The sequence below is a fragment of the Prionailurus viverrinus genome, chromosome E2 (assembly GCF_022837055.1).
Source record: "Prionailurus viverrinus isolate Anna chromosome E2, UM_Priviv_1.0, whole genome shotgun sequence".
NCBI lineage: Eukaryota > Metazoa > Chordata > Mammalia > Carnivora > Felidae > Prionailurus > Prionailurus viverrinus.
In genome coordinates, this window is record NC_062575.1 from 10,978,226 (window position 1) to 11,049,649 (window position 71,424).

At 47.9% G+C, this 71,424-nt stretch overlaps 1 protein-coding gene across 1 annotated transcript; it reads right to left on the minus strand.

The window, feature by feature from the left end:
• Positions 1-15,891: 15,891 nt before the first annotated feature.
• NUDT7 (nudix hydrolase 7) lies at positions 15,892-30,691 on the minus strand. The gene is made up of 4 exons (XM_047834552.1): positions 30,613-30,691; positions 28,307-28,460; positions 22,659-22,817; positions 15,892-16,460 (listed from the first exon to the last, which is right to left on the minus strand). The coding sequence occupies exons 1-4, from the start codon at positions 30,645-30,647 to the stop codon at positions 16,092-16,094; spliced, it is 717 nt and encodes a 238-aa protein (XP_047690508.1). The 5' UTR covers positions 30,648-30,691; the 3' UTR covers positions 15,892-16,091.
• Positions 30,692-71,424: the final 40,733 nt, after the last annotated feature.

Here is a 71,424-nt window from a genome sequence, read left to right on the forward strand (position 1 = left end):
GCATGGCAACCGTCATACCGATGCTGTAGGTGGTGGTGACGGTCAGAACTAACGTACGTAAAGCGCCCGTCGTTCTCGAGATGTCACGAAAATGGCAGATTCCTTCAAGCGGCCATGCTGTCTGTCGGTCTTTATGTGTCATTGGTTTTATCGTCCGAGTTGGAACACGGTGATCTCAGATGGGAGTTGGCCACAGAGTTCTCGCAAGCTCCGTATTGGTGTTGTTTTGTGTCCTGTGGTGTGGGGAAATCCTTGAGTTTTTCCTAAATTATTAAAGATCAGCGGTGGGGTGGGAGAAGAGAGGGGAGAGGATGTTTGGGCAGGGAGAGTTTGATTTTGTGGCGACATCTTTGGTTACTGGCTAATATTTATCTCATGCATGATGCAGAACGGGCTTCCCAGCAAGGTCTCCCGCACCCACCCCCACAATCCGCCCTTTAGAAGCTTCTACCTTCGCTCCCAAAGCTATTTTTTCTGGCCCGGGGAAGCAGATTTTATAGGTTTTAGAGGGTACTGGTGTAATGAAGGACAATAGCAGGTAGGCAGGAGGGAGGCAGCCCCCGGGGGTTCAGTAAAAAGGTGACATGTTACAATGAGAAGTGGATTGAGCCCCGGCTTTACTTGAACAAGTTACTTGATACTCTATGGGCCTCGGTTTCTTCATCTGGAAAGTGGGACTGGAAATAGCATCAGCTTTCCTCATAGTCTTTGTGAGGGTTAAACAGGAAAATGCGGGGTGAGCACCGGGTGTCGCATGGAAACCAATTGGACAATAAATTTCGCGTTTAGAAAAATCAATCAATCAATCAATAATAAAATAAAATGGTGGTAGTAATTATGACTCTGTGCTATTGTTATTGGAAGTATCTCATAGTGACCTAACCCTTATTCTTTCAGCTGCCGGGTTCTCAGAATTGGGGGCTGGTGCCATTCATTTTCATCCTCTTTGGCGTAGTGTTTTTGCATTTGGAAGTGCTGGTGGGGTGGGGGTGGATTCTTTCCTTTGGGCTTTAAATCGGACAACAAAATTCTCTAATCCCAGTGTTCTGGCGTGTCCCTTTTTAAACATGTTTGCCTCTTGAGTATCACTTTTTTGCTATGCTGGCCCCTTAACGATTCCATTTTTATTGACCGAAACTTGTAGTAAGTGAGGATAATTTGGGAAGTAAATAATAGATAGCCCGGTTCATTTCTCGTTAACACAGTCGAGATTCAACTTCAGGGCTGGAGAAGGGAAGTTTTATACAGAACAACTCACTGCAAAAATGCGAGTAGACCAAGATAATCCAGCGGTTTACTTTCAGCTTCTCCCTGCGGTCTGAGTGCTTAGGAGCCAAGAGAATTTATCTGATGAGTTCAGTTCAAGATCCACAACTTTATTTCCCCCCTACTAACAGAGCATGAGCATTAATTTCACAGTGTTGCATGATCTCCAAACACCGATGGCCTTATGTTCCAAATGAAAACGTTCATCAGCGAGCTTATCTCCCGATGTGTTATTAGCTGGAGGTCAAAATTAATAAATTTTGTCAGATTGCCTGGAGGAGAGAGAGAGAAAAAAATAGAACTCATTGGCAGACAATTTCCACTCTGTCAGCTGCTTAGCGTTGTTGCTGTCGGTGGTGTCGTTTTAATGTTATTCCTGGGGGTCCTCCGAACTTAGTGTTGCCCAGAACTCTTAGGGCACAAGACTGAATAGTATTCTGTTTCTCCTCGTACCTCCATAAGGTCCTTAGAAAGGGCTGTGGGTTCTCTGCCCAGAGAGGAAACACCACACGGGGATCCTATGACGGGAAGCTCAGAAGGAGTGATTGAGGAAAGTCACCGATGACCGTCAGCTAACGGAGACCTGAAAACATGCTAGGGCCGTCAAAACCACAGCTACCACTTCTGTCTTTCCTGGGAAAGGTGACTCAGGTGGACCCGCGTAGGTCCTGCAGTAGTGATCCTCACTTGAAGAGCCCTGTGTCCTTAGGCAATCATTCGACCTCACAAATCTCTTTACTCACGCTGTGTACAACAGGGCTAACTGTTCCAGTCTTGCACATAGGAGCATAGGACGACTAAGCAAGGAGCGGAGCGTGAAAGCCCCCCGGAAACACTCGTTATTGTTCATTCCGTTTGTTGCTTGGGTCCTTTTAGACTCAGCCATTTCCAGTAGCAGTGGGTAGAAGAGGAGGCCATTTGCAAAAGTTGTCTGATGATGAAGGTTTTCAAAATCTGTGAGCCCCACGGAAGGACCCGCTTGCGTTTTTTTAATTTTAAATCTGTGGAGGGGCGCCTGGGTGGCTCAGTCGGTTAAGCGTCTGACTCCTGATCTCAGCTCAGGTCTTGATCTCAGGGTCATGAGTTCAAGCCCCACGTTGGGCTCCATGCTAGGTGTGGAGCCTGCTTAAAAAAAAAAAAAAAATCTGCTCTCTGTCCCAAAAATAAATAAACGTTGAAAAAAAAAAAATTAAGGGGCGCCTGGGTGGCGCAGTCAGTTAAGCATCCGACTTCAGCCAGGTCACGATCTCGCGGTCCATGAGTTCGAGCCCCGCGTCAGGCTCTGGGCTGATGGCTCAGAGCCCGGAGCCTGTTTCCGATTCTGTGTCTCCCTCTCTCTCTGTCCCTCCCCCGTTCATGCTCTGTCTCTCTCTGTCCCAAAAATAAATAAACGTTGAAAAAAAAAAATCTGTGGCATGAGAAGCATGTGTCTTCTGTATGCAAAGGCTCAGACTCTTTTTTAAGTACAATATTTTTTGTTTTCTCAAATAATTACCTATATCTGGCCGTAACTGAAACCCATGTCTTCAGTTCAGAGCATTTGTGATTATTGAGTGGCCTGGAAATTTTGTGAGACTATAAAATGTGTTTTCTTCCTCATCTTGGAGAACCATTCTTAGGGGATGGTCTTGGGTTAGATATATATCAACACTATTTGCTGTCGTGGGATGAGTGGTGGGGCACCTGGGTGGCTCGGTCATTTGAATGTCTGACTTCAGCTCAGGTCATAATCTCATGGTGGGTGAGTTCGAGCCCCGCAGCGGGCTCCGTGCCGACGGTGTAGAGCCCACTTGGGATTCTCTCTCTCTCTCTCTCTCTCTCTCTCTCTCTCTCTCTCCTTCTCTCTCTGCCCCTTCCCGACTTGTGCTTTCTCTCTCTCCAAATCAGTAAAAAAACTGGAAAAAAAAAAAAAGAAAGAAAGCAAAAACAAACCTTCTCAAAGCTTCTCTGAGTGTTTTGCAGGTGACCAATTTGTAACACAGGTACATGAATCTGATACACTGGGGTGGATGGGGGTGACATGGGGCGTGCAAGGAATGGAGTCAGAGAGGGGACGTCAGAGAAGATGGTCTCAAAGCCACCCACAGCGTGCCATGTGTTGCCCGGTTGGCTGAGCCAGTGCTTACCAGAAACACAGCCGGAATTACTGTTCTCCGACCACCCCAGCTGAATGCCGTAGTTGCAAATCTTGATTTCGGTATCTGGACTTTTACTCCCTTTTTCTCTACTAGGCGTTCGGTGGTTGTTTTGTTTTTTTTTTTTCAACGTTTATTTATTTTGGGGACAGAGAGAGACAGAGCATGAATGGGGGAGGGGCAGAGAGAGAGGGAGACACAGAATCGGAAACAGGCTCCAGGCTCCGAGCCATCAGCCCAGAGCCTGACGCGGGGCTCGAACTCACGGACCGCGAGATCGTGACCTGGCTGAAGTCGGACGCTTAACCGACTGCGCCACCCAGGCGCCCCTGTTGTTTTGTTTTTTAAGTTCTCTCCTCCTACTCACACATCCCAAATCCTTACATTTTATAGCCTTTCAAAGTTTTTTTGGGTTAAAGGGTAGCATGATCCCAACCCCCTTCCTGAGAAGACAATTTCAAACACCTTGGTGACTTTCTAACGAGACGCACGGGTAAGATTATTAGACAAAAATGGAATCATATAGACTTTTCCATAATTTACGCTAATTTATTTAAACCGTTCGCAAGTTGTCGGGTGTCTAGGCTGTCCTAATTTTTTCCTAACGTATACAAATATAGAAATGGGCTAATCAGCTGGAATAAATTAGACATTTTTTAAGAAGGAAAAAAAAACATTAACAATTCTAAAACATAATTAAAGATGCATAAATCGTGACAGAATTGCCCCCTGGTGACCCAAATTACCAATATTAAAATATAATAAACACCAAAATCGGAATACCTGGGAATTTTTTGACCTAATCATTGATAGGATCTCATTACGGTGCTGACCTACTTCTTTGTGGCAAAAGGACTCGGCCACCTAGTTTTCAACAAAATTAATCCATCATCCATTGCAGATAGATTTACTGAGTCCTGGCGGAAAATAAAATTCAATAAAATGTTCCCACACACACAGAGCTTAGGTTCCAGTGGGAGACAGAGGAAGAAACATAAAATAAATATACAAAAATATCAGATATGGAAGCCGGGTGTAGAAAACTGACGCGTGGGTTTGTAAGGATAACACTCTCCCCGGAAAGGACAAGTGTTGACAATTGGTGATAACTCTGGCACCAGACATTCAAAGACCAGGGCAAGACCATCCCAAGGCGAGGGGACAGCTTGGTGTAAAACCTGTCATAGGGACGATGCTGGCATGCTTCTGGGAGAGAAGGAAGAATGTATTGAAGGAAGCAAAGTGGCCGAGGGTGAGGGGGGTCGGAGGCAGGCAGGATCCAGAATGCGCCTGTTCGTCAGCCAGGAAACAAGCTTGAACCTTATTATAGGCACGGTCGGGAGGTACAAGAAGGGGTTAAGCCAAGAAGCGACATGACTTTGCTCCTGTTTTCAAAAGATCACCCTGGATGTCGGGTGAAGGACGGAGTGAGGGCGGGGGCAAGAAAAGGCGTAAGGAGGGCGCCAGTTAGGAGGCTGTTGTGGGTCCAGGTAGGAGGTGATGGCGGCTAAGTCCAGGTGTCACGGGGGAAATGGGGAGAACTGGATGGATTTGGGATATGACTTGGAACAAGACTGGCCGGTGGAAAGCAAGTGAGGGATGTAGGGGGAGCAAAATCACCCAGAATCAAAGACAGTGCCAGTAGAACTACTGAAAAGAGTCTTGTCTGCTAAGCATTTTGGGGAAAAAAATAGCTTGTTTGGGCATCTATTATAGTATGAAGGATAGTGTGGATTTTTTTTCTGATAGTAATGACAGTAGGCCTCCATCATTGAGCCCTTACCACGTGCTGGCCATTCTTTTCCTTACTGTGTGAGTGGGGGCAGGGATACACGTTCACCTCACTTGCTAAGTTACAAAATGGCCCATGTGTTCCGCGTGGCCTCTGCCCCTCTGGGGATTGAATTGTCAAGGGAACAGACTATTAAGCACAGTCGCCGAAGCCAAATCCTATTAAATGTGCAATAATTCAAACAAAACGTACAAACCAGCATTTGGGTTTCGAATATTGGCTTCTAAATGTCCGCCTCCTAATGCCTAATAGACACCTAATAAGGTTCACCGTTTTGATGCCGAGTTCTACCTAGAGTTCTGGACTTGTACATTCCTGCCCCAAATCCCTGCTCTGAATGTCAGAGTTTTTAATTAATCTCCCCCACATGGTATTTTCGCATAATGAGCTCTCTGCACGCCGCTGGCTTCAAACAGTACACAAAAAGCGATTCTTCTCTTTTCCTCAATCAGATGTTTTCCTTTGTAAAACGGTAAGCAAAACCGCTTAGTTACCTGTATGTGCTCAAATATGGCTGGAGAAGATCCAGAAGCAGAGATTTCAGAAGTAGAAGTTGTTCAGAGAGCAACCAGTTCAAATCTGCTTTATCCATAAGAAACTTGAGGTTCAGAAAGGTTGGTTAATGTCTCCAAGGTCACACAGCATGGTAAGGGACAGTGCCAGGGACAGTGCCCACGTCCCTGGCTGGTGACCCAGTATTGTCTCTATGTGTGTCCAGATTGTTCCTCTCGACCCCCTCCCCCAAAAGTCAAACTGCCCCCTCGATAAAAATTCTTCCTTTCCCGCTCTCTTCCGCCTCCGTGTTTTGTACTCCACTGTGACCCCATTGCTTCGTCCTTCCACCCCCCACCCCAGCCCCTCAAATGCAGCTTCTTACTCCAACGTCTGATCTCATCACTCTCACCACCATCTCTCAGGCCCGCCTATCTCTCTACACAATCAATGCATGTAGACACCACATACGTTTTGCACAAATGTGGGCTTTGCTCCATCCAGCATCCATGGGCTTTGCTCGAAGACTGTGCTCACTTGACCCTGTCATTTCATTAAAAAAAAAAAAAAAAATCCAGGGGGATGAGGGGGAAAAAATGTGATTGGAATCCATGTACCATATGTAGATGAATTCTTCTTATTTAGGAAAATTCACTGCGAGGCTTTTTGGATGTGGAAGGTGAGTCCTGGTGCTCACGAGATGCAAGGAGGCAAGTAAGTCAGATATGACCTTCCAGAAAAGAAACGAGTGCCACTTAGGGAGTGTGAGTGAATAGAAGGCAAGGGCCAGAGGGCTGAGGAGGGCGGTGTCCACCTGGAGCCTGATGTGGCAGAAGTGGACGGGACCTTTTTCACAAGAAAACGCAACACTCAGATTTAAGTTCTGCTCTCTCGTGTTACAGTCTGCTTTCCTGGCTGATACCCCATCTGTCTCCTAGCAAACGAAGGCACTCAGAGGTTTACATAAAAGGCATCTTGCGAAAAACAAGGAGAGATGATGGTCTGTGACCAGATTTGGGCTGACACCGGGGTAGAGGAAGAAGGAAGGAAAAACCTCAAGATATAGAATGCAGAACTGAGATTCGCCAAAGCTGGAGATTGAGCCAGAAGTGATTCGAGGAACTGTAAGCCCTTGAGGGTTGGAATAAATCTCGGGAGGACACTGGGTTTGGCCTGGAATCACAGTGGGGATTCAAGTCAAGTTCATCTAGATCTGAAGGGGCAGAGGCCCGAACGTGTGCCTGGCGTTGGAGGCAGGATGAAGGGGGTCTCACTCTTGCTCTCTAGTGCTCATGGGAAAGTGCATCCAGACAGCTAGGTAGGGAAACAACCATGTGACCGATTGAAGCTAAGAGCTGCTCCCTGATTGACTCTTGGTAGGGCACTTTCCACCAGTTATGCAGTAAATGGGGTTGACGAACCACATCGGGCCGTCTCGGGTTGCTCTTTGTCAAGTCCGCTATTTGGAAGAGACTGGATTTTTCCTTAGCCCGCCAAACTGGCTATTTGATTAGAAAGACATGCCTCTTTGCCCATTTAGTTTTATTCTTGCACTTAGTAAATATGTGTTGAACATCCACTCTTTGCCAAGGGCTACACTAAACAGTAGGGTACAGCGATGGACCAAAAGTGAGACACGATCCTGCTATTACGGAGCTCAGAGTCTAGAGGAGGAAGGATGCGTCAATCGAAGAACCAAAGGGGTGTAATAATGTAGCTGTGGTTAAGAGTTATGGCGGAGAGGTACATGATACCGAGAGAATTTGTCACCAGGGGAGCTGACCTATTTATGGTGCCAGAGGAGGCTTCTCTGAGAAGCTGAGATCCGAACAATGAGTTAGCAAAGGCCAATGTGAAATCGTTGCAGACTGAGGGATCGGCTTGTGCAAGAGTCCTGTGGCATCCATGAATTGAACCAAAGCCAGGGGTATAGGAGTGGGATGAGCAGGGAGGGGCCACGTGGTACAACACACAGCTAGAGAGGTAGGCAGGAGCCAGAATACAGGGCTTCTAAGCTCCATCAGTCCTTCTCATAAAAACAATGGGAAGTCATCAAGGTGTCTCAAAGAAAATGTTTAAATGTTGAAAAAATAACTCCGGCTAGGGGAGAAAATGGTACAGAGCAGTGGTTATCAGGTAGATATTTTCTGGAAGTCTATGATGCCTTAAACTAAGTTGATGTCAGTAGAGATGTGAAACGATAGTTTTGACAAATATTCAGAAGGTAAATTCAGCAGAATTGGGTGACAGTTCGAATACAGGAGTATCTTAGTTTGAGTTTACCTAGAAAATCTAAGAGAAAGACTCAAGTCATTTGTTGGAATATGCAGGACACATCCGTAGGGGAGTGAGGAAAGGGGACAAGAAAAAGAAGACAGCTACTGAAAGGCGAGTCGGCTACCCTAGCGGACAACTGGAACTCAGTTCATTCTCCGAGTCCATGAAGAATTACGCCTCAGAATTATCCCACCCGACGGGTGAAGAAACTGGGCGACTGATAGACCAAATTCTTCCAGTTACTGACTGAGGACTGACCTGGGGGCCATTAGTTTTCTGGTACTCCCAACCTACCTGCTACGGATTTAGAAAAACCTTCGGGAACACAGATGGAAGAACTGGCTGTTGGAAGTGGTCTGAAGCTCACTGCATCGATGGGGACCTGGGGCTGTGCGTGGGCTACCGACTGTGTCTGCTGGGGAGTAAGGGCGAGGATAGTGTCAAGGACGACAAAGATTTCTGAGCTGTTGAGATAAGAAACGTCGGGAAGGGCTGCAGCACGGGTACTGTCATGCCTTGGAAATGCCAACGAGGTCAGGTCACTGCCTTCATGGAACTTACAGACTACTGCTAGGCTAGTTAGTGAGAACACCCAAGGATGTTCTCCAGAGAGCAGGAAGGTGCTGGTGCTGCGTGGTCCTAATCTCAGGGGAATTACTGGGCAAGTAAATCTGATTAACGGCGTGGGCTGCATGCCAACCCGTGGACGGTCGACAGGGGACTGTAATCCTAAGGCAGAAGGGAGACTTATTCCTCAAAACTGGTGGTGGGGAGGGGTTCAGAGCCGGGGGTATGAGTTTCCAAGGACTGGCATAACTAAGAACCGTGAACTTGGTGGCCTTAAACAACAGAAATGTCTTCTCTCATAGTTCTCGAGGCCAGAGTTCAAAATCAAGGTGTTGACAGGGTTGACACTTACCCCTGACGTTGCTAGCGAAGGCACCCTCCTTGTCTCTTCTAGGTTCTGGTGGCTCCTGGTGTTCCCTGGCTTGTGGCCACATCACTCCGACGTGTGCCTTCATCTTCATAGGCCTTCCTCCCTGTGTTTCTGTGTGTGTCTCAGATCTCCCCCTCCATCCATGTATAAGGCCCACCCTACCTCCCGGATGATCTCATCTCAAGATCCTTAATCACGTCTGCAAAGACCCTCTTTCCAAATAAAGTCACCTTCACAGGTACTGTGGATTAGGAGCCGGACATTTCTTTTCGGGGCCACTGTTCAATTCACTAGAGGGGGCTAAGACAGATTGATATGCATTTATAAGAGGTTAGGAACTCTAGCAAAACTATCTTCAATTTATCACTGGGTTCAATGTTAGGCCATACAGATTTGTAGTCAGAAAAAAAAAAAAAAAAGGTAGGCAACTTCTCAGAATGCTTTATGGGCTCCATGGGATATAGCAGATTCAGAAGAAAAACCCAGGCTGGTTGAAGGAAAGGAAATGAGCCCAGAGAGGGATCTGTTCACAAATTAATAAACACAAATAAATTAAGAAAGTAGAACAAAATGACCAGAAAATTTCAGTTTCGCGTGGGAAAGAAATGAAAAAGAGAGGGGGAAAAGAAAAAAAGGAAACAGAAGTGCCATTGACAGCCATGATGAAGGAACGAACAAAGGCTCGACGATATAAAATGAAAAATGGGGAAAGTTATAGTCGAGGAAATATCACACCAAGGCTACACCTATAAAATAAAAATTTATGGACTTGAATATGAGGTCTTTAAAAGGGATCTTTAAATTGCATCAGGAAATATTCCTTCCTCTTCCAGTTGTGTCTGGTGGATTCTGACAGGACAGCTACTGCCTAGATTCAAGACACATTTCCACCTATTACTGGCTAACTAACCCTTCAACTCTGACTTTTGGGGCTTACTCATCATCATGCACATGGCCCAGAGTAGTTCCTGAGCAAAGTTCAAATGTTGTGGCATAGTTCAAATTCTTTGGATAATCTAATAGACTTAGCTTAGTCATCTAAGTAGACCACACAAGTCATAGATCACTGGCCATCAAATTAAATACTCCCTTTGGGTTGGCCATCCATCTTTCTTTCTTTTTCTTTCTTCTTTCTTTCTTTCTTTCAATGTTTATTTTTGAGAGAGAGAGAGCGCACACAAGCAGGAGAGGGGTAGAGAGACAGACGGAGACACAGAATCCAAAGCAGGCTCTGAGCTGGCAGCACAGAGCCCGACGTGGGGCTTAAACTCACAAAGTGTGAGATCACAACCTGAGTCAAAGTTGGACGCTCAACCGGCTGAGCCACCCAGCTGCCCCCATCCCTGCTTCCTTTAGGGCCAGGGGAAGTCAGACTGAGAGGTCTCATGGAATGCTCATCTGTCCCTTTCAGGGTCATGGCTGGAATAGGCACACAGATACACACATATTCAACAGATAACCAACGCAGGGCAATATCCATGTGTCCGTGCCACGACGTAGCGTGGGTGGTCGAGGCAGTGGGCACCCGGGAATGAACTCAAAGTCTGAGTCCCGTTCAACGACAGGAAGGCACTGAGGGGTGATGGCAAGGCAGTCAAGAACCCCGAATGCCGTGTACACACAGACCCCATCGGCGACCCCGCACACCACATCTAAGACAACTGGACTGAGTGAGGCTCACTCCGATGATCTTCTCAAAAGCTGTGCTATTCTCAGATAAGAAACCAACCGGAAACAAGAACACGACTTGAGTTCTACTGAATCGTCTTGTCTCAGGGGTGAAGGCAATGTTTCCCCGTCTCGGTTCTTCAACTGAAAAGCTGGCACCACGGACAGAGTTGTTAAATTAGCAAGTATGCCAGCACTTTCATTTATTAATTGGTAGGTTCCATTTTAATTAAAATCATCCTAGCTAATTAGTCATTTCACTGTGTGCACCGCCAGCTGAGTAAGTGGGAGGACACCATGACGGCAAAAATAAACACTGCTCCCCCTCCAATTTATTAAGTTTGTGTTGTCTTCCCTTTCAGACGGAGCGAATCAAGGGAAACGTCAATTTAACCTTCTATTCTTGCCCGTGTCCTTCTGAAACGAGCCTTGTCTCGGAGCAAGTGCGTAACAGTAGAAAATCACAGGGTCCGACATTCATACGTGTGGGTTTGGATGTTGCCTCTTCCATTTATGAACCGTGCGATCATGGGCAAATATTTAACTTCTGTGGTCCTCATCTAACGTGGGAGTGATGGGCACCTGGGGGGCTCAGTCGGTGAAGCGTCCGACTTCGGCTCAGGTCATGATCTCACAGTTCGTGGGTTCGAGCCCCGCATCGGGCTCTGTGCTGACGGCTCGGAGCCTGGAGCCCGCTTCAGATTCTCTGTCTCTCCCTCTCTCTCTCTGCCTCTCGCCTGCTCACACTCTGTCTCTCTCTCGCTCAAAAATAAATAAACATTAAAAAAATTTAAAATAAAATAAACTGGGAGTTAGGAGTAATCCTCAGTGCAGAGATTTGGTGTGAGGGTTAAATGAGTAATCGAAGTAAAGGACCAAATATGTAACAGGCACTTAATCAATGTTAGTTCCCCTCAACAACACCACCACCCCATTCACTCGGCCATCAAGGCTCAGCTCAGCCACCACCTCTTCTGAGATGGCTTCCCTGAGTCCTAAATCTGAGTCAGGCATCCATCCCTCTTCTCTGTGTCTGTGTGTTTATTCCTACCACATGGCGGTATTTGAATCTTTCATCTATTTCTATGCCCAACTAGTATGCACATATCCCATTAGTAAGCAAATTGGTTATAAGATTCAAATAAAAATCGTATTTTAAAGGGCATCTGGGTGGCTCAGTCGGTCAAGCGTCTGACTCTTGATTTCAGCTGAGGTCATGATCTCATAGTCTGGGAGATCGAACCCCGCATCGGGCTCCGCACTGACAACACAGAGCCTGCTTGGGTTTCTCGGTCTCTCTTTCCCTTTCTCTCTGCCCCTCACCCCCCCCCCCCAAATAAACTTAAAAAACAACAGTATTTTCTAGAGGTGCCTGGGTGGCTCAGTCGGTTAAGCATCTTTGCTCAGTGACATCGGCTCAGGTCATGATCTCACAGTGCGTAAGTTCGAGCCCAGCGTTGGGCTCTGTGCTGACAGCTTGGAGCCTGGGGCCTGCTTCGGATTCTGTGTCTCCCTCTCTCTGCCCCTCCCATGCTCATGCTCTGTCTCTCTCTCCCTCTCTCTCTCAAAAATAAATAAAAAACAAAAATAAAAAAACAGTATTTTTCTAGTATATAGTTTATGTTCAAATAGCTACCAAGTTAGTAGGACATAAACACTTACTAGATTGTTTGGCTAGAACGACATAACAAATGCAACTATTAGGTTTCTTTTGGCCTATATTGTGTTGTGAAAAAATTACTGAGAGGCCACGGGTGCTCACGATGAACCAAGAAAGTGCAGGCACCGCTGTACAGGAAAATGAGGACGTTCTGAACCAGAGAAAGGACAATACTTGACATTATTGTTACAATATAACCTTGCAGTTAGAACGCCATAATTACTAGCCAGATGCTTGTTCTGAGCATCTGGTTGTGCTGTGAGTAAAGGGGTCACATGTATTCACTCCTTTAAACCCTCCAAAAGACCTAAAGCAAAAGGTTGACTTCTCCCATTTACCGAAGAGGAAACTGAGGCCTATAGAGTATACGAGTAATTGCTAAAGGTCACCAAATAGGCTGATGCTGGAGCTGGGATTCAAATCTAGGCATCCTGACTCTCAGACTCAAGGCTCTTAGCCACTTGCTTACCAAGGACGCAGGGATGCAAAGAAGGAGACAGCTGAGCTGTCTGCATGGCACAATCCACGGAATTCAGGGACCGAGACACTAGATGTTTGGGGATGGCCACCTAGCCCACTTTCTTCTGAAGGGCTCCCACCCACTGCCTGCTGACTCAGGGGACTTAGGGAGATGTGTGCATTTGTGGTCCCAACTCTGACCCCTGCCCTTGAAGGTATCCACAGGTTACTGGAAACGTGCCAGGTGTCCCAAGCTCCATTAAACGAAGCTTCCTCCAAGAAACTGGAGATGGATGCAGTGAGGGCCTCTCGCTTTTCTATGTCTGTATCAGTCAACTCAAACAGGCGGTTATTGTCACAATAATGACAGGATGTGGGGCACCTGGGTGGCTCAGTCGGTTGGGCGTCTGACTTCGGCTCAGGTCGTGATCTCATGGTTTGTGGGTTCGAGGCCCACGTCAGGCTCCGTGCCGACAGCTCAGGGCCTGGAGCCTGCTTCGGATTCTGTCTCCCTCTCTCTCTGCCCCTCCCCTGCTCGTGCTCTCTCTTGCTCTCAAAAATAAACAGACATTAAAAAGAATTTTCTAAAGTAAATAACAGGACGCAAAAAGGAAGGTTTACAACTTCTTGCTTTAGAGGTGGCTAGCTGGGCTTGCTCCCTCCCCGCTGCTAAGCTTCCTGAGGTTGACTGGTTCAGTGGTTTTGCAGACTCCCTGAGATCTGTACCCTGCCAATACCTTCTTTCCTTTGAGCCGGATTTGCTAGACTTCTGTTCCTTTTAACCAAAGGACGTTTCCCTGGAATCCCGAACATCGATGTCATAAAATGCACCGTTAAAAAAAGGTGTATGTTCAGGGTTGGGTAATACCTCCAGTGCTGAATATTTGGCCCCTTAAATTGGGTGGCCACGAGCGTACTTCAGACTGTAGACTTTGGCCGGGCCACGTCCTCTTAGAAACCAGGCAGGCCTGCGGGGTTCACGAAAACAAACAGTTCAGAGAGGCGGCTTTCTGCAAGGTCAGAGGGCTCAAGAATCTACCAGGCGATTACACTGCTGTCAGACTGTAAATACACGTTCGCAAATGCCTCTGTAATTGTTCGGCAACAGTGTGGGCCTGTTCACGCAGGGCCAGCTACTGCATGTTAATGGGGAGGCTTACCCAGCATCTGCTTTCAAGGTTGGAGCCAGATCTATGCCATTTCAATGTTTCTGGGGATGAGGCACCAGATCGGGTATCTTTCCTCTGCCAGCTTGCAGACAAGCACTCCGAGGCGATGGGCAGTTGTGTGGCTGAGTGGTGGCTTTGGCGTGGGCATTCTGTTTTCAGCTATCCCAGAGTCTTCCTACAACCGGTGTGGTTTCCTATACCTCCGGCGACTGCTAGTAAGACGGGAAACTGCCGTCACGGACTTGAGGTCATTTTGCTTTGCACACTGGTGTCCTTGGCCTCGTGCAGGACGGTTACCATGATTAAAGAGATTTCCTGCTGACTCCGAAGCATGAGGTCTGGAGATGCCCATGTAAGAAGTGGTACATCTCAAGGCATGCAATTCAGGACGTTTGTCTTTTTGACTTTTGATTTGGGGCTAGTGCTCAAGACCAGTGTTTTTCTGCTTTCATCATCTTGAGACAAGAGAACATCCTCTCTCTCGATTGGTGGGCATAGGGGCCTCAAATTCCTTCTTTTCAGTTGCTCTGGATAATGAGTGCCAAACCAGGCAATACCCCCGGGCATCTTGTGCATGTCACAGAACCCACACGTTCACCGTCAGATCGTCGCAACTTCTTTTAAATTTTTTTTTTTCAATGTTTATTTATTTTTGGGACAGAGAGAGACAGAGCATGAACGGGGGAGGGGCAGAGAGAGAGAGGGAGACACAGAATCGGAAACAGGCTCCAGGCTCCGAGCCATCAGCCCAGAGCCCGACGTGGGGCTCAAACTCACGGACCGCGGGATCGTGACCTGGCTGAAGTCGGAAGCTTAACCGACTGCGCCACCCAGGCGCCCCAGATCGTCGCAACTTCTAACTGCTGGCCGTCCTTCCAGTTTGGGCGACTATCCAGCTGGCCATTTCCAAGTATTACAGATTACTTAGGGGAATAACTCTAACAAAATGACCCCAAATAGGTGGCAGAAAAATGACCTAATTTTAATTCTCCTCTCATGTCACAGTGCAGAGTGACAGGTTGCTTTGCTACAGAGAGTCATTTAGAGATCCAAACTCCTACCACCTCTGAGGTCTGCCGCCCCCGCCCCCCCAGAATCGTCCTCACTTGTATGGTCAAGGCGGGGTTGCAGATACATCCGTGTTGTGGCCCCCGGAAAGGGGGACGAGAGTCTGAGGAAGCTGGCGTATCTTTTAAAACAGGGATGACCTTAGGGGCACCTGAGTGGCTCAGTCGAGTTAAGCGTCCGACTTCGGCTCAGGTCATGATCTCACGGTTCATGAGTTCGAGCCCCGCGTCGGCCTCTGTGCTGACAGCTCAGAGCCTGGAGCCCGCTTCGGATTCTGTGTCTCCTTCTCTCTCTGCTCCTTTCCTGCTCACACTCTATATCTCCTTGTCTCTCAAAAATAAATAAACGTTAAAAAAATTTTTTTTTAATTGGAGATGGCCTGCAAGGTCAACCTTCACTTACATCCTGTTGGCCCAGCTTAAGTTCCGGAGCCACATTTAACTACAAGGGGTCCTGGGTAATGCTGTTTCTTCCTGGGAAGCTCAGAGCTCAGCTTCGACTCTGCTGCCAGCGAGGAGAAGGTGACTAGATTCTGACAGGTGGTTTGAAGTTTCTAGTCACATGTAACAACAGACAGAAAGGAATATATTCCCTCCTAAGAATAAGATCAATGCCACACGGTCATATAGTCAACAAATATTTATTAAGTACCTACTATATGCCAGATACTTTTTCTTACAAGTATTAAAAAATGTATTATTAACAAACTGTGGGTGAAATTACACAACACTATAAACACATTTTTCCACTTTAAAAAAATAAAAATTTAATGTGTATTTATTTTTGAGAGAGAGACAGTGTGTGTGAGCACAACTGGGGAGGAGCAGAGAGAGGGAGACAGAATCCAAAGCAGGCTCCAGGCTCTGAGCCGTCAGCACAGAGCCTGACGTGGGGCTCGAACTCACAGACCACGAGATCATGACCTGAGCTGAAGTTGGATGCTTCACCGACTGAGCCCCCAGGCGCCCCTCACATTTTTCCACTTTTGAAAGACGTTTTGCTCTTTCGGGTCATAGAGGGCAAGTGGGAAAAAGGCAAGGTATCTTTTACCTTCATACTGTGGGAACGATACTCGCGCCCGTCCATTTCCGACAGCTGGCGTTATTGTTGTCCTTGTGGATAAGCACACACCAAATCCTCTTAGTTATCTGGATGTTCGTCTCACAAATCATAACTTGCTTGTAGCACGTTTATGCCGCTTCAGGAAGATCTCTTCAGAGGATGACATTAGATCGCTGAGATTAAATTCAACGTCGAAGGTGGGTTTTTTCCCCAAAATAATTAAGGCAACGAACAGGGCAAGTTTCGCCGTTATTCCCTTGATCTGGTAGGTGACGCCATCTTCAGGATGTCTGTACTCAAAGCAGTGAACAACAACATCATGGCCAGAAAATGTCATGTGACTCTGGTGGTAGACCCGCGGATGCAGGAAATATTCCAGAGGCACCAGGAACACCTTCTTCACCTCATCGGGATTGGGCTGGGCCTGGAACTTGTGGTCTATGAATCCTACAACGGGGGTTATCAGCGTATCTCTCTGAAAGCGGAAAACAAAACACACGAATTAAGAAGTGAAGAGCGAATTGTTTCAGACGCTAAAATCCTGCCACGTCTAGGAAAATTAGAGAAGAGTCCAGAGCGGCCAATCACATAAGGTGGGTAGGGACGGAGGGGGAATTTGCTCCAGACATGAACTTTATGCTCCCCGTGAAATGGGGGGACACATGTGGGCAGTATCTGTGAAACGACTCTGAAAATGTTCTTTTGTGAACATACCGGCATCATCTTTGGCAAGGGCAGCCTGGAGACACTATAAAAACGTAGTCCCTTTGACCTCGCAAGCGCATTTGCGCAAACGTATCTGTATGATAAAGTCCTACCAGTGAGTCAAGATGCAAGACCGAGGCATTATCTGCACTAGCCCCAGGCTCTGAAGTTTCCACTCATCCGCTGACGGACGTGCAGCGTAGGTCAGTTAGGAGGGTATCTGTGTAAGGGGATACTCTCGGCCCTTAAAATGAATGTGACAGACACCACCTGTCCCCATCAGTACAGACAAGGACGTGCCCATCTGATCAATACACAAGTCGAGTGACATAGCAACTGTGGCATAGACCCAATTATGGGGAATTATACTTATTACGTATGAACCAGTTTACATAACATAGATGTCTATGTATGGGAGGGGGGATTTCTATTTATAGCCACAACTGCTTGCAAAGGAATGCAAAGTAGTGTGAAGTGAAAGGCCCCACCGGGAACCTGGAGGGTGAGGCCCGGGTTCAGGTAGGAGCTACATAAGAAGAGAAGAGCTGCGTACCCTTGAAATGGAAAGCGAGAGAAGTCTAGAGCTCTTGGGGGGCGTCCCGAGAGAAAGCGGCCGGGAGAAGCCAGGGGTACACTGGGAGACCGACCCAGGATACCAGGATGCACAGGCCTGTGGAAAATTTCTCAGGGGAGCGAGAGCTGAAACATGTTTCAGAGCGGTGATGACTCAGACCATTAACGGAATTCATGGTGAAAGTCAACTGTGCGGACCAGGAGGGGAAGGTGGCAGCACAGGCCTTCGCTGTCCTTTGGGAGGAAAATCTGGGGTCAGAAGTGGCCCCAGGGCCGAAGCAGTAACCACCACCTGGCCCCCACGGGCCCCCCAGAAGTGCTCTGAGACATGACACGTTCAGATACAAGTGATTTCTGAAGGAGGAGCTCCCAGGAGGTGCGTGAGGCAGGAAGGAACCCGGGCAAGGGCGGCTGCGGCCGTTCACGTCGGAGATGGACTCTGACGACCCTCAGCACGGTCGCCGGCAAAGGGGCGCCTGGCAGCGTGAATTCTCGGGCCCTCCAGGCTCTCTGTGAGCAGGGGAAGGTGGCAAGCTGCGGGTGTGAGCTTTCAGACATACAGTAAGAGGGATAAGAAAGGGTCTGGAAGAACCCGGAGTGTTCGTCCAGGGCGCATCTGTGGTTGCTGTCACCATGCCGTGACCGCAGCCTCAGGGGCCCTGGTCTCGTCTGCAGCACCCTCTCCCTGCTTCTTCACGACAGCCTGACCTTGAGGAAGCTTTAACAATGGAAATCAGAGACCTGAGGAAACCTGCTCAAGGTCAAAGCCGGCTAATGCTTGGCAGGAACCAGGATTCACCTGGCCTGCTGCCCACGCTGTAGAGCAGAGCACTTATGTTCGGTGAAGACACAAATGTTACCCTATCTCCGAGTGGCACACCAGCCTTGCACGTGGCTTGCACACGCTCTGGAGAGTTCTCAGCTGCAGCTCGGACTTAAGCTCTTGCTGAGGGCTGAGCTAGGGACACAAATGCATCCTTACTCTAAGGGCCAAACCGTTACAGGCACGGGTGTGAACGAGCAACCTGGCGAGGCCAGTGCTGGCCCCTGGACCAGCGTGTCCAAGCGTGAGGAAATTGGTGGGGAAAAATATCAAAGCCACGAAGGGAGATAACGGTTTGAGACTGAATGATTCAGAAGGGAAGTCAGGCACGTTCAATGTGGTTCAAGTTTAGAAAAGTGAGAGACTTTGGAAATCGGTAAATGAAGCAGCATCTTTGGACACCCAGTTCCTAGACACGGGTGTCCACCTTGGAAGGAAGAAAGATGGCGGGTGCATGGCGGACGTTCTAGGACCAAGAAAAGACTGAATTTCGGCCACCTGCTGGGCTGGAATCCCGTGGAGACTGGCTTAGGCTGTGGGAAAGGGGAAAGGCATGCTTCTGGGTCTCTGGAGGCAACCACATGCTGGTTTTTTTCAATGTTTATTTATTTAAAAAAAATTTTTTTTAATGTTTTTATTTATTTTTGAGACAGAGAGAGACAGAGCATGAGCAGGGGAGGGGCAGAGAGAGAGGGAGACACAGAATATGAAACAGGCTCCAGGCTCTGAGCTGTCACCACAGAGCCCAATGCGGGGCTTGAACTCACGGGCTGTGAGATCATGACCTGAGCCGAAGTCGGACGCTTAACCAACTGAGCCACCCAGGCACCCCAATGTTTATTTATTTTTGAGAGAGAAAGAGAGAGACATAGCATGAGCCGGAGAGGGGCAGAGAGAGGGAGACACAGAACCCGAAGCAGGCTCCAAGCTCTGAGCTGTCAGCACAGAGCCCGATGCAGGGCTCGAACTCACAGACTGCAAGATGGTGACCTGAGCTGAAATCAGACATCTGACTGAGCCACCCAGTCGTCCCAAGCCACATGCTCTTAGAAACATGCCCAGGAAGGGACATGCCACTGGAATGCACCGAAACGTTTACAGGAGTTGAAGCTGCAGAGATGGCAAAGTGAAGGAGTGAATGGAAACGTAAGGGCCACAGACAGAGAAAAAGAAGAAATGTCTCCTGAGACTTTTGCAAAGAGAAGTACACACACGTTTGACGAAAAGACCACTGGGGTGGGCTCAGAGGGCCACAGCCTGCCTTGGGGGGGGGGGGGGTTAGTGCAGGGGTGGGAAAAAGCCAACAGCACCCGCTCTGGCTCTGACACCCAGAAACATCTCCAGACATTGCCATGTTCCCTGGGGGACGAGATCGCCCCTAGGTAGGAGGCACTCAATTAGATTAGGCTTCTAAGTGTTTAACACATGGCATTTTTTTTTTTTAATTTTTTTTTTCAATGTTTATTTATTTTTGGGACAGAGAGAGACAGAGCATGAACGGGGGAGGGGCAGAGACAGAGGGAGACACAGAATCGGAAACAGGCTCCAGGCTCTGAGCCGTCAGCCCAGAGCCCGACGCGGGGCTCGAACTCACGCGAGATCACTGGAGATCTCGCGAGATCGTGAACTCCCGGACCGCGAGATCGTGACCTGGCTGAAGTCGGACGCCCAACCGACTGCGCCACCCAGGCGCCCCAAGTTGTTTTTTTTTTTAAGTTGAGAGAGACAGTGTGAGCTAGGGAGGGACAGAGAGAGGCAGAGAGAGAATCCCAAGCAGGCTCCTCACTGTCCGCACAGAGCCCGACGCGGGGCTCGAACTCGCGGACCGCGAGATCGCGACCTGGCCGAAGCCGGACGCCCAACCGACTGCGCCACCCAGGCGCCCCGACACATGGCATTTTTGTGCTACATTTAAAAGAACTGCCAGGCTCAAAGAACAAAGCAATCCTCGCCAGCACTTCCAAAGACAGTACACCCTTCCAGAAAGCCCTGTGTTCCTCCTCATTTCTTGATCATGTGACTGGCATTATTATATCAAGAGCTGGTCATTGTAGAAACATCCGGCCCCAGGAGCGTCTGGCCCGCAGAAATCTCCTGAGACCCAACACACTCCTGTGAACACTGTTGTATTCCCACCGCTCCGGGCAGAACTCAGTAGCTCCCGGGCACCTTGGAAATGGAGTTCCTCTCACCGGGGCAACTTTTAACCATTACGGTTCGATCTGGCAATAGAGTTTTAATATAAATCCCCAAAACACGCTGGAGGATTCTGCAGATGCCAAGTGGAAAGGGTTCCCCGTAGAGAGAACAGAGCTGCCTAGAAAGTAATTAAGTAACTGACACATTTCTTGTCCTAATCCCACATTTTCCCCTCTTAGTTAGGAAGCATTTATTTGAGAGGCCATTAGCTTCTTCTCAACTCAATCTCCCCCGAGTGGTGACCTTTCTGTTTTTCAAATGGGCCAGATTAAGATAGATGTCTCAGCATCATTAATTGTGACAACGCTGTACCATTAAGACTTGAGGCCAAATGGAACATAAAGAATGGTCTAACCCACGGGTGTTCTGATTTGTATGCATCAGTGGGACTCCCCTCCCGAAATAAAAATTTACCTGAATGCCCAATGTATAAAACATACAGCTCACACCTACCTCTGATACCTGGTTGGAGCACACTACCTTTGTGGTATTCTTCCCCCGAGCCCATAACCCCAGCCTACCCACGAGGAAAATATCAGATAAATCCAAATGGAGAGGCATTCTACAACATACTTGACCAGTGCACCTCGAAAGTGTCACGATCGCAGCACCTGGGTGGCTCAGTCAGTTAAGCGTCGGACTTCAGCTCAGGTCACAATTTCACAGTCTGTGAGTTTGAGCCCTGCATCGGGCTCTGTGCTGATGACTCTGAGCCTGGAGCCTGCTTGGAATCCTGTCTCCCTCTCTCTCTGCCCCTCCCTCACTCACACTCTGTCTTTCTCTCTCTCAAAAGTAAATATTAAAAAAAAAACCAAAAAAACTGTCAAGGTCATGAGAATAAGGAAAGTCTGAGAACTTGTCACAGAGCAGAGACTAAGGAGACATGACAAGCAAATACAATATGATGTCCCAGATGAGATCCAGGGCAGAAAAGGAGGACATTAGTAGAAAAATTGGTAAAAGGCAAATAAAATGTGGAATTTAGGTAACAGCAATGTAATAACGTTGCTTTCTTAGTTGTGACAAATAGACATCAGGGATGCAAGATGTTAACAATGAGATGAAGTGGGGGCGGGATTATGAGGACTCTTCATAGTATCTTTGCAACTTTTCTGTAAATCTGCAACTATTCTGACATTGCAAGTTTACGTTAAAAATTTTAAAGCGATAAAATAATGCTGGTATCGGGGCGCCTGGGTGGCTTGGTCGGTTAAGCATCCGACTTCAGCTCAGGTCATGATCTCACGGCCCGTGAGTTCAAGCCCCGCGTCGGGCTCTGTGCTGACGGCTCAGAGCCTGCAGCCTGTTTCAGATTCTGTGTCTCCCTCTCTCTCTGCCCCTCCCCTGTTCATGCTCTGTCTCTCTCTGTCTCAAAAATAAATAAACTTTAAAATAATGCTGGTATCCAAATACAAATTTACATTTACTCCTTCTAAAGTCAATTAGTAAATAGTCATGAGTTCATATGAAATAAGATCAGGCTAGATCAGCTCCAGAATTCATTTTGCTGCATTTATGGGTTTTTGGTGTATACTATTCAAGAAATCCTGACTCGTACAGAAATGTAGTCACAAATAGTAATAGTTTTTGAACACCTTGCCTGGAGATCTCAGGGTACTACTCAATGAATATATGGAAAAGAAGCCTGATTCCATGGTATATATCAAAATGAGTATATTTAGAGGTGCCTGGGTCGCTCAATTGGTTGAGCATCTGACATCGGCTCAGATCATGATCTCACAGCTTGTGGGTTCGAGCCCCACGTCGGGCTCTGCGCTGACAGCCTGGGGCCTGGAACCTGCTTCAGAGTCTGGGTCGGTCTCTCTCTCTCTCTCTCTCTCTCTCTCTCTCTCCCCCCCCCCCGCCCCACCCCATTTGCACTCTGTCTCAAAATAAATAAACTTAATAATTAAAAAAAAAAGTAAATACATAATAAAACTGAGCATATTTAGGACAAAGGTGATGCACTGGTGGCCTCCAAGAGGTGAAAATGTGGTATACAGCATGCTCACGTGTGTGGTGGTTTTTCAACAGAATTCTCAAAAGAAATGCTGACCGGTGCAAAGTAAATGGAAAGCGAATGCTAAGGAAAGAACTCTGTTCTGTGAACAGGGTTCCACAGAAACCATTTTGAGACCCACTGATGCAGTTTGACCCGTTCATTTCTGGATGGTCAAAGAGGGGCCCAGATGGGCAACGGAGCTTTGCCCAAGGCCACTGAGTTCACGAGGGGCAAAGTCCGCATGAGAACCAGGCTCTTGACTCTGTGTTAGGCGCTGTCGAGGGTCACGGTTGGCCACGCGTGGAATGCTGAGACAGTGGATCCGCTGGGTGCTCGGAGTCCGAGCCACCCAGATCCACCCCGACACTTACCTCAAGCAGATACGGCACCAGGCGGCAGACGACCTCCACCTGACGGGGGCACAGCCCCACTTCCTCCTGGGCTTCCCGGACAGCCGTGGCCACATCATCCACATCTGTGGGTTCACACTTGCCTCCAGGAAAGCAAACTTCTCCAGGAGACCTGCGTAGCTGGGAATTGAAAGGGCAGAGTCGCAATGCGGGATTCCCACTCAGGCACCGTTCACTCACTCAGCAAGGATTTACTGAACTTGGGTCACAGACCAGTCCCACCACCCTGGTGGGAGTAAGCGGAAAGAAGACTGCCCCACCACACACACACACACACACACAAAAAAAAGTTTTTACTTGAATCCTTTTAAAACATGAACTCTGCGAACTCCCTTTACTTGTCACCATTCTCAGAAAAATCTGTATCTGCCCAGAAGATACAGATTTACATGGACGGGGGAAGAAAATTGGGAGGGGTGATAAAAAGGGCACGGTGATCAGCAGATAAGCTTTACTGAGTCCCACCATGTTCTGGGCATGTTGCTTCACAGGAGCCCTCAGATCGGCTCCACATGCTGTTGGGTTTTTTTTAAGCATTTTTTTTTTTTAATTGAGATGAAATTCACATAACATGAAATGAACCATTTTAAAGCGAACCATTCAGTGGCATCTAATACATTCACAGTGGGGTGTGAGCACTGCCACTATCTGGTTCCGGAATATTTTCATCCCAGAGGGAGACCCTGTACTCACTAAGCAGCTGCTCCCCACCCCTCCCTACCCCGCCCCTCCTTTCTGTCTCTAGGGATTTACCTACCCCAGGTTATTTCATATACATGCAATCATATGACATGTGACCTTTCGTGTCTGGTTTCTTTGACTTAGCATAATGTTTTAAAATTTTTTTAATCTTTAAGTTTTCAACTGAAGTATAGTTGACATATAATATTAAATTAGTGGCAGGTGTACAATATCGTGATTCAACAATTATATATACATTACACCGGAGTGAGGTTTTCACGCTCTTCTGTGTTGTACCACGGCATATCAGCACTTTTTCCTTTTCATGACAGAACGGTATTCCACTGTATGTATATATCACAATTTGTTATCTTTTCCAAAATGTTTTTTTTTTTTAATTTTAGAGAGAGAGCACAAGTGGGAGACAGGGGCAGAGGGAGAGGGGGAGAGGGAGAGGGAGGGAGAGGGAGAGAGGGAGGGAGGGGGGGAAGAGAGAGAGAGAGAGAGAGAGAGAGAGAGAGAGAGAGACTGACTCTTAAGCAGGGTCCACACTCAGCATGGAGCCTCACGTGGGGCTTGATCCCATGACCCTGGGATCATGACCTGAGCCAAAACTGAGAGTCGGATGCTCAACTAACCAGGCCACCCAGGTGCTCCCACAAGTTATCTCTCCATCCATTTGTGGATATATAAGCTACTATTCTATTATCACTTCCACTTTTTGGCAAGGGAATTAAGCTCAAAGAGGTTAAATAACACGACCAGGGTCACGCAAGGTACGCAGTGGAATGTTTACTTCTCCATCCCGGCTCTTAACCAGCATACCAGCATTAATTAAGGGCTTACTAAAACACAGGAACTGTGGCCACCTGAGCCATTAGCGGTGACAAGTGGGGGTGCCTCTGTGTCCCTCTGCACATGCACGTGAAGGGACAGGAGTCCCTTCTCCCTGCACTGGCCCTTTCACCTCCGTCCTTGATCCCATGCCTTCCTGACTTCAGAACTGTGGCTCCGTTTGTAGCATCCTCCCTTTCTCTTGTCTCCGGCTTGTTATGAGTTCTCTCTTATCTTGGCCAGAGGTGGGGAAGCACATCCCCTTGTGCAGGACCAAACTCCTCAGCAAATGTGACCTCAACTTCGTGGACACTCACTCGCGCCCAGTGCCCACCATCCTCTCTCTACTCAACTGTCGAGGAGGCCTCAGGGTCAGCTAGAGTCCCGGGTGGGCCTCTTCTCAACAGGGCACCATGGGGGTGGGGGGTGGGGGGAGGGAACGTCCTCCACAGACCTCCCAGGGTCAGGTACCTCCCAAGGTCACAGGGCCAGTCACAGGAGCTAGCGGCTGAACGTCACGGCACAGGGCCTGGCCCATGTGAAATATTTGTTGACATCAACTTGCAAGATCAGTTCATGATGTTTAGAAGCTAAATCAAAAGGTCCTGTTGGCATTTTTAGCACCAGGGCCAATATATCTGTGTAAGAACAAGCCAGATGCCATTATCAATTCTGCAGCATTCCAGAATTGAAAGTCCTATTTGAGCAAGCTTTTTAAAAAGCAAAAGGAAACATTTTAAGGTTCTTCTCTGCTAACAAATCAATAACACTGCAGGAATTGCCATAGTATACAGAAATCGCACACACCTTCATATCAGGGTTATGAGTTGGTGAAAACAAGGTTGAGGGATATGTTTCTACCGTCTTGACGATGACCACCCATACGCCCAAGAAAGAGACGTCCTGTAAGATCACCTCTGAAAGAAGTCCTCCATTCTGTTAGCTCATTCAGCATCAAAGCGATACGGGCAGGAGGCACTTACAGGGAATCATCGGCTTTGACAGAAATACTGGCCTGACGTAATGGGTTATTCTGAATACTCCTAAGAAAATGCTATGCTGTTTTCAAGGAAAAGACACATTCACAAAAATGATTATTCACAAACTGTCAGCACCAAAAAGGCCCCTATCAAAGTACGCAAGGTTTCCATCTTTCTTTTTTTTTTTTAAATTCTTTAATGTCTATTTATTTTGGAGAGAGACAGACAGAGTGGGAGCCGGGGAGGGGCAGAGAGAGAGGGAGACACAGGATCTGAAACAGGCTCCAGGCTCCGAGCTGTCAGCACAGAGCCCGAGGTGGGGCTCACACCCATGAATAGCGAGATCACGATCTGAGCCAAAGTCGGACGCTTAACCGACTGAGCCACCCAGGCACCCCATCTTTCTTTTTAACAGCATAACATTTTTTCTTAAATAAAACCTTGTGGAATTCTCTTCAGAAGCCAAATGAGGTTGCAGGCTGATTTCCTAAAACTTCAGTCCACGTTTTATTGTTGCCTTTCCTCTTGTCTGTTTCAAGCCCTGAGAGCTGGGGGCAGAGGGAGGCAAGGAGAGAGGGGGACAGAACAGGGGAGAGAAGAGGGAGAGGGAGAGCTTCTTTACCCTCCAAACATTACGCACTGTTTTCAGTCCTATTTTGAGAATAGAAAACTGAGGCTCACAGAGATGAAGAACTTTGCTGTAGGTTCCGGAGCTAGGACGAGAGCCCACACGGAAGCAGGAGGGATTGAGGCAGGCACCCCTTCCCCATTTACTGGTGGGAAACCCATGAGCCTTTGCATGCATGACTCCAGGGAGGGGTGCAGCTCCAGTAATGCCTGGGAGGGAAATTCCTTGCCCTCCAGAGGCAGATAGGATATAGTCGGATCTAATTAGACTTAAATTTTCTGTATTTTTTTAAATTTTTTAATGTTTATTTAATTTTGAGAGAGAAAGAGAGAGGGAGGGAGTGGGGGAGGGGCAGAGAGAGAGGGAGACACAGAATCTGAGGCAGGCTCCAGGCTCTGAGCTGCCGGCACAGAGCCCCACGCAGGGCTCGAACCGATGACCTGCGAGATCATGACCTGAGCCTAAGTTGGAGACTCAACCAACTGAGCCACCCAGGTGCCCCTCAATATTCTTTTTTAAAGAAATGTGACCATTGCACACCAGAGTTTATGGTCTAAGATGATTCTCCTGTAATTATCAACAGGCAAAGCTATCTGGGTGATACAGAACTTGGAGATCCATTTCGGTCTTGCCTCGATTTTCTACACTAGTCTATCTCCTTGTTCAAAAAATATATTGAAGTGCTTCTTTGCTCTTTGGCAGAAATGAGAACAGACCCAGTCCCCTGGTTTCCAGTTGGGTTTCTCCTGTTGGAACCTGGATTTTCATTACCTCCTGTATTGATGTGATCGTTGCCTGACCCAGATCCAAAAAAACCCACACGAGTCTAGGGGCGCCTGGCTGCCTCAGTCAGGAAGAGCCCACGACTCTTGATCTCGGGGTCGTGAGTTCCAGCCCCACATTGGGTGTAGAGATGACTTAAAGAAATAAAACAAAACAAAAAAAAAAAGAATAGAAGAATCCACACGAGTCTAATCCCAAACCCACAAAACTTCAGCTGATTCCTCCGCTTTCTTTGTCCCCCTGAGGGGATACAGTTCATTGTCCTGCTTAGAAAGCCAGGGCTATTATGGCCCATTTTCATTTTTGTACTTGGATAACTTTGAAGTTATTGCTTCCCCAATTTTACCCCAGAAGTACCCCAATAGAGGGGCGCCTGGGTGGCTCAGTCGGTTAGGCATCCGACTCCGGCTCAGGTCATGATCTCACGGTTTGTGGGTTCAAGCCCCGCATTGAGCTCTGTGCTGATAGCTCAGAGCCTGGAGCCTGTTTTGGATTCTGTGTCTCCTCCTCTCTCTGCCCGCACCGCACCCCCCCCCCCCCCCCATGCTCATGCTCTCTGTCTCTCAATAATAAATAAACGTTAAAAAAAAAAAAAAAAAGAAGTACCCCAACAGCAAAGGAGAATGACTATATCCAGGGGGTGTACCCATGGAAACTCCATTCTCAGCCCAACACCTCTTTAAAGTACAACAGTTTATCTTTAAAAAAAATTTTTTTTTAATGTTTATTTATTTTTGAGACAGAGAGAGACAGAGCATGAATGGGGGAGGGGCAGAGAGAGAGGGAGACACAGAATCGGAAGCAGGCTCCAGGCTCTGAGCCATCAGCCCAGAGCCTGACGCGGGGCTCGAACCCACGAGCCGTTGAGATCGTGACCTGAGCCGAAGTCGGACGCTCAACCGACTGAGCCACCCAGGCGCCCCAACAGTTTATCTTTAAAGCCCAGGCCGAGTGGGCTAACAGTAACAATGGTGGCGGCTGAAACTTACCGAGTCCTTGCCAAGCAAGAGGTGGGTTTAGGTGCTCTGTGTTTGTTTCCCTGGGAAATCCTTCGTGGGTAGCCCCACAAAGCAAGTACTAGTGGTTTGTCCTCATTTTGCAAGTAAAGAGACTGTAGCACAGAGAGGGTAAGTAACTAGACCAAAGACACACAGCTGGCCAGGAGAGAGCCTGCGTTCAAAGGCGGGCAGCCAGCTTCAGGGCCCTGGCTGTTCATTTCTGTGTTCGAGAATTCTCTAGTGGCAGTGGCAGTTGTGGCCCCCAACCCTGCCAGGGCAGGGACGTCTGGAGACACCTGTGGTTGTCACAAAGGTGTGTGTGTGTGTGTGTGTGTGTGTGTGTGTGTGTGTGTGTGTATTACTGGCACCTAGCGGGTAAAACCCAGGGATGATGCTAAACATCTCGCAGTGCACAGAAGAGCTCCTACAACAAAGAATTATCCAGCCCAGATGCCAACCAATACAGCTAAGGTTAAGAAACCCTGACCTAAAAATATTTCAAACTACTTGCTAATTGCTTATTTTTCTTTCTAAAACTTCTCCAAAAACTGCCATGCTACCCTGCGGCTTCTTGTCCCCCTGAACATCACAATCTTCAAAGTCCATTTGAGAATCCGTGGCCTCAAAATGCGTGCACGTGACGGGTTTTGGTGGGGTTTTCGAAGGTCCTGGAACTTTAATGGCAGGGACCTTTCTGTCACCTACCTTCTCTGACCGGAGGGTGAACAACAAATGGAGTTTTCCTTCTTTCACCAGCAACGGTAAAAGGACAGAGTATTTGTCATACGACAAATGAGAATATCTGGTCCCGGCATCATGCTCTTTTAAGCGGGCCTTCGCATCATCTATCAGACTGTTTCTGAAATGGAAACAAACAAAACACTTCAGTAACCAGAGTTGCGGGAAAAAGCTCCCAGTCCTGCCTATGTTTCTGTTGTGTTGTGCATCTCGGAGCTTACCAGGGCTGACTCTCACTGTATTTGTCGATAACATGGCAGGAATAATACTCTCACCCCAATTGCATGACCGGCAAGATAAAATGAGCAAAAAAAAAAAAAAAAAGGCTAAGAATACAGTTTAGTGCATGGTTTCACTTTGGAAATTAAGTACAAATTATGGTAAAAGATTCTTTCAAAACTGCAACAGTTAAATGTTGCAATCCTTGATAATACTCCAGTAAGACAGGTTTGGTAAACAGGTCGTTGTCATTAAGTTAGAACTCTCTTAGCCTGATCCTTATGTTATCAAACCCTTATGTCTTCAATTGCCTTATAAAGTTGTTCAAAAAGGGTTAAAAACCCTTATGTCTTCAATTGCCTTAAAGGTCCCAAAAATCTAGTGACAACAGATTCACCGTGTTACAACACAGATTGCTAGGCCCACCCCTAAAGCGTGACTCGGTAAGTCTGGGGTGGGGCCTGGAACTTAGCATCAAACTCCCAAGCAAACATGATGCTGATGCTGTGGACCAGAGGAACCCCCTTTGAGAGCCATTACCTGACAATATGCAAGTATTTGGATTTGTAACCACATTTGGTGCCCTGAATTCAGGACTTTGAATGTTCTGGTCTTTTTGACTGGTGTATTTTGTTGCTGGTTTGTGTAGTAGTCCCCACAAATAGTGTCCCCACAAATTCATGTCACCCAGAAGGCTCAGAATGCAACTTCATTTGCAAGCAGTGTCTTTGCAGGTGGAATCACGAGTCTTAAGATGAAATCATCCCGGATGTAGGGTGGGCCCTACATCCAATGATTGGCATACTCATAAGAAGAGAGGACATAGAAACACACACACACAGAAGAAGCCAATGTGAAGACAGAGGCAGAGGTTAGAGTGATGTGGCCACAAGCCAAGGAACATCAAGGTCCATCGGAAGGTGCAACAGGCAGGAAATTCAGACGTCTGGGTTTCTGGACTATGGCAGAATGAATTTCTGTTGTTTTAAGCCATCAAGTTTGTGATACTTTGTTACGGCGGCCCTAGAAACTAACAGTTTGGTTTTAATTTTTCTCTGGGAAAGGCAATTTTGCAGAGTGGGCGAAGTCAGATATTTAAGGGGGGGGGGGGGGCCAGAACTGCTTGTAAAGTGTTTAGGAAAGACCTCTCCAGGCCTTGCTTTCCTCATCTGTGACCTGCTTGAAGGTATCTGTAAACACGTCGTGACTGCTGTCATAAATGTCTCCGGCATTAGGTGGGCAAGTTGTTTGGGGAAGGTGTTTGCTTTTTTTTTTTTTTTTTTTTTTTTTGCGCCTCTTTCTTCATGGCAGGATGCTCACTAAAGCTGGCTGGGTGCCAGCAGTGGATTTCAAAAACGACCAAAGGCCTTTTCAGAACCACAGCAAGCGGGCACTGGAGGGGGCTCCTCGGTGTACCCCATGCACACAGGCCCACGTCCAGAAAACTGGCCCGCCAGAGTGTGCACTGGACCCACCGACTGTGGCTTTTTAAGAGGCCCCAGAACCGATCAGAGGGACCAGCAGAAGCAAAACTGCAAAAACGTGTGTGTCCACATTAGGGGCTGGCTGGAATAACCACCAAAAAAAACACCACCGTAGCAGCCACCCGGTTCTGAGCAAGGGCTCGTCCCACGCATTCCACGCTTTTCTCTTTCTGTCCTCTGAACAGCCCGGGCGAGGTTAGGACTGGGTCCCGCCCAGGCTCAGAGAGGTTAGGTAACTGCCAGACCCTGGAGGTGGCCACCGCGGCCTTGAAACCGGAGCTGCCTGGTGCGGGCTCCCGGCTTCTGGGATGGAACTCCGGAGAAGCCCTAAGCTGAAGAGGAAAGGCGGCTGGGCAGGAGAAAGGGGTGCGACCCTGCGGGGCCGGGTGTGAGCCCATGGGTGCAGAGGCCCCGCGGCCCCGCGGGCGGCCCGGGAGGCGAGCGCACCGATCGCGGGCTCCGCAGGTGGGTAGCTGGGCGCGGCAAGAAAAGTCCCGGCCGAACGGCCCCGGCGCCGCGCTCGGGGCCGGCCGGGCCCTGCTCGGAGTGCCAGGGACCGGGGGACTTTACCTGACAGGCTCCGGGGAAGGACGAGCTGGAGACATCTCCCGGGCAAAGTTTGTTTCCCCACCGCAACTCCTAGCTCGCGCTCTGCCGAGTGGGCATGCGCAGAGCAGCCGCGACCTGGGGCGGGGAGAGAGGCGGGGCCTATGGCCTTAGGGGGCGGGGTGGGGCGGGGTGGGGCGGGGCGTAGGGCCAGGCCGTTAGGGGACTCGCTAAAGCAGTTTCCGCCCAGCTCCTTTTTTTTTTTTTTTTTTAAATATATTTTATGGTCAGATTGGTTTCCATACAACACCCAGAGCTCATCCCAACAGGTGCCCTCCTCAGCGCCCATCACCCACTTTCCTCTCTCCCTCACCCCCCATCAACCCTCAGTTTGTTCTCAGTATTTAAGAGTCTCTTATGGTTTGCCTCCCTCCTTCTCTGTTTGTAACTTTTCCCCGCTTCCCTTCCCCCATGGTCTTGTCAAGTTTCTCAAGATCCACATGAGTGAAAACATATGGTATCTGTCTTTCTCTGACTGACTTATTTCACTTAGCATCACACTCTCCAGTTCCGTCCACGTTGCTACAAATGACCAGATTTCATTCTTTCTCATTGCCAAGTAGTATTCCGTTGTATATATAAACCACATCTTCTGTATCCATTCGTCAGTTGATGGACATTTAGGCTCTTTCCATAATTTGGCTATTGTTGAAAGTGCTGCTGTAAACATTGGGGTCCAAGTGCCCCTATGCACCAGCACTCCTGTGTCCCTTGGGTAAATTCCTAGCAGTGCTATTGCTGGGTCATAGGGCAGATCTACTTTTAATTTTTTGAGGAACCTCCACACTGTTTTCCAGAGCGGCTGCACCAGTTTGCAAGCTCCTTACTCTTCCACAAGAATAGGGAGCCTATGAGAATTCTGAGGTTGAAGGGGGAAAATGCAGTGCAGGTGATTTAAAAGGATTCTGAAACCGCATTCACTGTTGCTAGGAGGTTAAGTTGGTTCAACTTCTCTGAACAGCAGTCTACACATGTTTACTGAGCACCTACCACGTGCTTGGGCAGATCGCATAGCCAGCAAAAAGTCGCATGGAGCCAGCCTGCAGACAAGTGCACGGGAGAAACGTGGATCAAGCCATTTCATAGATAAAGCAGATGCCTTTGTCCTTGGAGAGCATATGAGGGAGAAACGCGAGTGAAGCAGGTCAGAGAAGGCTCACCAGAGAGAATGGACACCCGCCGTCCTCTAGAGCAGCTGTGCTCCATGTATGGTCCTGGGACCAGAGCATGAGCATCACCTGGGTGCTGTTAAAAATGTATATTCTGGGGGCGCCTGGGTGGCTCAGTCTGTTAAGGGTCGGACTTAGCCTCGGGTCCTGCTCTCACGGTTGGTGGGTTCAAGAATGGCGTTGGTGGGGCGCCTGGGTGGCTCAGTCGGTTGAGCGGCCGACTTCGGCTCAGGTCATGATCTCGCAGTCCGTGAGTTCGAGCCCCGCGTCCAGCTCTGTGCTGACAGCTCGGAGCCTGGAGCCTGTTTCGGATTCTGTGTCTCACTCTCTTTCTGCCCCTCCCCACTCATTCATTTTCTCTTTCTCTCTCTCTCTCTCTCTCTCTCTCTCTCTCTCTCTCTCTCTCAAAAATAAATAAATGTTAAAAACATAAATGAAAAAAAAGTAGATTCTTGGGTTCCCCCCAGAGCTCCTGCATCAGAAGCTGGGGGTAAGGCCCAGCAATCCGGGCTGTAAGGAGAGTGGGATATTCAGAGAGCCACTGCTCTAAGGTATGTTTGGAAAGTAAATAAGGGGAGAGGGTTCCAGGAAGAAGACTAAGTTTGTACAGAGACCCCAGAAGTGGCTGGAGAAGAGCGAGTGGCAGGGAGCCTGCTTTGAGCTGACACTCGTAAGACATCAGACTTCAAAGACTGGCGGCCCAGGAGGTACACGGTAACTTTGGGGGCTCACAAAAATGTTCCAGTTTTAATTTATTCAAAATTAGTTTTTTTAATGTTTATTTATTTTTGAGATAGAGAGAGACAGAGACCGAGTGTAAACGGGTAAGGAGGAGAGAGAGAGGGAGACACAGAACCCGAAGCAGCCTCCAGGCTCTGAGCTGTCAGCACAGAGGCTGACGCAGGGCTTGAACTCATGAACTGTGAGATCAGGACCTGAGCCGGAGTCGGATGCTTAACCGACTGAGCCACCCAGGTGCCCCTTTAAATTCTTTTAAAATCAGAAGAAAAAAGATGGATACAATAATAACCAATATGTAATAATCAATCCAGCCTGGGTTATATCCACTTTATACCAGTGCAGTCATAAAATATGTTATTATTATTTCATGGAGGAAGGGGTCCATGAAACCAAAATTGTCTAGAGCCCATGAAATATCACTGTGTGGCCCTCAGTCGTGGGACAGTTGAGCCATACTTCTTAAGACTTTTAAAACCACTGAACTCAGATGTTCACCTTGCCAGTCCTGGCAAGACTGAGAGGCCAAACTAAAAGCTTGTTGGCATCCAAATGATAATGTTAATGGCACCTTCACCCATATTAGTGTGAACTTAATCCTTTGAGCAACCACACAACAGAGAGTTATGTCCACAGAGAGTTATTTCCTCACTTTCCAGATTAGGAAATTAAAAAAAATGTCTTGGTGAGGTGACACAGCTAGAGTTCAAGATCAGACGGTTCTGACCTCTGTGCTCTTTTATTTTGACATCACTTCTCAGAGGCAAGTGACTATGAATTATGTGGCTCTGTGAGTGAGGAGATAAATATCCAATACCCACCGTGTAGCAACTATGGGCTAGACATGTCTAAGATGGGGCCCCTTGACGTCTAAAGCCTCCTGGTCTATTGGGGGTGATAATCAACATGATTCTCAGCTCTAGCAATGCACAGTATTCTCTCAGCTCTGTATGAGAGGGGATGGGAGACTGGTTCCGAGAATGAAATGGAGGGCTGAACATCACCGCCTGAGGATTTGATTTGCTCTTTGTTCAGGCGTCCTTTGTCTGAATCCTCGTTTTGAAGATGACTAAACTGTGGCTCAGCATGGTTGAGTGCCTTGCTCATGGTCTCAGAGCAAGTAAATGGTGGAGCCTAGTTTCGAGCCGTCCGATTAACTGCATCCGGCACTCCAGTGGGATTTGAGAGGTAGGTGGGATTTCAAGAGGCCCAGGTGGGGAAGTTGACATTCTGGGCGGAGGGAACAGCAGAAGGCAGCGTGGGAGGGGTCTTGCTCAGCATAGCACACGGGAACAGAAAGGGACATTTTTCAGAATGGATCTCTGGGAACAGATGAAAAGGCTTTGGAAGCCAAAACAAAATGGAGGTTGAACTTCTTCCAGAAGGGAGCAGAATAACAGGTCTGGGTTTCCCAGGAGATCTCTGTGGAAGCAGAGTGGGAATGAATTAAAAGTAGGGAGTGAAAGTAGGGGGGCGAGCAGGGGGCTCTTCCAAAAGTCTGGACCCAAGGAACAGAAAAAGATGCTTTGGACGTCCAGAAAAATTCACATAACCCCAACATGAGAAAGAGCGTGGCAGGGGTCCAGGTTGCTTTAACGTAAAATGCGGCATCCCGAGACGCTTTGCTGTGTACCAAGGCCCTGTCCACAGCATCTTCTTTCAAGATCAGATATACTGCTGTAAAAACATTTCGTTGTTATGGCTTTTTAAGGCTGGAAGCCACAGCCACAGGGAACATCACAAGGTGAAGTACATCATAATAAGATTATATATGTATGGGTGTGTGTATATCTCTGCACCTGCAAAACAACACAGGCTTCAAGGTTAACGGGCAATGTCTTTTAGGGGAAATGGCTTGTCTCTGTAGTTTCTGCTCACACATTTGTTGGTAGTGACATAATTCTGGAAAATGTGTAAAAGAGAGGCAAAGCTGTAACAAGGTCCAGGCCAGCCTGCGAAGCCAACACCTCCCTGGTGTTTCTCTCAAAGAAGCACATCCCAGGCTGCAGGGTGGACCTTATCTGCAGCCCACCCATCTGGAACCTTTATTTGAGCAGCACCCCATGGCCAAGCCTGGGTGGCACAGAGATAAGAAAATACCAATCAGCCTTCAGGAGCAAAGGATATCTGGGGGCAAGACCTACGACAAACAATTAACTTTATTGCCAGATGAGTGCTTTAATCCAGGAAAAGGGCTAAATGCTCTGGGGGATGAGGGGTATAGCAAACAATGAATTCTGCTGGACACAGGCAGTGGGGTCCAAGTAGGCTGTGGAGAGAAGGGAAACTATTGGGGAACGCGTACTGAGCATTATTCTCCTGGGAAATCTGAGTTTCCCCCATACCTTCAGTTTGTGGGAGGGGCTCTTCCTTAGAAGGAAGTCACAGGGGAGTGTCTCCCCAATGCATCCGATCCGAGTATACTGGCTACAACTGCTGGGTTGGGGATTTGCAAAGCAGACGCTTCCCACCCCCCCCCAACTCTGCCAACGCACAGCCCCATCCTCCATCAACTGTCCCCCACCCCGAAATCAGACAGAGTTAAGGAGCCACAGTCTTCCCCCACTTTTAAGGAGAGGAAGTTGAAGGAGTTCTTTGAGGACCGGGTTTCAATAGGAATTTCTCTGCAGATGGGAAGGCGGGGTGGAGTGGGGGGAGCTCAGCATCAAAATCATTTGGGGGAAAGGATGCTGCATGGACACCTCAGTGCCCCAGATCCCATCCCACAGACACTTATCTCAGAGTAAAACCCACCCAGGAACGTACATTTCTTTTTTGTTGCTTAAGGTTTTAAAAAAAAAATTATTTATTTTGAGAGAGAGAGAGAAAGAGAGGGAGCATGAGCAGGGCAGGGGCAGAAAGAGGAAGAGAGAGAGAATCCCAAGCAGGCTCTGCACTGAACCCGATACGGGACTCAAACTCACGAACTGTGAGATCATGACCTGAGCCAAAATTGACTGAGCCAGCCAGGTGCGCCAGAGCATCTAGATGATTCTGTTGTAAAGGTCAAAGACACTGGTTTAAGGGCTCCAAAGGGCGACGTTTGATATTGAGAAGATAAAGCCCCCTCCTTGTAGCACTTGCTGATGTGGCATCCTCCGAGGAGACGACAGGTGGTGGCCACGAGGGCCAGGAACTACCATTTCTGGTGCCACTGGAACATTCTTCCTCTCTGGTCTTGGGAGCTGGCAATTTGGGCAGATTCGTCTCAGGGGAGGCCCCAGGGGAAAGTTGAGTGATTGTTTTGTAGAAAGTGGGCTGGAGTGGACTGATCCCCACATCACGTGGTCCTTGCCTTTTTCTTTTCTTTTCTTTTCTTTTTTTTTTTTTTGGACCCATTAGAAAGGAAAGAGTTTATGAGTTTGGTTCAGTACGTTCTCTGGTCAAGTGCCCATTCTCGGCTAGGCATGGAGTCGGATGTCAGAGACATAAAGACACGTATCAGTTGGTCCTTACTCTTGAGGGTTCGGTGTCAGATGTGGCGGTGAGCAGTCTCAGTCTGCACGAGGATCTCCTGGGGGCTGATTCAACATGGAGGCTCTTGGGCTGTGGCCTCGGGGATCCTGACTCAGGTGGGACCCAAGCATCCGCATTTGCATCCAGACCTTCGGGTAATTCTGTTCGGAGTGTACACTTTGAAAGGAGGAGAAATGGAACTCGAATCTGAAAATAAAATAACACAATACAATACAATTCAATTCAATTAAAAAATAGTGGAAATCAGCCAGGCCCAGGAAGCCTGGGTAGTCACTTCAGCCAAAAAGTCAATGACTTGAGGCAGCCCTTGATTTCTGGCAGCAGGTGTGGACGATGAATTAAAGTTTAGGTAGGGATTATAGGGAAATGCTTTTAGAACTAGATTATAAGAATGTGAATCGCTGAGAATTTATTTCCAGGCGCCGCCAATGTGATTTTTCAAAGCAATTCATGGTGTTTTCATCCATGTTTAATTTTCATTGTGCAACAATAAAACAGATACATGCTTGCGTGCTAAGATGGCTTCAATCTCTGTGTTTCCATGAGCCAGGCTGGCAAAACCCCACAAAAATGGATGGGCATCACTCCTGTATTTTATGCCATTGTTGGTTCTCGTTTCTGTGCCCCTTTAGAAATGAGATAAAGATTAGTTATGTCTGATTCCTTTACCATCATGTAATCTCTGTATAATGGAACAATCAAGTAGGTTTAATTACCAGTAACAACTGTGCTGGGAAAATTTGTAATCTAAATGAAGGCTCGGTCTAGGATGCACATAATGGCGTGACTGTGCCGCACGGCGACCAGCAGTCTGGTCCCAATTAGCCTGTGAATTAGTCGTGAAATTGGCTTCAGATTTTCCAGTGCATGTGGGAAGCTCGGCGTCTGCGGAAGAACCACGGACTCCACCGCACAGGGAATTCACCCTTTGTGTCCTCACCTTGGCCTCGAGGTCTGCCCACCCAGAACTCGAAGCTCAACCCTGGTTAAGCGTTCTTGCCCGTTCTGGTGAGCGAGGGGAGGCAGGAACTCATATCTCTCCTCGGATACAGGCTCCACCAGCCACCTATCTTGGTGCCTCATCCAATGCGTTCTTGACACCTCGGCAGGAACCATGCTGCCTGAGCTCTGCTCGCAGGAATGACACTCTGGCACGCGGAGTATGGTGTCACTGGTGTCATAATCACTTCAGGGTGGGCAGAGAGAGAGAGAGAGAGAGACAGACAAACCCTTTGAGACCACACCAATTTGCTGCTAGCCGCTGCTCTCACGTTTGTCCCACGGCTGGCTACCTTAAAATGGCCACATCATGGTGTTGTTGGGGACAGAGGGTGCTGGTTATTGAGGGTGAGGTCCTCAGCGGAAAAGCCAGAAAAGGACACAGGCTATTTTGGAGCAGTTTCAAGGAGCTGGTGGGGGAGGGTTATACTTCGGGCAGCACTGTCCAATAGAACCTTCTGCAGTGAGGGAAATCGTCTCTCTACCTATGTTCTCTAATGCAGCAGCCACTGACCAGTTGTGCGCTTGACTACTTGGTGTGACTAAAGAACTAAAAATTCTTAATTTGGGGGGCGCCTGGGTGGCTCAGTCGGTTGAGCGTCTGACTTCGGCTCAGGTCACGATCTCGCGGTTCACGGGTTCGAGCCCCGCATCGGGCTCTGTACTGACAGCTCGGAGCCTGGAGCCTGCTTCGGATTCTGTGTCTCTCCCTCTCTCTCTGCCCCTCCCCTGCTCGCGCTCTGTCTCTCAAAAATAAATATTAAAAAAAAATTTTTTTTTGAATTTTTTTGAATTTGATTTACTTTCAGGTAACTTAGCCACATGTGTCTGGCGGCCACCAAATGAGCATAACCTGAGGGTTGTAGTTCCCCCACTTCCAATTGTCGTGCAGTCTTCTTGGAAATAGCAGCTCCCGTCCTCCACACAGAGTGCACGCTTTGGGGGGGATTCTTAGAGGTTTCTTCCTAGGGTATTTTTGGGAGATGGATCCTAGAAGCAGGCATCCTTATTAATTCTTTTCTTTTCTTTTACAACGACAGCAAATGTGAGCTCACGTTCCCCCCAGCAGGCTCCTACCTGCCCCTGATCTCCCTCCTAGCACATCCGAGAGGATTTGAAACAGGTCTCTAGGGGGCGCCTGGGTGGCTCAGTCAGTTAAACCTCCCACTCCCGATTTCAGCTCTTGTTACTATCTCAGGGGTCGTGAGTTCGAGACCCGCATGGGGCTCTGCGCCTACAGCTCAGGGCCTGCTTGGAACTCTCTCTCTCCCTCTCTCTCTGCCCCTTCCTTGCTTGTGCATGCTCTCTCTCTCTCAAAATAAATAAACATTAAAAAAAAGAAGAAAGTTACTCAAAAAAAAAAAAAGAAGAAGAAACAGGTCTCTAGCAATGAAAGTACCTATTTGTTTTTTTTTTTTTAATTTTTTTTCAACGTTTATTTATTTTTGGGACAGAGAGAGACAGAGCATGAACGGGGGAGGGGCAGAGAGAGAGGGAGACACAGAATCGGAAACAGGCTTCAGGCTCTGAGCCATCAGCCCAGAGCCCGACGCGGGGCTCGAACTCACGGACCGCGAGATCGTGACCTGGCTGAAGTCGGACGCTTAACCGACTGCGCCACCCAGGCGCCCCTGTTTTTTATTTTTTAAAGTTTATTTATTTATTTAAGTAATCTCTACACCCAACGTGGGGCTCGAGCTCATGACTCTGAGATCGAGAGTCGCACACTCTTTCGACAGAGCCAGCCAGGCGCTCCTGAAAGCTTACTTGCTGATGCCTACTGTATGGCGTGAGCTGTATTATCATATGTAGGGTACAGAGATTGGCTGTCATACTTGTCATTGAAGAGCTAATGTTCTAGAAGGGGATCCAAGCAAACTTACCCTGTGAAGCGCCCAGTGGGAGAGCACTGTGGTCAAACAACGTTTGGGGACAGTGGCATTTGATGCCTCCCCTTGCAGATCTCTGCTCTGTATTAACATGGCAAAGTTCCCTCAAAGTCCGGCTGTAAGGAAGCCTCCTTTATTTCGTGGACCCCAGCTTTTCTCGGATGTACTTGGCCCCGGAGTTCTTTTTTGCCCCCATAAGACCCACTAGCAGTGATCGGACCTCGTGTTTTGCTGAAGGCACTTGGGGCGGTGCCCCATTAGAGCGATGAGTAGGGGTTCAGGGGAGGGATGCAGTTTCCTCCCGGGGATAAAGGAAACCTTCCTGGGGGAGCCTGGTCTGCTGCCCCAAAGAGTAGCTAAAACACTGCCATTCCCTGTTCCCTTAACCCACTTTATTTCTCTTTGAAGCACTCTTCTCTACATGATACCGTGTTTCGTTTTCCGTAATTCTCTGCCTCTCCCCACGAAAACCTAGACTCCGGGAGACAGAGAGCGATGCCTCTTATCCCCACCACGGTTGCCTCCGCACATGGGTATCAATACATAGTGTTTGGCTAAATGCAGAAAGGCAGGATTTCATCTGGGCTTTGAAGGGCAGGGAGGATTTTGATGGGCTTTCGTGAAGGTGACAGTCGCTCCAGGAGACAGAAGCCCAGAGAATAAAACACTTGGGGGGTTATGGAGAGGCTGGTTTTGCCTGAAGAAAGGGTGGGAAGCCAAATAGTGGGGGGAAACCTGCCGGGATACATGGAGGCCAGCTGGTGGGAGTGGGGTAGGGGGGAGAGAGAGAGAGAGAGAGAGAGGCTGGCTTGCTCTATAGGGGCAGCCCCCAAGGGGGGCAGGGGCGGTGAGAGGTGGGGGGCACCCTGTCTCCAGAGAGTGGTGGGTTCTCTACGGGGGAAGAGGCAGTGTGGACAGGGAGCCACTCCCCTCTCTGGCATCCTGGCTTGGCGACCGGCCTGCCACATACCCACGGATACATATACACACACGATGTACGCATGGGGTTCGCTTTTATCGGTTTTTGCAATCGTGTATTCCTAAAGAACTTGCTTCAGTGTATCTACACGGAAGCAAAATGCCTAGCATGAAACACGCCCAACCAGACGCTCTCGAAGGATGCCACCCTCATTAACAAGTCTCGGCGGGACATACACGGAGGGGGTGAGAGGCAGCTGCTGTCGGGACGTATTTCCTTTCCGCGTCGTCATTCAGAATACAGATGTGCTTCAGAGGCAGGGGTACAAAGCAGAACTCGCTTCTTTGAACGCTGTTTGTCTTTCTTCACCGTCAAAAGTAACATTGTGTCCCCCAAACAGGTGCTGGGCGCCTAAGTGGGCTAGTTTGCGTAGCCTCGTGGGAAACGAGATGTCGGCAGTTTTGCCTCAACCGGAGCCTAACTCTGACCTTGCGTGGAGATTAAAATGGGTGTCAGTTTGGGAGAGGTGAAGAATGTATTCCTGATGGCATCTTCCTGCACCACGGCATCCCCGGGGGTAACTCGTTTTCCTTTCCTTAACCCCGTGACCGTGTGAGTTTTAGTCTCTCTGTGTCAGAAATCGTCATCAACGACAACCACTTACGCACGAGGGCCCCGTGTGTGAGGCGTTTGAGGAAAGGGTGTTCCTTGCTTTACATGGATGGGTTGGATTAAATCCCAGAACCACCCTGCAAGGTAGACACTTCTCTCTCTTTGCAGATAAACATCCTGAGACGGAGAGCAGGTAAACAGCTAAGTAACATAGAGCAGATACAGATAGAGCTGGGATTTGCATAAAAGCCGTGAGACTCCAATGGCAAAATCCACGTATGACGTTTGGCTCCTTACGAAACGTGGTTTTTTATACTTTCTCTGTGTTTTTGTGTCTGACTGCTACTTAATATATACATGTATATGTACATATACATAAATAGACACCCTCAGATGTCTTTCATTTGTAATGTATACCTTGCCTGTTAGCAAATGGTTTAGGGCCGCCTGGGTGGCTCAGTTGGTGAAGCGTCTGCCTCTTGCTCTCAGCTCAGGTCTTGATCCCAGCGTCGTGAGTTCAAGCCCCGCATCTAATTGTGAGAAAATTGTTTCAGGGGGTTTGCTTGATAGTAAGGCTGAAGAAGACTGGAGACACGAGTTGTCTAAGTGGGAGAGAGGAGGAAATTGCATTAGAAGCTGAGGGCAAGGTGGCAAGATGTCCATTGCACGCAGGTTTGTTGGTGAACCTCCAGGTAGCCCGGGGAAGAAAACAAGAAGCCTCTCTCTTTTTCATCCCACATCTACATCCTGTTAAATAGTTCTAGCTTACAATGTCCTTGTAGTATGTCCACAGACAACAGGCTCTCCTTGCTGCCGACGAGGACCGGGGCCCCCAGGGTTTAACAAAATGCAGGACTGAGAAGGATCCAGTATAATCAAGCTGGAAACCATCTCCCCAGTCTTCCTGCCCTTGGAACTAACTCTCCATCAGGGCCTGGCAAGTCAAGGCGCCGTCCAAATCTCGGTGGTACGTCGGGGTCAGATGACACCCCCCAGACAAGACAAACCAGGGAGAAAGGGCCAGGAGCCAAGGGATACAGGGCTGAGACCAGCCCTGGGCTGGCAGCCTCTCCCAGGGGTGAGCCGATCATTGCCAGGTCCTGCAACACGCAGGCTACCCACGCAGGCTGCCACACTTCCTCTCGTCACTTCCCCTCTCTGCTGCCATCACCTCCACCTTCTACCACCTGGTCAGACACTGATGAAAGGAAAGGAAACCCACGGGAGGGTCCTGGCCCACTATGGATGGCTGTGACCTCACAGACAACAATACAGTCACCGTTTGACCTTAGACTCCACGCTCATGAGGGTAGGAACTGTCTGCCCGGTTCACATCAGCACCCTGATGAAGACCCTCTCTGCCCAGATTTTAGTTCAGGTTCCTCAGAGCCCTCTTTTCTACGAAGCATCAGCTGTACCCCCCTGCCCTTCCTGTTCTGGGTTGCCTAGCCCAATTTTACAGGAAAGCCTGCTAAGTCAGCTTAGTGGGGATCACCCCGCTCTTGCCATCTGGTCAAGTTCCTCATCCCCCACTTTGAGGTATGTCCTTGACCTTATAAGGCCTTGACCTTGACCTCCACCTTGAGGTATAAGCCAGTTGGCAAGAATCCCGTGAAGTCAGTTTAGCAAGGATGCCGCTACCTACCCCCGAGGTCCCCTTCTAGCAACTTTCCATCCACTGGCCCTCACACTAAGCTCACCGGACCTAAATCCCGAGTTCCAGAGTTGAGCCTGGTCTCTCTCCTCTATGGTGATAGTCTTGACACCCCCTGCGGAAGTCTCCCTTACCGTTTTCACAAAGATCAGACTGATACGAGGAGCCCGTCCCCTTTCTAGCTGTGCACCCCCAGGCAGATTACTGCACCTCTCTGAATGGCTTTAGCCGTCCTTGTATCTGCCTCAAGGGTTGCTGTGAGAATGAAGGGAAGCAATGCTGGGAATGCATTTAGCACTGGACCCGACACCCTGATGGCCAGGGAGCTTCTGAGGGGGAGAAGGGAGCTCAGAGAGGTGGGCAGGGCCAGAACTGGAGCGCTATTTGGCCCGAGTAAGGAACTGGGAATTCAAGCCTCCGTTTCAAACCAAGCGCCTATAAACAGTCCCCTGAAGGTTCTCTCCTCACGCTGCCTCTTAGCTGCCGTATTTTTGAAAACGATGTTTATGTGGCAGCTGCTGAACTGAAGCTTTGTGTTTTGTGATTACTTGTCTGGGTAACAGCTGTTGGTTCCTCCTGGAACTCTGTTTACCTAATTCGGTGAGGCTGGTACACAGACAAATGGGCTTTGATACGATAAATGGTCCATGAAAGCAAAAGGCGGAGGCATACAACACTAATTTCCATTCTATCCAGGAATAAAGGAAAAGGTTACCAGCTGTGAAAAACCACCAGATTAGAAGCAGATTTCTGATTGTCAGCCTGCTGGGAGATAATCTGGGCATCGTGACCTACAGAGGTGGTAATAATTTGCAATTATGCATCAGCCTCTCTCTTAGGACACACAAACGCTCGCTGAATATTTCCCTAAGCTCGGTGAGGCAGAGATGCCGGGAGATTATTATTTCGCAATTAAAAAGTCATCTTAAAAGAAACACTTTAATAATCTTTCTCACGCTGCACATTTGAGAAGCTTCTCCAGCCGCTGTTTCGGGGAAGAGAGATGTTACTTGATCACGTGACCTGACCACCCAAAAGCTTGCCGCTGGCCTGCGTGTTTCTGCACTGGCCTGTTTGTTAAATCCTGGAGCAGGGTGGCTCTGGTTTCCCTCGGACGCTTTCGAGCAAAAGTGCTTTGGCTCATGCATACATCTGAACCAGCCATACGTCGGTGAGTCCTGGAGGGCGAAAGAGATCATGGTGACAGACTCCCTGTTTGGGTGCTTCTACATGCTTGATAGAGGAATGTATCTTACTGACCGCCGTTCAGCACAGTCTTTCCTTTTCCTGTTTCATTCAGACTTAGTTCTAGGACAGAGACCAGGGGGATCGCCAATGACTAATGAGAACCACCCCTCTGAGCCAGAGGCTGTGGGGAGGGCCCCTGCTAGGAGCCTCTGAGCAAAGTAGGTTTTAATCCTGGTTTGTTTGTTTGTTTGTTAATGTTTTATTATTTTTTTAATGTTTTGTGACACTTATTTATTGTTGAGAGACAGAGTGCAAGCAGGGGAGGGGCAGAGAGAGAGGGAGACACAGAATCCGAAGTAGGCTCCCAGAGCCTGACGTGGGGCTCGACCCCAAGGGCTGTGAGATCACGACCTGAGCTGAATTGGACACTCAACCAACGAAGCCACCCACGTGCCTCACCTTCTTCCACTTTCAAGGACCCTGGTGATTACCTTGGGCCCATCCAGATAATCCAGGCTAATCTCACTATTTTATTTTATCTTATCTTATTTTACTTTACTGTATTTTACTTTAATTTCATTTTATTCAGGCTAATTTCACTATTGTAAAGTCAGTGGATTAGCACTTTTCATTCCGTCTGCAACCTTACTTCTCCTTGGCAATGCAATTTAACACCTTCACAGGTTCTGGAGATTAGGAGGTGGACATCTAGGGGGACCATTATTTCCACCTTAATAAATATTTATGGAACACTTGAATAATAAATAAATGGCCAACTAGCTTGGAAGTTCTTTGGGGGCAAATGGCTGCATTTAAATTTCTTTTGCTGCTCCTTATGCCTACCCAAGTCAGACCAATATTGAGGCTTAGTAATTATTCTGATGGGCGTTTTCTGATTCCCAGAGGAAGACGCAGACTCAGGGAAGAGTTCTTTCTTTAATTATCAGCTTCAGAAGAGGGCCCGGAGACCCTTAAGGTACTAGGTGAGGAGGGTTTTCAAGATCTAATTAAATATCTAATATTCTTTAGAAGCCATGAGATTTATAGTTGGTGCCACGGTAATTGGCACGGCTTCTCCCAGAGTGACAAATGTAGGTATTAGAAACGTTTGCCCCTAAGGTGATTCCAGCCAAGGTGATTACTTTCGGGGAGATTAATACGGGGAGGCTGAGGACCATGTGTTTGGCAATCAAGCAGGCTGGGCTTCCCCAACCTGGATGGAAGCCCAGCTTTGGAGGGGAGAGAGAGAAACGGAGGCAGATACTTCACGAGTACCATCCACACGGCCGCACCCTCACCCAGGAGGTGAGTGAGCGCAGTCAGGTGGCGTGTGTGCTGGATAAAAGCCGCAGGGGTTCGCCTCCCATGATTTCACATGCTTTTCTCAAGGATGACCCAGCAGAGACCTTCAGTTGCAAGGGAGGAGGAGGAGGACAGCGTCTGTAGCTGTCCCCTCTCAGGCTATTGTTAGTGATGGCGCTTTAAAAACTTGAGGAGCCTCACTCACCAGGCTCAAGCATGAGGTTGCTATGCGACCCTCCGTCTGCCTGGTGGTCCTCACGCTCTTTTCCTCCCGGATGTTCAGTGAACGGGACCTTGGCCGGAGCCAAACAATACAGCGAGTCTGGCTCACGCCCAGAAAGCACAATGGCTCGCAGACCGGGGGTCCGGCTTCAGCGGCAACCAGGTGCGTGGCCCGAGGCAAATCTCTTTCTCTCCCTGGGTCTCAGTGTCACCGTGTGTGAAATGGGGATATTATTCTTCTCTAGCCCAGAAGAGCATCAAATGCAATTCTACTACCTGTAAAGCCCTTAAAACACGAGAATTTCACAAGGAAGAGGGGTCTGTTTTAATTTTCACAGTGGACGAGTTTCATCAAGTCCTGTTTGGAAAAACTGAGGAAGTCCTGTTGATTACACCCTTTGGTGCTTATCTCCCTCTTAGGTTTATTCGAATCTATCTCAAGATAGTCTTCCAGGAAACTAAACATTAAATAGCAGCAGTGCCAGCAGTGATCATTTGTGAGCGTGTGTGAGCAAACGCTGTAACTGAACACCGTTTCGTGGGTTTTTACAAAGAGGCCTGTGACTTCGCGGCTTTGCTACCTGCGTGTCGTGGAGAAGCGCCGAGTTACTCCCAAAGTCCTGGTGCCGCCATGTATACAGTAGGGCTCCTGGACAGAGGTCCGGGAAATTCCTTGGTGAGCCACAGGGTGACATCTTTAATTCCCATCTGGGGATCGCCTTACCTGCCCACCCACCACTGAGGATACAGCCTGTATGTAGACCTCTTCACAAAACTGCTTTCACATAGGCGATAACACTTACCGGTTACTTCCTGGGTGCCGGCAGGGCGCCTTTGCTTCTTAACATGTTACAATGTTTACTCTGCACAACAACCTTATGTGGGAGGTACTTTGATAACAGAGAGGGCAAGCTACTTACCTAAGGCGACTCAGCTAAGAAGTGGTGGACAAATACTTTGTATTTGGGGCTAAATCTAGAGCTCAAGATTCCTCCTTAACCATGACTCTGCACCCCTTCCATTTGACATTCCCAGAAACGCTGCCCCATGGACACGAAGGGTAATATTCACTCTATTTTGAATCAGATGAGACAGGACCTTAGGGAAATCCAGGTAAGTAAGTGGCAGGGCCACACTTAGAAGACAGGTTTGGGACATTTATTATTTTTTTTAATGTTTATTTATTTTGAGAGAGAGAGAGAGAGCGTGCAAGCAGGGGAGGGGCAGAGAGAGAGAGAGAGAGAGAGAGAGAGAGAGAATCCCAAGGAGGCTCCATGCTGTCAGCACAGAGAGCCCCACGCGGGGCTTGAACTCACAAACCATGAGATCATGACCCAAGCCGCAATCAAGAGCTGGATGCTTAACCCATTGAACCATCCGGGAGCCCCAGGTTTTGGACCCTTAGAACGGCGGTCCTTTTGGTGGTTCATCATGCTGCACTCATGTCGTGGAGAGGGACCATCTTCGATTTTTCATGAAGGAAAAAGGGACACCCCTATGATCTATGTGCGTAGCTAGTTCAGACTGTACATTAGATTGTCTCCTGGTTTCTCCAAGATGGCTGTAATAACAGCTTTTGGCCAGGTGGGGCGCTCTAACCAACAGCCGGGCACCTGCCTTTAACGCAGTTTGACCAACTGTAATGTGTTTCCAAATCTCCCGGGGATCCTGCTAAATGCAGCTTCTCATTCTCTAAGCCTGTGGAAGAAGAGGAAGAGCCTGTGACTCTGCATTTCTAGCCAGTTCCCAGGTGAAACTGATACCACCGGTTCTGGGACCTCGCTCACAAGAGCGAGGTTTTCGTTCCGAGCACCAGTGAGGGGCAGAAGAAACTTTTGTGGGTTGACTGACAGAAATTATTGTCTGAGAGGTTTTCAGTTTTTTTCCATTTTTTCCTGTTTGTTACTCTGCTACGGACGCTGATCACAATTTGGGTTGTGAGATTTAAAATGAGGTCTGACATCAGAAAAGCGTCTTCGAAATCACAGCTGCTAGAGAGAGAGAGAGAGAAGGAGAAGGAGGAAAAAATAAGAGAAAAAAAAGGAAAAAAAAAAAGACAGGATCTGTCCAATCACTGTGACATGTGTTCTGGCCTAGAAGAAAAGCCAGAGACAGGAGGCCACAACAGAGGAAGTGTTTTGCTAGGCTTTCTCTGGGAAATAGAACTAGAAGGGACAGGTTGGGGGGCGGGGGTGGGGGGAGAGGGTCTGATCTGAAATAAATGCCAGGGGTGGAGTTGAGGAAAAGGCCACTGAAAGGGATGATAAAAGATCCCGAATCTGGTACTGATTTTTCCGGAAACACTGCGGTCCTCAGGGCGACTGCTTATTCTAAGTCTTTTGGTATGACTATGGCCAACCCCGCCCCCCAAACCACATTCCCACCCCCCCCCCCCGCCCCGCTCTCATCACTTCCTCACAGTCTAATTTCTAAAGCGACAGGTGGCACCTGGGTGGCTCAGTCGGTTAAGCGTCCAACTTTGGTTCAGGTCGTGATCTCACGGTTCGTGGGTTCGAGCCCTGCGTCGGGCTCTGTGCTGACAGCTCAGAGCCTGGAGCCTGCTGCAGATCCTGTGTCTCCCTCCCTCTCTGTCCCTCTCCCACTCTGTCTCTATCTCTCAAAAGTAAAATAAACACTAAGAAAAAATTTTTTTTAATCTAAAGTGACTGAATGTCTTGGGTTTCCTGGAACAATTGTCATCTCAATATCCTGTCTTGGTTTCCAGCTATGTGCCCAAATCTGCACCCCAGCTTTTGGTTCTGAAAATACGGTCATTGTAATTATGCCCCAGCAAGAACACCTATACCATTGGTTAGCTTAATCGATGCCCTGTGTATCTCAAAGGTTCTTAACCTGCGGGGTGGGTGGGGGGCGGTGAGGAGTCAGGGGGCTTTCAGGAATTTTGTGAAACCTGTGGATGCACGTGTGCCCAGGCGTGCAAAAATTTGCATTTTTCTAGGATGTCTCAGAGACTCTCAAGCCCTTTGCATTGCAGGACCTGATTGGATCCGTGGACTCCAGATTCAGAGCTCTGGCTGTTGATGATGGATGCTGATGTGCCCATGGAGAAATGAGCTGCCTTTCCATATACAACTTGTCAATGTGCCGTCCATGGCTCTTGCAATGTCATTTCTGCCCCTGCTGAAGAGCGTAGGTGATTTTTCCTCGTGGAGGCAGAGTATTATGCGGATGGCCGCATCCCACATAATGTGTTTTGTACACCAGCCCTGTTGCTTTTTGTCAGGTCCTACTTTTGCAGAGACATCGTGAGTTACTCTTTTTCTTTTCTTAATGTTTGTTTAGTTTTTGAGGGAGAGAGAGATTGAGAGACAAAGTATTAGAGGGCGAGGGGCAAAAAGAGAGGGGGGGGACACAGAAACCAAAGCAGGCTCCAGTCTCTGAGCTGTTAGCACGGAGCCCGATGCGGGGCTTGAACTCACGAACCGTGAGATCATGACCTGAGCTGAAGCCGGACGCTTAACCGAATGAACCACCCAGGCGCCCCTTGAGTTACTCTTCCAGGCAAAGAGAGAGAGAGCCCTAAAAGGTGAATAAATGGCTTTTCTAGTAGCAGAACACAGATTTTTCTTAGGCATAGTCTCTAGAGCTAGAGGGGACCCCTGAGATCGTCTCATCGGGGAGGTATAATCGCCAATACCTACCTTCCAGGTGAAGCGTGAAATCAACCTGTTGTATCTGTTCGATGAGGACACACTCTGTCTGCATCTGACACACTTAGAAATAGTCTTCAGTTCCACAAGAGCGTGTTTTCTTTGCCACTTTTATTGAAGCAGGCGGCTTTCATTGTCTCTCTGCCCCTGTGCAATTTTTTTTTCCTATCACTCGTTGGAAAATGAAATGGTTCTCTACAACAAGAGAACAATAGAGTAACGTGCACATAAATGAAAAATAACGTCTACCTCCCTACCAGTACCAGGGGTTGATATGGGGGGGGGGGGGGCGGCGTGCAGATGGTCATGAACTGGATTGCCAGGGCCCCCAGGTCAAGTGGCTAGCGGCTACACACTTCTGACAGCTGTGGCCACAAGGAGTGCAGCTGGAGATGGCCGGATCTTCTGATTTTTCGGGAGCACCTTGATACGTAGAATTTGAGTGGCCATCTCTTTACGCGAAACATCTTGGGCTATGTTGGCTTTTCACGTTTGTTTGCTTGTTTGGTTTTATTTTATACCGTGTGACCCAAAGAAAACATGCCTGCCAGCCAAATTCTGCCAGCTGGCTGCCGGTTTGTGATTTCTGATCTGGTTCAGCTCCTTCGTTTCACAGGCCAGGATGCTGAGCGGGAAAGTGACACGTGCGTATGTATTTAGTGAAAGTGTTAGGGGATTGAAGCCAGGCCTCCTGGTTTTCAATTTATTTCTCCTCCTGTCCTACCGTCCTCTTCCACTAATTTCATTCTCTCGCCTTCTTTACTTTGCACGGAGGGCCAGCAGCATCCTTAACGTTAAGCTATATGCTTAGAAATATGAGGACTGGAGACATTCTTCAATCAAGCGCCAAAGGTTCAAGGACCTCTTGGGTGATATTTAAGAGCAGAGCGATTCACACGATTTCTGACAACAGGAGCAGGTACTAAGAATCCTTAACATAGCTTTTCTCTACCCTCAACCACGTTTTGCTGTTCCCTGCAGATAATGTGTCCTAGGACATACTGTGTTTGGAAAATCATTAAGCTATAAATTGATTATTCTCCAGAGCGTTTTATACAAGATTCCAACAAAATAGTTCTGGCGGTCTGAAACCAGAAGCTCTTGCAGGCTGCAGAAATTTTATTATGGCAGAGAATTTACAAGATATCTTTTTAGCCTGATTAAAAAAAAAATCCATGAAAATAGGCAGGGATTCGTCAGGATTTCAGTACAGGGCTTTAATGTGTTCCAGTGAATCAATAAGGAACATAACCTCTTTGAGGACGCCCAGAGCAACAATGCATCATCGATTTTTCATATTCTGCGTGATGACTCTGGCCAGGCATTGAGTCCTAGGGGGGAGAAACAAAAAAGTGAAGATTGTAAAAAATATTCCTTTCGAACAGCAGAGTGGGTGAGAGAAATTCATGCAAGATTTAAGGTAAGTGGGAAAGGACCCAGAGCCACCGTTCTCCGGAGAATGGGGCCAGTGGGACTCTGGCTATTGGAAGCAAGTGGAACAGCTTCCTATTGGAACAGTTTAATTGTGAAAACGTTTCGTTCGTGATCAGAAAAGCCCTTAACTGTCAGGTCTTTGGAACCAGACCAATCTTTTCCACCAATGTAATGCCACCATTCAGGGTAGAACCCAGTGCTTACTAACTGCTCAATATATATCCAGGGTCTTTTGGGGCACGGGGTGGCTCAGTCAGTTAAGTGTCCAACTCTTAATTTCAGTTCAGCTGATGATCTCGTGGTCTTTGAGATCAAGCCCCGCATGGGGCTCAGGGTGGGGGCACAGAGCCTGCTTGGGACTCTCTCTGTCTCTGTCTCTCTCTCCTCTCCCTGCCTTTCCCCCACTCGTGCTCTGTCACTCTCTCGCTCTCTCAAAATAACTAAATAAACTTTAAAAAATAGAAAAAAATGTATCCAGATCTTTTTACATTTAATTTATGAAGTGCTACTATGTGTCAGGCACAGCGTTAAGACTGAGAATAAAGACAGATGTACATATTCTGGTGAATCTCGGGGTTTTTGCTCTGCTATGTGGCTGCACCTTCTTGGGTGGACTCCTGAGCTCCCCCAGAGCTATCTCCATTCGTGGATATCTGTTTAATTACTGTTCTCTGTTGGGGGACAGAATCTGGGTCTCCTGCTCTGCCATTGGTCCTAACCATCCTGTTTCAAATGTGCCATCTGTTCAGATACCCACGGATAAACAATGAGCAAACTGGGAAATGGCTCTGAGAAGGATGCTTTCAGAGCTGGGGAAGATAGCTATTTAATAGCTTTCAAGATTTTTTTTTTTCCTAAATCCAAGCAGAGCCCTTCTTAAGTCATGGCTTCTAGGGGATCGTAACATACGAGAGGTGCCCCGGTTGGTGCAGAGCAGTGAGGCCGAGCTCAGGAGGTGACCGTGATTGCCCAAGCTGGAAATGCCTGCGGGGAAACTGGGACCCAGAGGGTGGTGTCAGCGGCGATGGAGAGGAATGGGTGGGCTCCAGAGACACTTGGGAAGTAGAATCTGGATAGAATTGGAGAAGAGGGAGAAGAAGGAGGTCCCAAGGGGTCTCCCAGGTTTCTGGCTTGTGTGGATAATTTGATGGTGGTGCCATTTGGTGAAGATAGGGAGCCCTGGAGGGGAATTTGTGATGGAGGCAGGCCCGTGGGCTCAGTTTTGGATACAGTGAATCTGTGACATCTAATGGAGATGTCAAGTTGTATCACCAAATGCAGGAAAGTTGTAAACGTCAAAGGGGTGGTCAGGGCAAAGAATATAAGTTCTAGTATATTCCGCCTGCAGGTTGGACTTTGAGTCACCGATAGCTCAAGGTAAAAGGTTAACAAAAGACGCATAGAGCTGGGTTTCTCCACTTAGCACCATTAACATCCTGGGCTGTATAATTCTTTGGGGGATCTGCCCCCTGCACTGTGGGATGTCTAACAGCATCCCTGACTTCTGATCCCTTGATGCCAGGACCTCCCCCCCCCCCCCCCAGTTGTGATAACCAACCATTTCCAGGACAGGGCAAAATTGCTTCTGGTTGGGAACCATGGGCAGAGAGTTATGGTTATGAACTGGTGTTGTGGCGTTTGATTGGCCGGCTCTGTCCACGACCGGACACGATACCCAGGCTGGGTAACTCACTGAACCTCTCTGTGTCTGTCTCTTCCTCCGGCACAGAGACAATAGTAGGGGCTGGTCCCTTACTTCCTTGGTAGAGGTAAAAGAGAAAGCTTGAGAAAATCGCATAGAAGAGTGGCTCACAGGCGTTGTTCCTGGTGTTAATCTTACTGAGAAGCACGTAGGATCTAGAAGACTTGAGAAACTCCAACATTCAAGATGAAATGGAAATAGAACGAGACAGAAAACAGGAATGAGCAGTTGCCACATCGGAGGAAAGGGCGTGAGTGTGATGTCACAGGAGCGAAGGGAGAAATCAACTCAGTATATTTTACGGAGACAAAGTACTCCCAAATAAATGCCTTTGTTAAATTTATTAGCGTATAGGAATGATAGTTTTATCCCGCTCTTACGCGGCCCTCAGAATGCACTGAGGACATATGGTAAAGACTTCTTTCTCTCCCTCAGCCTGATGGTCATTTTAAGACAATGCTACAGGGGCGCCTGGGTGGCCCAGTGCGTTAAGCGTCCCACTTTGGCTCAGGTGACGATCTCGTGGTTTGTGGGTGTGAGCCCCATGTGGGGCTCGGATCCTAGAGCCTGCTTGGATGCTGTGTCCCCCTCTCTCTGTCTCTCTTTGTCCCTCCCCAGCTTGTGCTCTCTCTCTTTCTCTCTCAAAAATAAATGAACATTGAAAACAAAAATTTTTTAATAAAATAAAACAATGCTACATAGCTGGTGGAGACACATAAAACATTGGTGAAAGGTGAGCCCGGAAGAAACAGCAAACTGTGTGTAGAGATATTACCTAACTCTGATGGCTCCTTCCCACTGAACAAGACCCAGGAAGAGACAAGGGATAGGGTAACCGTTACCTGGGTGAAAAACAGCCTAGAAGCATAACTGCGTTTATCGGCCAAATTGTTCTGTCTGTACAGTTTGACATCTTTGGTACTGATACTCCAGACAGAGAGCAGTTTTCCGCCTGTTTCTTCCTCTTTCTCCACCCCAACTGACCTAACCAGCTTTCGGCTAATTCTCAAATTCCGCAGTGTAATTCTGCTGTAGGAAAATAAACGCACTGCATGAAAGAACAGAACTCCTGGAAATTATGGATGTCTTCCTCCCTCCCTGCCTCTCCCTCCCGCCCTCCCTTCAGATACACATTATGTCCTCAGAGTGCCCCTGGCATTAAGTTAGGTGCAGGATACAGAAGAGAATGAGGGAGGGGGACCTTCGGACTTAAATGTCCTTTCTTTTTATTTTTTTTTTCTTTTTATTATTTTTTTTTAATTTTTTTTTTCAACATTTTTATTTATTTTTTTGGGACAGAGAGAGACAGAGCATGAATGGGGGAGGGGCAGAGAGAGAGGGAGACACAGAATCGGAAACAGGCTCCAGGCTCCGAGCCATCAGCCCAGAGCCTGACGCGGGGCTCGAACTCACGGACCGCGAGATCGTGACCTGGCTGAAGTCGGACGCTTAACCGACTGCGCCACCCAGGCGCCCCTGTCCTTTCTTTTTATTTTTTTTTTTATTTTTTTTTTATTTTTCAACGTTTATTTATTTTTGGGACAGAGAGAGACAGAGCACGAATGGGGGAAGGGCAGAGAGAGAGGGAGACACAGAATCGGAAACAGGCTCCAGGCTCCGAGCCATCAGCCCAGAGCCCGACGCGGGGCTCGAACTCACGGACCGCGAGATCGTGACCTGGTTGAAGTCGGACGCTTAACCGACTGCGCCACCCAGGCGCCCCTGTCCTTTCTTTTTAAAAACGAGCAAAATCACGAGCCCTCAGTGATGTATAGAATTGTTGACTCACTATATTGTACACCTGGAACTGATTTAAAACTGTATGTTAACTGTACTGGAATTAAAACTTTTAAAACGTAGAACAAATGTCTTAAATACACACACACGCTCATATGTGCACGTGCACACACGCACAGATGCTTATGAAAAAGGTAAAGAAAATAACCAGAATGAGTTGATAAGGAAAGAAAGAGGTACTCACCTTCTACGGAGAGATCCGGAAAGGACCCTTCGGGGGCACAACACTGAAGCCAAGATCTGAACGGTAAGCCCAGAGCAGAGCTCGGGGAGAAATTTCCAGGTAGAACAGACCCATGCGGGAGAAGGCCGGCCTGCCTTGTGCTCACGGTGCCGTGGAGTCCTGTGAGGGGCTACGGGGGACCATGAGGGCCACTTGAAGACCACAGGAGGCCTTTGAGGTTGTCCTGGGTGCAGAGGGAGAGGGCAGAGCCGGGATGGGTGGGACAGCCGTGGGCAACACCTGTTCTGGGAAGAGAGGAGGGTCCCCTGACCCTGGCTGTGGCTGGGCAGAGAAGGGACAAGTTTGGGAAAATTTTTCTCTCCCCCATGTCTATGTGACTACCCTTGCTGTGAGCATTTAAAATTTTTTAATGACTCATGATGGTGTCTTATCTTTTTTCCTGAATGAGTCTCTGGGGAATAGTGATCCCTTCTAAATCCTCAGCCTAGCCTAGTGTTCTGGGATACAAATGAGTCACCAGTGTGGATTCCTGTCCTGTCATTTGTCTGGGAGAGACAGAGGCTTGCTACAATATCACCCTCAGCTTTCATATTCTTTTTTTTTTTTAATTTTATTTTTAATGTTTATTTATTTTTGACAGAGAGAGAGAATGAGCAGGGGAGGGGCGGAGAGAGAGGAAGACACAGAATCTGAAGCAGGCTCCAGGCTCCGAGCTGTCAGCACGGAGCCCGAGGCGGGGCTCGAACTCAAAGACCACGAGATCATGACCTGAGCTGAAGTCAGACGCTCAACCAGCTGAGCCACCCAGGCGCCCCTCAGCTTTCATATTCTTAAGTGAGTATCACGTTGCTTCCAAAGCCTCTTTGGAAGAGTAAATTAAGAACCAGGGTGAGAGTGGGAGGGAGGCACTACAATGAAAAACTGCTTTGGCTTGAAGCTCATTGGAAAAAGCGTCCATTCATTTACTAAGTGTTTATTAAGTGCCTCTGTGTACGAGATGAGTAACGCAGTTTTTTACCTCTTTTAGTCTCTGCCTAGTTGTAAAGCCAGATGCATAAACAAATAATGTCAGATGATTGCATGCTTGAATAGAGTGCATACCACAAAACTAGCGGGGACAAAGTGGGGACTTAATTCTGCCTGGCAAGGCTGGGGAGAGTTCCTAAGGTAGGTAAGATGTGAGCTGGGTTGAGAAGCTTGGGTGGTGGTTCACCAGGTGGAAAGGGGAGCAGAAGGGACTTCAGCTATAAAGAAATATGTATGTGCAAAGGTCCTGAGGCCTAAAGAAGCGTGCAGGTTCCCAGAAAGCCAAACCGTCTTCTGAAACACATGGTGATTAGCGGCATTAGATGGGACTGGGAAGCTTAAAGCGGACCAGGCTGTGATGGGCATTTAAGACATTCCAGTATCAGACATTCTCCTATAGGTCAGTGCTTCCAAAACCCAATTTCAGCCATTCAAGTACCATCTTCCATGATATTTCTCTATATGCATATGAAGGAGAGCAGAATATACCACCCCAAAAGGTGCCTCTTTGCCATAAGGATTGTTTGAGGCTGATTATTTTTTTTTTTTTAATTTTTTTTTTCAACGTTTTTTATTTTATTTCTGGGACAGAGAGAGACAGAGCATGAACAGGGGAGGGGCAGAGAGAGGGAGACACAGAATCGGAAACAGGCTCCAGGCTCTGAGCCATCAGCCCAGAGCCCGACGCGGGGCTCGAACTCACGGACCGCGAGATCGTGACCTGGCTGAAGTCGGACGCTTAACCGACTGCGCCACCCAGGCGCCCCGAGGCTGATTATTTTTAAGAAACAGCAGACCTAGAAAAAGCCCTGAAAACTGAGTAGAGGACATTTACGTTTATGAGAGAAATCTCTGTTTGTAAGAGTGTTTTCCTCTTTGTACCGGGCGCAGAAAGATGACTCTCCCTCTCCAGAAATTCTTCTCGATGCACAAGAGACAGACCTACATCTGTACCATAGCCTTAGCCTTCTTGACTGTGTTTTCTTTTCCTGGTGACCCCCCATAACTGGTTCCTCTGTCCCCAACATCTTTTGTCTTAAGCTGGGAATGGTATATAAGGTGATGGCTTGGTAACCCCCATATGGGGGAGCTGCTTAGTGTTCCTGGGTATCGCCTGTGTGTACAGGAGGTATACATTTTATGAAATCCCTTGTTGGTTTTCTCCTGTTAATCTATCTTTTATTATAGGAGGGTCTCAGCCAAAAATCTAGAAGGGTAGAGGAGAAATATTCTTCCTCCCCCCCACATAATATCAGTACTGTTTACTTAAAGCTGTTGTTTTCTCTTTAAATTAAAATACATTGTGGGGCGCCTGGGTGGCTCCATCGGTTGAGCATCAGACTTCGGCTCAGCTCATGATCTCGTGGTCTGTGAGTTCGAGCCCCGTGTCGGGCTCTGTGCTGACAACTCAGAGCCTGGAGCCTGCTTCGGCTTCTGTGTCTCCCTCTCTCTCTCTCTGCCCCTCCCCCGCTCTGTCTCTGCTTCTGTCCCTCTCTCAAAAATAAATACAACGTTAAAAAAACAATTAAAAAAATGTGCTGTTCGCTTAAATATTTTTAGGAAGGAAATTTTTAAGCACAATATTTCCAAGAAACTTCACATTTCGATTGAAGGGATGAGTTTGACGTGCTGTTGTGCTTTTATGCAATACATGTGTAATTATGCACACGACTATGGAGACATATGAGGCTCACCTGTATCCTGACTGTACATCACCTCACATGCAACGTTCTTACTCTGTTAATCAGGCTGCAGGGGAAGAGAGGGGTGGCAGATTATAAGCGGGTACATGATATTATCGTGTTGGGGAGGAAATATTTTTATCTGTCCTTCCAAGATTCTTCTGGCTGGTCTAAGGATCAAATTGGAACGGCAGAGATTAACAGGAGAAAATCAAATTTAATTACGCACCTAACCAGGCATCCACCTGAGAGGTTCCAAAGACAGGCAGAACGAGACTATGTGTCATCTTGGACTAAGGAGACGGGGATAGGGGTCCAGGGCTTCAAAGGGAAGGAAGGTCATTTCCTGGGCCATCCAGAAACAACAGGACACAGACGGGACCTTGATCAAACAGGTCTTGGTGGGTTCCTCCCTGTTGACTGCACCTAGTTCATATCATAGTTACTTACGGTGATGGCTCTTCCTGGAGTAGATCTCCATCTAATTTCTTTCAGGCAGCGGAGGGGAGGCAAAAAGACAAATGTGCCGAGTTTCTTTTTCTTAAAAATAATCAGCCTAAAAGAATCCTTCTGCCCAAGAGCCACGTTTCCAGGTGGACATTTTGCTCCGCCGCAGGCACATCTGTGTTTTGGAAGCATCCCTGACATGGCCATGTGGAGAGTAGAGTGCAAGGGAATTTGATTTCGACCTGCTTCCCATTCATTATCTGCAGAGTTCAAATCATTAAACAAACGGGATCCCTCCACTGTGTCTGTGGAAATGTAGTCGGCCTGGGAAGGGGAGGGAAGGCAAATATTAGAAGCCTCCGATGTCACAGTAGAGACATCACCAGTCCCTCCCTCCTCTCTAGCCGGGAGAGTCTTTGGTTCTGCTTCATCCCGCAGGTGTTTTGGGATGAGGTCAAGGTTTAGGAGGCTTATGACAGACAAGTGACATCTTTTCACTGGAGGAGAATATTACTGTGAACATACAGGACAGAGGACCTGTGTCCTGCCCTTCTTCAGGGAACACAGTGAGCCTTGTTAAAAAAGAAAACCACAGGTCCAAAATGATGGCTTTTAAGCCAAGTTAGCAAATCTGAATTTAATACTCAACCAAATCACAGTTTCAGCCTCCCATAGCAATGTCGTTTTAAGGGGTCCGTCCGGCATTTTCTGATCAGCATTACTGAAGCAATCCGTCACAAAGGCCCTGTCTATACGCCAAGGGGAAATGAAGTAATCTGCATAATAAGACCTTCTACCCTTCCCTGTAAGGTCTGGGGATGAAGCTAGAAACAATCCTTTCTTTTCTTTTGGTAATCACTTCCTGCCCCACCCTCCTTCCTATGAAACCCTCTCTTTTGTACTCCTCCGGGGAACATTCTCCTTGCTACATGGGAAGCTGCCCGATTCAGAAGAGGCCTAATAAAGCCAATTAGATCTTCGGACTCTTACACGCTCTGTGTTCAACAGAAAACCCTTATGAAAAAAAGCCCAAATGTCTTACCCTGGAATTCGAGCCCTTCCTTGCACTCTGAAGCATGGCACACCTCAGGAGAGATCCACCGTTTTCCAGAATGACTGATCAGTGTCTCTTGCATTCACCATCTACCTTCCCAACATCAAGGTTTTGCTCACACACTCCCTCTGTCTCGAACCCCCTGGGCTCTGCTCTTTGATGTTCTCAACTTAATAGACTGTTTTTAAAATCTAGCAAAATCGTGTCTGCAAAAGCAACACACTTCAGGAAAAAAAAGGCAAGTAAGTTGTGGATTTTGAATGTGGTTTGAAAAGCTCGTCAAGACAAGCCTGCCTATTCGAACACTCCAAGCCAGTTACTGGTATCTCCTATTCATTGCTTAAAAATATTTGTTGTCTATGTAACCACTAAGATCAAATTCACTTTCAGAACCGTCTCCCATGTGTTTCTCTAGGCAGCTCAACCAGCTGAATTGGTGTGCAATTCAGAATCCTGACTTGGAGAGTTCTTTTAGGCACCAGGTTTGTTTGGTGGGGGGCGTGGGAAGTTCTAATTTTGAGGGGCTGTGTTGAAAGTCTAATGGGAAGTGTGGTGGGAGAGAGCTTTGGATCTTTGGGGCGCTCCTCTCAGCCTCCTCAGAACACCATCCCAGTAGGGTAAAACCTACTGAGTTCTGAGCCTCTTGAAGGGAGAATTAGATTCGTAAGATGCTGGAGCGAGCGACGACGTTTTGGGGTGATGGTGGGGTGGTCCGGAGCCAACGGCCAAGAAAGAATTCCTGAAGACGTCTTGGGTGCAAAACGGCGATTTTGTTGAAGCCTGGGGACAGGACCTGTGGGCGGAAGAGCTGCCCTGGGGTCATGACAGGTAACTCATTATATACCCTCAGGCTAGGGGTGGGGGTGGGGTGGTCAGGGATAGAGTAAGTCTCTAAGAAATTTTGGAAGCAAGGTTTCCAGGACCTTGAGGGACTAGCTGTTGCTAGAGAAATGCCATTTATTTATAAAACTTCAGTCTTGAGATCGTTCAGATGTATATCAGGGGCCATCAGCTTGGTGTATGATTGACAGCGTGTGTCTTCGGGCAGTGGAGATAAAAGAAGGAGACTTACAGGATCCTCAAGGTTGGGATAATGTTAAGCTAAGGTTCTCTTTTGCCCCCAGCAAAGTGTCATCATGGAAGCAGCTGAGCTCCTAGAGGGAGGTCACTCTGCCAGTTTCAAGCATTTGTCAAGGGGCTGTAGATGGTAAGGGAATTTAATTTTTCATTCGCCTTAGTTTCCCACATCATCCTGGCAAGCATTTAAACCTCTTTCCTTTGTTCTTGGGTAGCCAGGAGTGTCTGAGGAATATCACATATGTTCCACCTGGGTGGGGGTGCTGTTAGTCTGTGTTTTGCCCTCAGCTTGCCCCACGCTCCCTCATCGGTGAGTACCTCAAAGGCAGCCCTGTGATACCCAGCTGTAATGTACTCCTACTCAGCAGCTGCTTTATTCATTCCAGCTTTTTGTGCCTACAACGCAAACCCCCTGGGACTGAAGGGCTCAGTTCAATTGTAACATTACAGCAGGTTGCTGTAATTCCAACACTGTGGCCAACATGCCCTCCAGACCGTCCTCCTGCACACACCTTCTCCATTTCGCAAGGTGTGGAGGTGCTATTTCTCTTAGGAACAAGGCCGCGCGTGCCTGTCAGACTGCCACATTGGAATGACCTCACCTGGCAGTGTGGTGGCCGAAGCCAACTTCAAGTGGATCCTGGGACCTTCCAGGTGAATGGAATTTAATAATAACTAACGATTATTGATGAGTATGCACCAGGAGTTGTGCTAGACTCTGTATATGTATGGTCTCATTTTATTCTCCCATCCCTAAGACATAGATAGTGTTCCTCTCCCCATTCACTAATGAAGACACTAAAGCACAGACACCCGAGATTTCCCAGTTGGTCACAGGGCCAAGATTTGAACCCAAGGCCTTTTGTTCTCAAATCCTGTGCTTTTAATGCGCAAACCTACAGGATAAAAGGTTGTTTGTCCTCCCAGTACCTCCATGTCCCTTAACCCGTAGGTGCCAACCTGCCATCTCAATCCTCTAAATCCAAGCCCTGAAAGAACTATTCCTGTGAATGCTGTCGGTTGTCTCAAAGACAACTTACATTTTGGACTGTCTCCCTTGACTCCTGAACTCACTGGTTGTTTCCTGCCTCTGGTAGCCTTTGTGTCCTGCTTCGGGTAGAGGGACAAACTTGTGCGCGGTCCTATTCCCCACTTGGAACCCAACTCAGAAGACCAGTCTTCGCAAAAACCCTCCCCAACCCACTATCGTCCTCCTCTTTATCTCTGTCTCTTTCTGTCTCTGTCTCTCTCCTCCCCCTTTCCCTTCCTCTCCTTTCCCTTGTCCCTGCTCCTCTGCCTCCCACCTGGATCTCAAGACTTCATGCTCTGGGAGCTGGTTGGTGGCAGAACTGGATCTCGGGTGAGGGGAAGGGGAGAAGGTACCCCCAGTTCATTTTTCTGGAGCCCCGCTTGAATGGCAATGAGCACTGTCTGTCTGCAAAGTGGAACCTCATTCTTCAGGTGCCAGAGTTCCCACTGTATCCATGTCACCTGTTCCTTGCAGGACCAAGGGCTGGTTGGCAAATGTGAGGTTCCGCTCCCTTGTCCCAATTCCATCTTAACGCCATCAAACCTCCAACCTCCAGGTGGTCCCTGCTTGAGAAGACCATCCCATGAGCCTTTGAAGGGATGGTAGGCAAGGGGACAAGGCTGAAATGATAAAGCCTCATGAGATGACTAGAATACTCTAAGAAATAACAAGGGCAATTCAGGCCACCAGCCGGAAGGAATCATCGTCGGGCACATTAGCGGGTCGGAGCTGCAACATTTGGCAGCCTGAGACAGCAAAGAGCATCAGCTTTGGAATCTAGAGACCTGGGTTCAAATCCTGCCATTAAATGACGGATAAACTTTAGATGGAATATGTAATTCCCAGCAGGCATCGATTTTCTCTTGCAAATAGTGTTAGACTGATTATTTGAATATCTGTCGCAAACATTTGGTCCACGCTGGAGACTAGCAAGGAGGCAAAAAGGGATTCTGTGTTGATCTTAAGGAGCAGCGGCCCCGTGAAGCAGAGGCAAAGACCCCAGGAAGCAGGGAGGGGGGCGTTTGGGGCAGCTGCTTGACTTGTGAGGCGTTAGGAGGTGTCGGTAGACTCAATGAGGTGTAGCATTTATCCAGGGGAGGCATACACTCTGTGCTCGGCTGTATTTATTTTGCAGCCACGTCGTTAACTCTTTTAAGGATTCATGGGCATAGATGATTAACATATTTGATTTTCAGCTACACAGTTGGGTGCTCGAGAAATGTGTGAGGGTCTACGCTTCCCTGGGTTTTCTTTCCTTTTCTTTCTAACCTCATGGGCCACGTGACGGATCATCCTGCTGACCCGCCAGTAGCTGGAAACCCAGGCGCTGCTCTAGCCGCAGCTGGGCTGACTGCTGGGTTCCATCTCAGCCAAGTGCTTTTTGTTCTCTGTCACTTGGGGCTGCTCCAGTCCCTTCATTAGCACAAGCTCCGGAGCTGGGTGACCCAGAGTGTCCTTTGACTCCTTTCTGACAGGAAGCAAAGTAGTGCTGCGGTGAGACAGGCATTCTCACATTTTCAAAGCTTTTTCATTTTCTTTTTTTCTTTTTTAATTTTTTGGGGTAACTCCAGCTCCCACCACTTTGCTTTTGGCAGGCATTGTAGCCTCCGAGTAAGTGGCAAACCATCTTTTGTTTTCACAAAGACAGAAGGAACATTTTATCACACTACAGCGATTAGCAACTTGTGGTTGGTAAATTCCGGGGTCTTGGACGTATGATTGGTGGATTCCCACTCCCCCTGGGGCAGACTGACCTCTGGAAGCTTCTAACACGGCTGGGTGTTCAGGGTGGTGTGTGTGTTGGGGGGGGGGGAGTGGATTGGGGGAGTGATAAGCCCTTTAAGAGGAAGGCAAAGTGAAAGTGAACCTTGAGGAAAAGCTATCGGTTGGTGAACTTCCCAGGGTAGCTGCAGACTTAATTTACCCATTAGAAGCATTTCCTGTAATTAGCTGAAAATGGCTTTCGGCTCTATTCGATTAGGGCTAGATGAAAAAATTGACAGGCATCTCAAGGCCAGTTAAGAAATGCACTCCAAGTACTCTCATTAGAGAGGAAATGATCTCCCCTTAGACAAGGTGCCCCTCTAGACAGGTCGGAGAGGAAGGGGCTCTCAATAGAAATCACGGTTTCAGCACACATTTTTTTCAGAGGCTCGTACTCGCTTAAAACCATGCACAAGAAGTCGGAGCTGAGGGCTAGGACCAGAAGCTGCTTCACCCCAGCACCGGCCTCTCCCCCAGTCATCTGTGTGATCCTAGACAAGATGCTGGCCAAACCCACGCTTCCGTTTCCCCGCGCAGAACCCAGAGCTCTCCCACCGTGTGACTCTGTGATCTCTTTGCGGAGACACTCATATGCCAACAGAAGAAAAGAAAGAAAGGAAAGCTGAGTAATGACGCTCTATTGCAAGATCCAAATAGGAAGCGTGTTAGGAGGAAGGGAGAAGAAATCACGGGCTATAGTGATGGGAACTCGAGTCAAAGCGTGGTGGAACCAGGAAGGGTAGTAGTGAATGGCACGGAATTTGCAGACAGTCCCCGGGGGAATTCCTGCTCTGCCATCCCCCCGGACAAGTCATGTAATCTCTCTGAGCCTCACTTTTCATATCTGTGACATGGGATGGCAGGACTGCTTTGCAGAGGTAATTGAGGTAACGGGCATGGAGAGAAGTTAGGGCAGTTACTTAACAGTGTTACCTATATGTCCATCCTGCCTCTTGATACACATTCTTTGCTGCCCCTTCTACTGAGAGGTGGTGCCAAGCCCCCCTCTTCTTCAAAGTGGGCAGGCTCTGGTGCCTTCTGACAAACGGCGGGATGCTCTGGGACTGACAAGGCCAAGTCCCAAGGAGCCTTGCAGTTCTGCCCTGGTCTTTTGGAAAGCTTGATCTAGAGCACCGAGCCACCATGTAAGAAGTCTGACTGCCCTACCAGTATCATGCTGGGGAGACCACATGAGTGAGCTCACAGAGGGGCCCTGAGCTCTACAGAGAAAGATGTTAGGTGGTCCCAATGGTCCGGTCCTCAGCCACTGGGTCAAACCAGTGGAAGCCTCCACACATTGTAGGGTGGAGACAAGCTGTCCCCTCTGTACCCCGTAGAACCATGAGCGATGGTAAGGAAGAGGTATGATTTTACGCCCCTAAGTCTTGGGGTGCTGTGTTACACATCCTATGTAGCTGCGTAAGAACTCAACGCATGTCGTTGACATTTAGCGAAGGTGAGGTTGAGAGCCCCTGACCTACAGAAGGATCTTCCCGTCTGCTTCTTTCATTCCCACATTTGCTTCGGTGGCTCTTTCTGAGCTTTGTCTGACTCTAAGCCCTTCATTTCCAGCTTCAGTGTAAATGACAACATCGATGTCACAAGGACATAGAGAGCGTGTACAAGGAATTTCCTGGTACGTGGTCAGTCGGCAGTAAAAAGATGAATCAAATGGAAATCTGATTCCTACAAGAAACTGTCAAATAAGTGGCCTCGTTGAATTAAATAATTTTAATAAAACTGAGCCATTCGTTGGGGCTCAGCATTTGTTGTCAGTTAGAGTGTGTGGGTCAACTTACTTCTTTATTTGGGGGGCATCTAACCCAACTCTTGTTCCTTTACCTGAGGAAGAAGTTCACCGCATCCAGGCACGTCTGCATCAAAATCAAAGCTGGATGAAGAACCATGTGGATGGGGTGGGGTCCCTGTTGTAAAAAGAACCTTTCCTGCATTTCGGTGATCACCCGTGATGAGAGACAGTTAACAGGCTTTCTCAGAAGGAGGTGGGGTGTTTTTCACTAGAATACAATCATCAGTGGATCTTTATCTTGTTTTGTCTGAGGAGTTTCTGATATGAGTTATGGGCCCTCTTGCTGGAAAGACGCACGTATACACACAGAGATAATAATCTGCTTACACTTTTGGAAAGTGGGGGAGGTCACAGATCCCAGAAGTTCATTTCTGAGTTGAAAATCCCTGACCTTATATTTTGAAGGATCTCATATTTGGATAATACCTTCTTCCTAGTCAGAATAGTCCTCAAAAATTTTTTTCTGCTGTTTGATTTGCCTGCTTAGGTTTTATGGTGTAGAAGAATCCACCCGTCACTCCCCAAACCGTCAGGGTTTTTAGCATGACATTTACGTTGTTGATAAGACTTTGAGAAGCTTTTATACAGGTAGGTTATCAGAAATAATTAGACTGAATCTTTGCTTTCTTATTTGTTTGCTTTTCTCTTAGAGGTTTCTTGATTTTGCTCCATTTATTAAAATCACACTCAAGAGACTTTTGAACGCATCTGCCTTTGGGGGCGGGGGTCTCATCTTTAGCCTGAAATCAGCTAAGCAAACTCTCTTCCAATCGCACTGATTGCAGAATGCAACGCATAATTAAGTGTTTACTGAAAAAGCCAGCAAACAGGGCCTAAAGGAGTATATCAGAGCTGCTCTCGTCACCATAGCAACACCCGATGAGCCTTGCAGAAAAATGCACGCATTCACAGGATCACTGATGCAAAATGATAAAGCCGCAACTAACAAGAACACAAAATCAACTATATCCTTACGTTCAGGGCATTAAAGATTTAATATCTCATCTTTCCGCATCGGCGTTCAATAATCCTAATTCGTTTGTGGTTGTGTCTAAGTCGCTTAAGTGGAAGACAACTGACGTCTGCTGAGCACGCTTCGGCCCGGCGAGTCCCGACATTATTTACACAGTACCGTAGAGTAAATTCTACAAGCAATTAGCAAAATGCAGGGTAATAAATTATGGCGGGTCTTACTGGCCACGATGCCAGAGCACACTCTCTCATTGATGAACGAGGGTTTATTCTTCGTTGAAATGGAAAAACGTTCCGAAGCACTTTGGGTGACTTGCCTTGTGTTTTGACAAGTGCGTTCTAGAGTTTAGTGGTCCGGGGAGGGGGCAGGTGGGGCCGAGGAGCTACCGTTTTCTGAGGAGGTGTGTGCATTGCAAGTTCTCCTAGAGCCTGGGGCCACGACCTTGTCTCAGCTGCCTGAGGCTGGGCGGGGACGCCTCGGTGGCCACTGCGGGGTGGCCACTGCGGGGTCATCTTTCTTCCCCATCGTGAGGTCTTCCCAAGGAGCAACCAGGCACCTGCTGGCCAGGGAGCGTCGATCTCAACAAGCTCATTTGCTTGGCTGACCCAGTGATAACACCATCCACTATAGGTAATCAGAATATACAAGTGAAAAAACCCCCAAACAATTAGCTCAGTGGCAACCAGTCAGTATAAGCAGGAGGACGACTGTAAAAGAAAGTGCGGAAACTGGTGGAGAAGAGAGCTTTGGAAAAGCACTTACCTTCATTTTCCCATCCCCCTGGGAGATTTATGCCGCAGGCTGCGTATTCATAAACGTATTGCCGAATAATATTTGTGTGTGTGAAAGTATATTCACACATCCTTTGTAGAGTAGCAACACCCATTACTTATTCATGACTATGACTCACTGTAATCTCTGCTGGACGGTTTTACATGTACCGTATGTCATGATCCTCATGACTCAGCAGAGTATTTGATCTCCTTTTCTGTATGGGGAAACAGTTTCAGAGGAGCTAAATGATTTGACCAAGAGTAGCAAGTGGTCGGTGAGGATCCTCATCACATTTGGCCTCCAAAGACGGTGATTTTCTATAAACGTGCAGGTGTTCGTAATGCACACGTGTTTGCAATGCACACCTGTAGCACACCTCCTGGTGCTGTCGTCTCACACGGCCCCGTGATGGGGACGCTGGTCAACGCAGCGCCGAGGATGCGCCGCAGCCTAGCAAACCCCTTCGTTCTCGGATCGGTCCCTGTGTGGTGAAAGGCTGCTTCCGCAGCGATGGTGTGCTCTGTCTCTCTCTGAGGATTCCAAGGGAACGTCCGGTGACTTCAGCTCATTCCCTCCAAGAGAGACTGAAGAGGTGGGCAGCGTTCAGTAAAGCCGCTCCAGGCAAGCCGGAGCTCTTGGCAATGGGTGTTGCGCCACAACCGGCCTCCCTTAGACAAGGATCTCCCTGGATGCCAGTTCTGAAATTATGGGGATCCACCAAGATTTGATGAAAGGAGAGGGGAGTGTGTGTGTGTGTGTGTGTGTGTGTGCACAATAGATATATTCATTGCCTTGTATTTTATATAGGCAACGTATAGAAAATGTACAGGCAATGATATATGTATATATGTGTATATCAGTGTATATGTATATATATGTATATATATATACTTGAATTTTATAGTCTCTCACTATATAATTCGGAGGTTGGTTTGATGGCCTGAGATTGTTATGCAGATGTGAGCCCAAACCCTTTGGGGGCCTGACACGCTTCAGCAGGGCCCGTGGGATATTGTCTTTATAAGCAAGACACCTCTACCTCCACGCTCGAATCAATGACGTTAGTAAATATGCAAGAAATGTGAGAATGGTGACATAATAAAATAATTTAGGGATTTCTGTGGATTATTTCATTTAATCCTCACTGCAATGCGTTTAGAAAAAGAAATTGACGCTTAGTGACATTAAGTAACTAGACCAAGGCCACAAAGCTGATGAGAGACGGAACAGGCAGCCTTTCTCTAGAGCTCACTCACAGCCTCCTTTGGACCCTTGGGATTAAGTCAATGCTTGGTTCAGTTCCTAGGTATTTTCGAAGAAAATTAAAAAATTATCTAGGCGGAGATTTGAGTCTTTCATGATCTGCATTTGCAACAGGTTTCAGTTGTTTGAGATTAAGACCATGATGGTAAGCTCAACAGAGAGGCATGTTCTGTGCTCGTAGATTCATTCATTGATCCATAGACTACTACCGAGTGCATACAATGAAGCAAAGTCCGTGCTGGGTACTGAGCACACAGAGGTGAGCAAAATATAGTTTCCTGAGAGAGGCTGGGAAATTATACAGCAGCAAAAGATACACACTGTCTTCCCGTCTCCCTGAAAAAGGGGTCTTGGCTCAGGTTTAGAGGTGAGGCTGGATTTCGCCATAGTAGCGTGGTACCAGTAGGAGAAACCAGAAAGCTGCTAGAAGAACAGTGAGGAAGTGTGAAGGAGTGGGGGGGTGACAATGTAAATATATAATTACTGGATTCTTTTTTTTTTAATATAATTTATTGTCAATAACCTACAGTGTATACAGTGTGCTCTTGGTTTTGGGGGTAGATTCCCGTGATTCATTGCTTACATACAGCACCCAGGGCTCATGCCACAAGTGCCCTTCTCAGTGCCCCTCACCCATTTCCCCTCTCCCCCTGTGCTCTCCTCCCCTCCCCCATCAACCCTCAGTTCCTTCTCTGTACTTAAGGGTCTCTTATGGCTTGCTTCCCTCCCTCTCTGTTAATATGTAATTACTGGGTCCTTTACCAAGAGGCTTAATGTTCTCTTTTGAAACTCTCCCTTCCCGGGGAGCGACAGCAAAGTTTGAAGCAGTTTAAAACCAGAAAGCCTCTAACGGATTAAAGATAGTTGACATTCTCAACATTGCGGAGTTAATGCAACAACTGGAAAACTCATGCTCCTGTGAATGGGTCTTGTTAAAAATAAATGACCAGCATGGGAATGCAAAAGGGTACAGCCACTTTGGAAAAGAGTGTGACAGTTTCTTAAAAAGTTACCAGTAAAACGTGAAACAAAGTGGAAAAGGAAGTGAAATATACACTGAGTGTATGACCCAGCCAGTCCATTACCAGGTATCCCTTGGAGAGAAGTGAAAACCTATGTCCAAGCAAAGACCTGTCGACGAATGTTCACAGTAGCCTGACTCACAGCTGTCAGAAAGTGGAGGGGTGCCTGACTGGCTCACTTGGTTAAGCATCTCTCGTTTTTTTTTTAGTGTTTATTTATTTTTGAGACAGAGAGAGACAGAGCATGAATGGGGGGAGGGTCAGAGAGAGAGGGAGACACAGAATCAGAAGCAGGCTCCAGGTTCTGAGCTGTCAGCGCAGAGCCCGACACGGGGCTCGAACTCATGGACCGCGAGATCACAACCTGAGCCGAAGTCGGACGCTTAACCGACTGAGCCACCCAGGCGCCCCGAGCGTCTGACTATTGATTTCAGCTCAGTTCGTGATCCCAGGGTCATGGGCGTGAGCCCTGCGTTGGGCTCTGTGCTGACAGTGGAGCCTGCTTGAGATTCTCTTTCTCTCTCCCTCTGCCCCTCTCCCCAGCTTGCACTCTCCCTCTGGGAAAAAAAAGAAAAAAAAAAGAAAAAAAAAAAAAAAAAGGAAACAACCCACATGCCCTCAGCTGGTGAATGAATACACAACACATGCTACATCTATACAATGGAACCCTACAGGCAGATAAAAAGGAACTCGTTTCTATTCAATGCTACGACATGGATGACCTCAAAACCACAAGCCAAGAGAAAGAAGCCAGATGCAAACACGTTTCGTATGATCCCATGTAGATGAAAACGTCCAGGGAAGGCAGACACGTCGCGGCAGAAAGGAGACTAGGGATTTCTGGGTCTGGCAGTGGGAATGAAGGGGAAGTCCAAGCTGGCACGCAAGGCGGCCCCTGGGGGTGACAGAATGTTCTACAACTGAATTGGGGTGATGGCTGCACAGATTCTGAAAATTTCCTAAGAAACAAATCATTGACTTGTACACTTAAATGAATTTGATGCTATATAAACTATACCTTTAAAAAAAACTTTTAAAAAATGATCCCTAGCCTACTAAAATTTCTGTTTAGGTTAGCTGGAGTATCTAAAGTGTCATGTTAAACATTATATAACAGCCATCTTGGTTGTACCCTCTTTTAATGGATGCATTAAAAAAAATTTTTTTAATGTTTTATTTATTCTTAAGAGAGAGAGAGAGAGAGAGCATGAGCGAGGGAGGGGCAGAGAGAGAGAGGGACACAGAATCTGAAGCAGGCTCCAGGCTCTGAGCTGTCAACCCAGAGCCTTACGTGGGGCTCGAACTCACAAGCCATGAGATCATGACCTGAGCGGAAGTCAGATGCTCAACTGACTGAACCACCCAGGCGCCCCTGGATTCATTATTTTTTTAATTGAAGCACAGTATATACTATAACACAATGCCACATTAGTTTCAGGTGGGTAACAGTGACTGGACAGTCCTATGCCATTGCTGGCCACAAATGTAGCTACCGCGTGTGACCGTTGAACATTGTTACGATACCAACTATATATTCCCTGCGCTGGGCTGTACTCTCTTTTGAACATAGCTTTGAAAGCTGTTCCTTTCTTTGGCTTAGGGAAGGAAAGAACACAGACTTTAAAGATGGCTCAGGGAGTTACTAAGCCATTGAAGCTGAAATTTTTTCCATGTTATTTAATATTAAAAGATCTGTGATTTGCAGATGTTTTCTACTAAATCTAAACTTGTCAGCATTTCAGATTCTGTAGGACTTTTTGGGCATATGACAGATCCATTAGCGCTGACAGCCCCTTTCCATAAATGTGCCGTATCCAAGCAGGCCCTGGAAATAAATGGCATTGCTCAACCAACAGCTATGAATTAGCTAAGACAAGCCTCTGTTATTTTTTGGGGAATGTATCGAATGAACATTTCGCATCTTTTCACATCACTTTTGATGAGCTCTGGACCAAAATTTATGGGAAAGCTTTGAAGAAATCGCATCTCCTTGAATTCCAGTTCTGCGTATTAAGCCAACTTTTCTTAGTTAAGGACTGAGGAGTCAGTAGAGAAATTTAATTCTAGGAGAGGAATTGTTAAGATTAGCACAGCTCATTCTCGGGAATGGAGGCAGGCAGGCATCATCTGAAATGGTTGGCTTGGATTTTCACGCCCTGGAAGAGCTGGGTCCCTTGTTCTGTGTTTCCACAGGGGTTAGGCTTATGTTTGAGTTCTGCTTCTGCTACCTTACTATCAGTGTGACTTGTGGTAAGTGAATCATTGTAATCCTCAGTTTTTCCCTCAGTAAAGTGGACGTAATCATTCTATCTGCTCCAGAGGATTATGGTGAAGGATCACAAAAATAATTCATATATAGAGTTGAGCCCAAATTAGGTGTCCTAAAGCAGAGACTATTAGGAACAGTAGTTGTGTCTTGTAGAAACTTCTATCAGAGGTGGGGCCAGTTTTATACAATGATAGATTAAAAATATCTGGAACGTGTTAGAATTTGAACTCTTGGGGGAAGGAAACTCTTTGTCCTCAGGGTCAAACACAGTGCCAGGCACATTCTAACTTGGCTCAGAGATATTTTTCTAGTAATTGAGCCAAAGCGTGTGTCGTTTTATAGATGAAGGAAACAAGCTCAGATGTAGCGGATGGTTTTTCCAGGTTGCACAGATGGTCAGCGGCAGAGCGAGGATGGAACCTTGTGGTCCTGGCCGTTCCTCTGGTGCAACTGGCCCATTTAGCGTTGTAGAGTACAGGCTGTTCTGGAAAAGAGCTGGGGTGGGGGGCAGATTCATAAAATCCTGACCAGCTGCAGCTCAGGGGGCAAAAACTCGTGTTTTTAGTGGAACCTCGTGGTCGATTGTCTGAACCATTGTCTCCCTAGCATCCATCGCCACCTCCCCAAAGCCTACCTACTTTGCACTGTGCCTACACAGCAAAGTCACAACTCTAATCAGTGTTGAATCTGTCTTGCCTCCAGGCTCCTGAGCTTTGTGGGAGAAAAGCCACCTGACGGATAGGATGTCATCGTCGCAAATATATGGATTCCAGGGCTTCCGGAAGCTCCCAGGACGTAGCGGACACTTGGTATATCTTTATGGAGAGGGGGTGTGAGTGAGGGCACGAATGAACCAATCTTGGTCCAAATAAGGAGCCATAGTTGTCTTTGGGCAGTTCCTCGCCCATCCCCTAAGTCCTTGAGCTCAACAACAGAAAACAGCTGTACATCACTCCCTGGCGTTCAAATCCCAGCTCACCACCATCACCATCAGCACCCTCTCGGGCAATTTAATCTCTCGGTGGCTTTTGTGACCTCATCTGGATAAGGGGTTTGGTGGGAGGAGTTAACGGATTAATTCCTGTAAAGTGCTTTGCGCATTAATTGGCACATCTATAAATATTAGCCTATTATTAGTATCAGGACTACAGCCGCCCCTCCCTCTGACCCTCAGGCACGGGAAGAAGACCTCGCCCCAGGTACTTGGAGACACTTGGGGCAGCCAGGTGGGGACGCTTTCATATTCTCACTCCGCTGCCAGATTATCAACTGGGGAGACACATCCTCCAATGGGCATTTCAGCAAGATCAGGACTTCAGGCGTTGCTTTGGGATAGGTGAGGGCGTAGTATCGCAGAAATTTCCAGGAGAAATAAAATCTGGGGTCATCGAGGATAACGCCCTCACCGTGCACCTGGGGGAACTGAAACCCTATAGTGTAAACTCTGACAGTCAATTTTTTTCCTCTTTGTCTTGCAAATGCCTGATTTAAGCGTTGATTGCCTAGGCGTCCACTTCAAAGGGGCACCCACTTCAAACACAGCTATCTCAAATAAACATGTTGGCAGCCAGGTGACCAGATAAACACCAGGTGCCCCACCCTCCAGCCCCCAGGCTGGCTCCTTTGTT

Bases quoted from the DNA above. Each gene is read 5' to 3' on its own strand.
- NUDT7 (XM_047834552.1), bottom strand. From the start codon at position 30,647: ATGTCTCCAGCTCGTCCTTCCCCGGAGCCTGTCAG. The intron at 22,818-28,306 runs GTAGGTGACAGA...TTCAATTCCCAG, and splicing joins TCACCCTCCGGTCAGAGAAG to CTACGCAGGTCTCCTGGAGA. The intron at 16,461-22,658 runs GTAAGTGTCGGG...TTCCGCTTTCAG, and splicing joins TGGTGCCGTATCTGCTTGAG to AGAGATACGCTGATAACCCC.